Source organism: Tachypleus tridentatus, chromosome 1 (assembly GCF_004210375.1).
Source record: "Tachypleus tridentatus isolate NWPU-2018 chromosome 1, ASM421037v1, whole genome shotgun sequence".
NCBI classification, from domain to species: Eukaryota; Metazoa; Arthropoda; class Merostomata; order Xiphosura; family Limulidae; genus Tachypleus; species Tachypleus tridentatus.
In genome coordinates, this window is record NC_134825.1 from 47,212,487 (window position 1) to 47,267,608 (window position 55,122).

A 55,122-nucleotide genomic window follows, 5' to 3' on the forward strand; every position below is an offset into this window, starting at 1 on the left:
ACACTTTTTTTAAAAAATTCAGTAAAATTATCACCTATAGAACGTCCCCTTATTTTTATTGAATTTTCTGTTACTTGCAAGTTTGTTTGTCTGATATTTGTCAGAAAGTCGGTTCTACTTTAAAATACCTTTCAGTCGTGGGATATAAAAACTTTAACAGTGAATTTGCACATTTCGTCAGCAAAATATACCCCAAGAGTTGGCGGTTAGTGGTATTGACTACCTGCTTCCCTTGAAGTCTATCAATTCCAAATCAGGGACAACTAGTGCAGCCTTTGGGTAGCTTTGCGTGACATTCAATAGATAAGTAGTTTATTTTTATGTAGCTTTATAGTGTAGTTTTAATTCTTTGTTTGAAAATATAACGGTTATTTTTCCGCAAATTTTGCTTCCGGAATCTACTTTTAGTTTGTATGTTGTTGATTTTTATTTTCACTTCTAGTTTCTATGCTCTATTATAATTAGATAAATGTTCAGCTGTAATCTAACACACTATTCTTAGCTAGTTCACCCTCTTAAAATTCCGTTTTATAGACCACATTAGAAGAATGATTAAATATAACATTTTTAAAAGGTTTTTAAAGCTATGTTTTAACATAGTACAACAGGGATAATTTAGATGCCAAGCGTGTTAAGGCGTGCGACTCGTAATCTGAGGGTCGCGGGTTCGCATCCCCGTCGCACCAAACATGCTCGCCCTTTCAGCCGTGGGGGCGTTATAATGTGACGGCCAATCCCACTATTCGTTGGTAAAAGAGTAGCCCAAGAGTCGGCGGTGGGTGGTGGTGACTAGCTGCCTTCCCTCTAGTCTTACACTGCTTAATTAGGGACGGCTAGCACAGATAGCCCTCGAGTAGCTTTGTGCGACATTCCAAAACAAACAAATCGTAAAGGACTGACAAACATTTTGATATGATACATTGAGGAGACTTGAGGTAAAATTTTAATTTATTAATTAGGGAAAAAGTAAAAGTCATCGGCGAAAATAAACTTAACAAACGTTCTCATAGTAACAACTTACGTCACTCTAGTTAAGAGTTAACTTTGCTTATGTAATGCTTAAACTCGTCCCTCATTCAGTTTAACGTCTCGAGAGTTCAATAGTTGGTCGTCATCGCTGGCATTATCACGTGACGAATGTTATTCTCTCTGGAATGGTTTACTACACTTCTCGTTTTATTATGAATCGTAGTGCGGTTTATAGCGGAGGCAAATTGTAGACGTTACGACACAGGTGAGTTAGTTAATCTTGGATCAAAATAACGGGAATTTCATATTAAACGTGTTATTTACTTCGAACATTGCAGAACTTAGTAGTTGTAGTACTTTCGTTGATAAATATTTGTTGAAACAAAATGTTTAGAAATAAGGAAACTTTACTAACATACCAAACCCTCTGGTCACGAGATTATTTTTTACAGCCTTTATTATATGCACAGCTGTTTTAATATAATAATAGTAAGTATTCTACGAAAGTAGTGTGGTGAAGAATAAACAAGTGAAAAAAGTATTACACCTTTCAACACGATACAGAATATATAGTAAGGTACTGCATTGCGTCTGTGTTCGATGTGCATTTGAACCTGAAAGGCACCTTGTGCGCTACATGAGCTTAGCGGTTGGGTCAGAGACCATCAAGTTTGAGACATAGCCATGTTTGAATAATCAGAAAAAGTAACCACTCAGCAGAAATATGCCACTCACGCATAATCGAGAAGCAGGATTTGACGTACAGGTATAGGGAGTTTTTATTAGTATATCGCGGTTTAAACTTTGAACCTTTTTTATTCTAAGTCACAGTTCGCTCAAATTTATAAGAGCGTGGTCTAGGTATTGTATTACGCCAGCGTCAACTGTTGAGACAAGGAAAAGTTAGTAACGTGTGTTTTAGTTTTAATTTATTACCTTAAATGATTACATTATTATATTACTTAAAATGCTAGGTACGAATAAAATAAAAATTCTTCAAGAACGAATAACTAAATTAATACTAGACTTAAAAATAGATAAGATATTAGTAAACCTAACTAAATTAATACTAGACTTAAAAATAGATAAGATATTAGTAAACCTAACTAAATTAATACTAGACTTAAAAATAGATAAGATATTAGTAAACCTAACTAAATTAATACTAGACTTAAAAATAGATAAGATATTAGTAAACCTAACTAAATTAATACTAGACTTAAAAATAGATAAGATATTGGTAAACCTAACTAAATAGCCAACATTTTGAAAGGATGGACTAAGGAACGTATATTTTTGTTTGAACTTTTCAGTCTCGGAGCTACCTTACCTTCCAAGCTCACTTTCAATGGTGTAAAAAATTTTGGACAGGAAATTAAATCACATGTATTCATCTATTTAAGAATGAGAAAAAATCACAGGAACAATAAACATATTACTACCATGTGCTGGTTGAAATGTTTATAGATATATTACTTATTTCTTTCATTGAGACGAAACGCCAAACTGTCTCCCTCGAGTTCTATTTATTGTGTGATTTCATATTCTATCAACTTACCCTTAGTCTTATATGTTAAGACCAGATGTGTAATGAAATTGAACGGGGTGTTGAGCCTTATGGAGTTCCCATATAATGCAGTTAATTTCACCAAAAACGCTCGCATTTGTTACATTTAACATCTTAAATTGCACAACTTTAGCCAGTCAGAATTAGAGAAACAACTGGAATTTAGCACAGCTTTTACCGCTTTGGTACGTGTATTTCTTGAAAATAATGTTAAATAGATATTAAGTCATGAGAGAGCTTTAACATGTATATTGCCAAGGAATGTGGTGTTACGCAGTGTTGCAGTGCTTGTTGTGAACGTAAGGGCTAACGATGTAGGGAAGAATAAATAAATCAGAGGAGCTAATTAATACGTAAAATAGGTGAACAAATGCCATAAATTTGTTGTCAGGAACACTGCCAAGAATTAATTATGAAGATATAATTTGGAGTAAGTGACTAGGGCTAAATGCGAGACTGAAACTAATATGTAAGGTTGAGCAGGTTAGCTGGTTGGACTTGAGATCAATTCAATGGGAGGAGGGACCTTTTTGGAATGGATTGTTTACATTTAAGTAAGAAAGGGTCTGGCATGTTTGCAAGGACTATTAACTCAGCTGTGAGGGAAGTTTTAAACTAGGACTAGATAATATTGAAGACAAAGATAAACTACATGAAACAAAATTAACATGTAGAGGAAAGTTTAGTGTAGGAAATCAGTATAAAAATAATTATAAGAATAGATTTAATCGTTATTGTTGTAATACTAGAAGTATAACAAATAAAATAAATGACTTAAGGGCATTGGCAGAAATAGAAGATTTTGATATAATGGGAATAACTGAAACATGGCTAAATGTAGATTATTTTGATGACAAATTTATTTCAAATACATTATTCTTGGTTATTTAATAGTGACAATAGAAAAGAGGGGGAGTGGCTTTTAATGGATTTACCGCTATACGTTTATTTTGATGCCTGTATTGTTGGATATGTGTTGCGTAGGTTCCGGCTGTTTTCTTAAATTTGTAAAAGATTCTTGAGTAAGAATCAATAATATTTGTTTTGCGAAAACACTAGCGCGTTTCTGAACATTGTTGATTCTACGAAAAACTCGCGTGATCGTATAAAAGCAGATAGCTGAGAAACAGTAATAGAATATTGTTTAGTCAGCTAGTCAGTGTGCTGTAGGCATCGGAAACTATAATTGTGAGTAACACCTATTAATCGAAAACTACAGAATTTGACCAGGAACGTTTATATATTTCGAAAATTACAAACTTTCAACTTAAGTGAATTACTTCGGACGTTATTATTTCAACGAGGACGTTAAAAATCTTCCCCGGAAAAAGCTTCTAAGCGTATGAGACTAGCCAAGGAAAGAGAGTATTAGCTTAAACGAGGTGTGACAATATCAACAGAAAATTTATTTGCTTGTTGTGGACTTGGATCGTTGATAAAATATTCAATTCTAGACCGGAAATAAGACTCGGTATTATTTGCAAGTTTTTAAAATACAAACCATTATTTGTAATAACTATTAGCAATAACTGTTATAAATAGTATTGTTTTTGTTAGTATATTAAAATATATTTGTGTTCAGGAAGAAAACTGTCTCAATCTTGCTGGCAAATGTCATAAATTTGATACTTATCGAAATGCAATTAACTTATAAATTCGAAATCAAATTTCCGGTTGTTTGAAATAGTAATGCTTAATGTACGTAACATAATAAATCGGAGACCCGTCCGAGATAAATTACAATATGTAACAATTCAAAAAAAAAAAATTCTTTACAGAAAGAAAAGGGTGACTGCATGTAAACCAGGTTGATTCACAAAGGCTATAAGAGATAATATTAAAGAATAGCATAACAAATGTAAGAAATTTAAATTGACTGGTATTATAAAAGATTAAGAAAGTTGGCGAGACGGGAAATTAGGACATCCAAAAGGATTTATGAGAAAAGGTTGTCTGAAAATAGAAAAATTAACAATAAGGATTTTTTAAAAAGTACATTAGAAGTAAACAGAATGTTAGGATGGGGATAGGACATTTGTGGGAGGGTAAAGGAAGGCTAAGTTATTAAATTCTGCATTTTCTTCAGTTTTTACTAATGAAGACTTAAGCAGTATTACTCAATACTGATAAATGAAACAAAGTTGAACAAGACAGTTACAGAAATTCTGAAGTTGTTAAAATAAATTGGGAAGTTTAAAGAACGTTAAAGCTCCTGGGCCAGATAATGTTTCCCTGGGGTTTTTAAAGGAGGTCAAGAATTGAATATGCGAGCAGTTGCCACAATTTTTTTTTTTTTTGGAAGTCGTTTATTAGTACCAACACATTGGAAATTAGCTAATGCCACTCCTATCTTTAAAAATTAATTTTGCAAAGTAATTTAACAAAGTTTAGAATTTTATCAGAGATTGAACATGGTTTCACTAAGGGAAAATCTTGCCTTACAAATCTTTTGACATGATTCATTTATAGATGAGGGTAAGGGTGTGGATTTGATGTGTCTGGATTTCAGAAAGCATTTGACAAAGTGCCAAATAAAAGGCTTGTAAATAAACTTACCTCTTTAGGTGTGAGGAATAAGTCGACTAATTGAATAAAAGAGTGGCTTGATGGAAGAAAGCAGAAGGTTCTTATAAATGAAGTTCAGTGAAATGGTGTACCTCAGGGCTCAGTCTTGAGACCATTCCTTTTTTTTGATTTACATTAATAACATAGATGAAGGAATGGTCTATAAACTGCTTAGCTTTGCTAATGATGTATTGTGTATTGCTGGCTGTGAGGAGGATGCTGTGAGTTGAGGAAACAATGAGTTTTAATTGTGATAAAAGCAAAACATTGCGTGTGGGTCATCATCATTTGAATTATTAGTATACTTTTGATGAGAATAGCCTTAGCAGTGTCATGGAAGAATGTAATTTTGGTGTAATGGTTGATCAGTCTCTTAAGCCATCCAAGGAGCGTGCTATTGTTAATGGTAGGACAAATATAATTTTGTTATATTTACAGAAATATTGAATAGAAGTCCAAAGATGTTGTACTTTTATTGTACAGGTCACTGGCTAGGCCACATTTAGAGTATTGTGTTCAGTCTGGGGCTACTTACTTGGGTAAATAGAATTTTTGGAAAGGATTCAAAGGTGGTGGGTTACTAAAATGGATGAAGAGGCTGTCGTATAAGGAGAGTCAAGATCTTTAAAATTATTATGTTGGAAAAAGAAGAGTTGGAGGGGATCAGAATGAAGTGTTAATGTTAAAGGAATTGATAATGTTGATGGATGAAAATTTTTATACTTAATAGCGAGAATTATAGGAAAATGGGACAAAAATATAGGTTTAGGCAAGGTAGAAGCCATCTACAGTTGAGACAGTTTTCTTTTCGAAATAAGGTGATTGGCCTATGGCATGTGTTGCCTTGGATATTGCGGAGGCAGTAATTTGAATGAGTTAAAATACAGCTTCATAAATATACAAATGATAAGAACAGACCTTAATGTTTTTATAATTTATTTACGTAACAGTTTTGGTTTGGCGTAGATGATGGTCCAGCTAAAATGGGTCACTAGGTCCCTGAATCTCCCTAAACATTGTTAGTTTCATACACTTCAAATTACAATACACGAGTTAAAGGATAATTTAGATTTAGAAGTTTAAATAAATGTCGATATATATTCAATTTATAACTTGCCAACAAGATTAATAGTTTTCTTTTTTGATACAAATATATTTTCATATACAAACAATATTACAATTTACAACAACAGGTAATACAAATAATGATATGTATATAAAAGTTTTACAAACTTGCATATAATGTTGAGTCTTCTATCTAATTCAGAACTCTCTTGATATCAAGGGTTCACAGTGAGCGAAGTTTGAGTTGATGCAGGTATAATTCACCAAGCCGTTAGCTAGATGGTTCAGTATTCTTCTTTCTTCGTATTTATTCACTGGTCACACGTAGTTTTTCTACCGATCTTTTTGTAAAATTATTAAAGTCCGAGTGAATATAATAAAGTTAAATGGTTTTTAATGTTCGAAATTAATAAATGTTCCTGATGTTTCACATTATTAAGAGTTAAACACAGTTATAGCTTCCGAAGTGTACTGTATACCAACAATAACAAACGAATAATATATATTAGTTTTTGGCGGGTCGCGTTTGTTACATTTATAGGCGTGAAGAGAGCTTTTAGAAATTTCAGCCTGCACAACAACATTGGCGATATACTAGTGTTGACGCATATACATATGTTGTTGATTTTTACACTCGAGAATCTTCTACAACTTTATTTGAATAGGCGAGAATTTCGCAATAGACTTAACAGTATCAGTTATGCTTATTTATAAATATAAACTTAACGTAAACAAACACCGATATTAAAGTAGATATATAATAGTAAATCCGTCACAGTGGCATATTACATCAGCTTCTGATTTAAAATGTTTTCATCTGTCTCAAGAATAGTTTGATTAAAAAGCTTTTATCCAAGGCGACTTGAAGCGTTTTTTCACACATTAATTTACAGTGTTCTACATGTAGTATTTACACTACATTACATATTGCAGTTGGTACCAGATTAGTGTTATCGGTATTCAACAGAAATTATGCACTTTCTTCTTGGCAAGTTTACTCGTTTGCTTTGCCACCATTACTCTTAAATGCGACTTTGTTCTATTGCCTTATGAGAAGGTTTTCTTCTGCAATGGAGGTTTCTTCTAGCTTGTTTCGGAGTGCGCGAACAATATCAGTTCACTCCATGGTTTCACAGTTAACTAAAAATTATTATAATAATGCATCCCAACAAGGAGTCACCTGTTTTGTTAGTATTCATGGTGTAATCGAGTAAAATCAAGCGGTCTGTTCTAGCAGCTGCTAACACAAATCTGAAACTAGTTTAACAGCAGTTGAGTCAACTTGAGGGTCAAAAATTTCTCAAGACTTCCACAAAGAGCAACAGTTTGAGTTCTGTGACTTTTATAAATGCAGTTATTTTTCACGTAGTTTTTTTTTTCCAATGCTTTATATCATTTTTTTTTTTTAAGTGCAGATTTTTGTATTAGGCGCATTCACATACATTGCGCTGTGGAAATGCCTTCAAATGAACTGCTAGCTTTTCCCTGTCGGTTACAATTTCTAGAAAACTTGACAGGTCGTTTTTCTATTTGTTGACAATAAAGATTTAGCTGTGCGGAAAATCAAAGCGTTGTAGTACATGTAGCTGAATAATGAACTGTTTTGATGTTTCTTTTCCATTTGGAAGTTATCGTGAATAATAAATTTTGAAAGAGTCAAGCTGTACTATTAGAACTATTCCAGTGACTTCTCGTTAAATCAATGGATTTACAATGCTACAAAAACCTCCTTTCGATACCTGATTAACATAGCATAGATAGCCCATAATATAGCTTTGTCCTTATTCAAATCTTAACTATCACAATATTTTAGTCCGTTTTTGGTAATTTATAGAACAACTCAAACGAAATACACGTGCTTTCCATTTGTAAGATTGTCATAAGAATATATATAATTTCTTCATTTATTAGATAAAATAACAGGAAGTTGTATCTCTGTTTTTTAGTTGTAGATGCACTAGTTTCTTAATTGGTTCTAATTGTAGTCTCTTTACTTCCATTTAATGTACCATGCTGCGAAAACTTGAAGAACATTCTTTAATTTCCTTAATCTGCATTTGTTACTGCTTTCTTTTCCCGTTATTGATCTTCAGAGAGATTGTGCTTTCAATTAATTATATTTTTAATCAACCGATTACATAGGTAAACAACGTTTAAGTAGTCAAGAAACACAAATAAATAAAAGCCGGTTGAAGGAAACGTCTAGTTTTAACATATTGTGTTGTTATTTATCCTGTATATTTCTTTAAGAGTCTGCAGTGTTTAATACTTTATTATAATTACTTAGTAATGTGTTCTTTGATGGGTCAGCTGCAATGTTAATAACTTCCAACGCTAAAATCCGTGGTTCTATTCTCTACTCTGCACAGAGTTCAGATAGACCATTGTTTAGCTTTCCATTAATAAAACATCACCTCACTGATATTTGCTGGAATGTAATGTTTTATACCGATTATGATAAAAATATAAAGTAATCGGCTATTGAAACTTAGCTTTTCAATAAAATGAATATTAGGTTATCAAGTAAATGTTACGGTTGCTCACACAGTATTTTTCAAGGGTGAAATATCAACATTCATAACGAACAGTTTTCTACTACAGAAGAAACTTTCGATGCATGTGGTCATAAAAACACAGTTGACATGAACAATTTGCTGTAATTATGTAAACATCGTTGTATCATAAAGTGCATATTTTGCAGTTGATTTTAAAACTTTTTTCTCCTTAGGTGCTGTTCAGTTATCCATGTTTATTGTTTGATAGACGATATTACATTATTTTTCCATCATTTATACAGTTAATTGATCAAGATGGCCGAAGATATCATAACATGTTCAGTAGGTGATTTTGGACCATGGCAGCGACGTGTACTGTTCTTGTCATGGCTGGTTGGATTTTCTGTAGCCTTTCACAACCTGGCCGTATCTTTCTTCATGCCTAATATAGACCACTGGTGCAGCAGGCCACCCTTGTTCAGTAACATTTCGTATGACATTTGGAAGAACTTGACCATTCCACTGGAAGAAATCAGAGGGCAGGTCAGGCACAGTCAGTGTCAGATGTACAAGCTGAATGACGAATACGACTTCAACATAACGGAACTTTCAGTATTAAACAGAACCATTTCTTGTTCGTCATGGGATTACGATAGGAGTCTGTACAAAGGGACCATTGTCGAAAAGGTTTCGCATAAATGTTTCGTATTTAAAGACTACGAAATTTCCGAATATTTTTCATCAAAGAGTGGCGTAATTTACAAACTATGTTATAGTTAACTGTAGTGTTTGTATTGTGAACGACTTTGTAAATAGTCTTAGTATGAAACATAACACACGTGATTAAGGCTACGGAATTTCTAACGATAAATATTGGGTCAAGAACAATAAATTAAAACTCGCGTAGATTGTGGTATAATAATTGTATATGTTTAATAACTGATACACGTAGAAAACTAAGTTTAATGTGAAAATTATAGAGATAGTCAGATATTTTTATTTGATCCTTTTTGAATCATTTAATTATTATTTGACTACTATTTTGTCTATTGTTATGTCCAAGACAAAGTAAAGTATTTACACATGAATTTTCAACGGAAGTATATTTGTTAATGGAGATTGGCTGTAAATAAGTTCACACTTTTCACACTTGAAATATATATTTTTAAATAAAATTCATTTTAATCACGTGTAGCTCTCAGCACCATTGTATTTTATTGATTTCTTGTTTGTTGCTAAAGGAAATTATAATTTCTTTGGTAGTCTAGTTACGTGCTATATTAGTAGGATACTCAATAAATATATATACTGGAAATCGATAAATTAAAAAAAAAGGTCATCTAAAAATCGTTTATGTGGGTTCTACAATTGAGAGCATAGCAGACATACAACAAATAACCCATTCTGTAGTTTTATGTTCAACAACAAACAAACAAACTTTATTTAAAACATTTACATTGCTAGTGTAATCAATCTAGCCTACACTAATGGATAGCACACCTTCTTTCTAACGAGAAGACTCAGATTTTAATTGTGATTTACCAGAAGACTGCTTAATAATATTGGGAGAGTCGGCCATTCACCTATTTTCTCATCACTATTACTAGCAATAAAAATATAGAGCAATAATTGGTGATTAGCGACATTAAAATATTAACAATTACTTTAAATTGTCGTGTATGCTACCATCACGGCAATGATTAATTTCCAGTCGATACAACATTATTGTTTGTTTTTGAAATTTCGCGCAAAGCTACACGAGGATTATCTGCGCTAGCCGTCCCTAATTTAGCAGTGTATGACTAGAGGGAAGGCAGCTAGTCACCCCCCCGCCAACTCTTTGGCTTATCATTTACCAAAGAATCGTGGGATTGACTGTAACATTATAAAGCCCCCACTGCTGAAAGGGCAAGCATGCTTGGTGTGACCGGGATTTGAACCCGCGACTCTCAGATTACGAGTCGAACGCCTAATCCACCTGGCCATGCTGTACTTGTACGAACTTCGAATACAGTTAACAGGAAACTTTTAATGAACTTGTTTCTTTTCACTGTCGCTTTAGTCGTTTTTACATTAATGTCTAAATACAGAAATTTTAAACTTGTGAAGACTACTTTTAGTGGTAATTGTTTCAGGATTAATTTATTTAAATGTGTATATGTTTGTTTCTCATCGTTTTACAAAGTGGAACCTTGTGTGTGAACGAGAAAAACTTCGAAGTTTCATGCAGACAAGTTACATGATTGGATTTCTGTTTGGATCGATCGTGTTTGGAACATTATCCGACAGGTGAAATATTTCATCTTTATTGATGTAGAATTTTTTTCTAATGTTAAACTGATAATGTTGCTTCTTCCCAGATTGCTGTAACGTTCACTAATCTGGAAGCAATTAAGTTTTAGTATCGGAAGTATATTGTTTTGTATAATTAATTCAGTTGTTTACATAGTATTCAGAATGGTTCACACTGGTGTAAATTTATAAGAAAATACTTGCATAACAATAAAGAGTGCAAATAAGTATAAGTTGAACATACAGTGATATAGAATTGTAAAGTATTGCGATGAACTGTATAATTATTAATCTTTTAAACAACTTATGTTTCTTATTAATAGATGTCTTTAAATGATAACATCTTACCTTGCAGTACTATATAATATTTTTGTCATGTTATAAAATTTGATCTGTTTTACTGTAATTTTCTTAAAGGTTTGGAAGAAGAAACACTGCTTTATTGTCGATTGTTATAAGTATCATTGCTGGCATTAGTGCAGCCTTAAGTCCATATTACTGGCTCTTCCTCCTCATGAGGTTTATAGTGGCCCTTGGTGTGGCTGGCTTAGCCAATTCTGGCTTTGTTTTAGGTTAGTAGTAACTTTTACATTTTTTAAAAATTTCTTTTCATATAGTTTATAAAGTAGTGTGACAGCTGTAAAAATATTAAATTACAAAATGCTTTGAGGGTGTATAAACAAACGAGTTTAACGCCTTTAAAAATAACGATATTGTAAAACTGCTGACACATTTCCTGGTGTATGAATTGTAACTATTTATCTTCCACGTGTTAAGTAGTTTCTCGTAGTCCTCATTACAATAACAACATAGTAAAGATGCAAGAAAAACAATGATTTTATTTTATATATATACTAATATTTATATTAAACATTTCATACCAGTGGGAAGTCAGTTACACCGTGATGCAAACTTAAAACGAAATTTTAAACATTAAACTGTGTAGTTATTTATCATGGCCTGTTCAACATGCCCTTTAGTACATGTATATTCATAACCAAAAACATGGCATTCAACCTAAGATATTTCAAGCTATTTTGAGACTGTTGTAGAAAGGTTTTCTCGTAAGCAGTCAAGTATTAAAGCTGAGATAAATTGAAATTCAGAAGTTAATTGACGAGATGTATCATATTTACGATCTTTACCAATAAGACCGATACAGTTTTCTTTCTGAACACAAATATATTTTATATATGTGAAAACGGCTCGTTTAGGTTGAGAAAATTTTTTTACGTAGAGGAGTGAACAACGTGAACCTGACGATGACCGAAGGAGGTCGAAACGTTGTTCACTCCTCTACGTAAAAAATTTTCTCAACCCAAACGAGCCGTTTTTTACATATATATTTTTCTACAAGTTGGTTTTCTCGACATCACTGACAAATATATCTTAATATACGAGCAGTAACACAATTAATAATAACGGTTATTAAAAATAATGACTTGTGTACAAATGTTTTTAAAAAATTACAAACACTATTGAGTTTTCTATCTGATCCGAAACTTCCTTGATATCCTACCGAAGGTTCAGGATGAGTGAATTAATTTCGAAATGATATCAGTACAATTTACTTAACGAGGAGCTAGCTAGCTCTTTGCTGATCACACGCGAGTTTTTCACAGTGATGAAGTTGTTTAACATTGTCGTAAAAATACTGAAGTTGAACAGTTTGTAATGTTCGAAATGAATTTCTTTGTCAAATATCTGAAGTTCCAGATTAACACTTAAACAGCGGCCACCAACAACATTCCCGCTGTTTAAGGATTAATAAGCGTTAATGACAGTTATAGCATACCACTTATAACAAACAATAATATACACTGTATTTTGACGCATCGCGTTGATTAATTTTATAAGCGTGAGACATGTTTCTCGAAATGTTCCCCTCGGTGTGGATTCCTCTACGTGGTGAGGGGACCTCCCAGGGAAAGTTCTGTTCTTTTGGTTTACTTCCTCTGGAATTTAAACATCTACCCACGGGTTTGCCGTGCGTGGCAACTCGTGAAGGGGGAAGAAGATCCTGATAGTTGAGGGGTCCAACCCTAACACACAACTTTGGCTTTGAATTCCCGTAGACGGGGGCGGCCTTGGGGTGGCTCCCCTTGGGTCAATCGGCTAGTCCACTCGGGTTAGGGGCAACCAAGTACAAGTGTTGGACGTTCTCAACAGGCGTTGTGGACATTGTATCTGATACTGGTGTTTGGTTATAGTGCCTACGAAACCTTGGCGTTGCTGCAGTGTCCTTGTATGACATTATAGTGCGTTCCCTCGTTGGGCTCCATGGTGGGTGGGGTCAGTGGGCATCAAAATTTTCCTTTATTGATTATGGATACTTCAATTGAAAATCTTAATAAAATAGTAAAAAAACAGTTTGTTGGTAAACGACCACGTCTTGAAGATTCTGAGCAGCAATCCTCACCATCTGTACTACCTGTTGTACCTTATTTTCTTATATTGCATTCACTTTCAGACAAACCTTTAGGGCAAATGTCTCTTTCTTTCATTCAGAAGGGACTAGAGGGACTTGCTGGCTCTCCAAAATCAGTAAAGAAGCTTAGATCTGGTGACATATTGATGGAAACATCCACATCTCAACACAGTGAACTACTCTTGCATTCAAAGGCAATTAGGGATATACCTATTGAGGTTACACCTCATGCTACTTTGGATTCATCACAAGGAGTTGTTGAAAGGGGTTTGAAGAACATCCCAGAGTCAGAGATTCTCGCTGGTTTCTCTACCCGAGGAGTTTCTGCAGTGAAGCATGTCTCCACTCGCAAAGATGGAATTATAATGCTGATTAATGTCCTCATTCTCATATTTACGTTACTACGTCCGCCTGCCACCATCAAGGTAGGTTATCTTAATTACAGAGTACGGTCATACATTCCAAACCCTCTCTGATATTTCTAGTGTCAGCGGTTCGGTCACTTGAAGACGTCATGTCGTGGTTCCTTGACGTGTGCTCGTTGTGGTAGCAAGGACCATGTTGGAGAAAACCAACAACAAAAACATACAACATACAGATCTTTATACGCTGCCATGTAAAAGGGAAAATCTCAAACATCAACCACTGTTCAGATATAAATGTCGTCATACTTTCTTATTTTCCAGTGATAGAAGTGTGTGGACCCATGAAGAGATCTACTGTAGCTGTAATTAAAGAGCTAGGCTTTACTGTGGGGCTTATGATTCTGGCTGGACTTGCTTACCTGTGGCGTGATTGGTACCCTCTTCAACTGACCATATCTATCTTTCCCGTGGTCACATTTGTTCTTTATTATTGGTCAGTATCGTATCTTTATGTTTGAATATATAGATGAAGAGGTTGTCAGTTGTACAGAATATTTTGAGTTGAATTTTTCTCTTTAGCTAAATTTATTTTTCTCATTTATGATATGACTGGCATGGCCAGATGATTAGATAACTCGACTTACAATATGCAGGTCGCGAATTCAAATTTAATTGCTGAAAATGCTCGCCCTTTTAACCATGAAGTCGTCTTAATGTTACGGTCAATTCGACTAGAGTAGCTCAGAGTAAGATAATTAACTGCCTTCTTTCTAATCTATTCTTTTAAATCAGGAACCGCTAGTGTAGATGGCCCTTGAGTAACTTTGAGCAAAATTCAACAAAAAACAAAATACACATTGTGACAGGCTGGAAAAGGAAACTTGTGTTATGTTATTTTTTTATATTTATGTGTATATGATATATTGTTATTTGTAGAGTAGCTGTTTTATGATGATTGAGACAGATCTTTAGTTTGTTGCAGTTGTAAAAACGAGGAACCACCTAGTGCTATAATAGTCTTATTGGTTACTATGATTAATAAAACGTAGTATATTACAATTTTAAAACTTAAAACTTTGCGGTGTATCTCTACATTCTTTAGGTTAACCTGAAGATGACCTAAGATGGTCGAAACGTTGTTCTCTACTTTATTTTAATTAAAATGTTCATACCCATACCAGCCGTCATGAGAATACGTTTTTACTTCAAGTGGGTTTCTTGTCATCACGAATTTGCGGTGTATCCTTTATGGGAACTACTTAGTTTCCTCAGACTGGCTTCTTTTCATGAATCTGTGCTGTTTTTAAGACTTTTAAACTACAATCGTCACATGTATAAAGCGTGTTGTTGTGAGTGTTTGTCTTTCTTGTTTCAGGTAACATCAAAATTTGTAGTTCTAAGATTTGATCTAAGCCAAATCTACAGCTACGAATTCGCAAGCAATTAGTTACTGGTAGGAATAAAGCTAGACAAGTACCTGTCTAGGATTAGTTTTTAACAAGTTCTATTTAAACTGAAATATTTGGCCTCTTTACCTGTTTCAGTTATATTATTTGGTTATATGCGTAATTGATTCATTATTCTTAAACCTTCCTTGTGTTAGATTCAGCCAATATAAAAAAAAAAAAAAAAACATAAGTGACGAAAGGTGATTTAACCTAGTTAACTCTGTTTTTATGTAATAATTCTGTTAAGTGGGCTTAATCGTACGTATGAATTACACAAGTACACAGTAAAAATGTGTAAACAAAACCTTGACTACGCCAAAAGTTTACATTTAATAAAATACATCAGTTTATAAGAACAAATATAGGTCAAAATGTTTACACTGTAACCGGCCTTTGGCCTACAGTGATGAGACGTATTTGTAGATCCATGATTTTCAACATTAGCGCATTACCAAACTAAATAAAAACTGCATATTTAATAAGAGCTACAACAAAGTATATGAAAAAAAACAAACTTGTTCAGGTCATAATAAACTGTTGAAGGACATCATTTTTAGAATCTTAAAAAAGAAATTTTAATAGCTTGTATAATCAAGATGTGTTTACTTTTAAACGCTTGTTGCAGTCTGTCTTAATACTATAGTAACATAAAAAAGACAGGATAAAATATATAATTGGCTTCTCTCATCTAGAATGGTCACTGCAAAACCTTGAATATTTGTGTATACACGTTTTGCTACGATTAAATAGTTGCATTTAGCAGTTAATTATGAAATATTATGGATGTAATAATGTAAGTGTTAAAGTACCAATACTCGTCTGAAGGATCTTGTAGTTAAGTCAGTAGTTGTAGATTTAATAACTACTGCTCTTGTCATTGCTTCTTTTATGTGCGGTTCGTTTCTCCTCGGTGGACTCAGCAGATAGCCTAATGTAGCTTTGCTATAAGAAAACACACACCTTTTATGTGCGATGTAGGATTAGCAACAGTTTCAACTTTCCGTGAGGGCTCTGTTGTTTAGTTATTAATCATATGAATTATCTTAATTGCCACTTGCTTATTTTCCCAGAGATTTTGTAAGAATCTTTCCAACCACTACAGCTCAAAAAAATACAAATCAAACGGAACTGTTGTTGGCCCGGCATGGCCAGGTGGTTGAGGCACTCGACCAGTAATCTGAGGTCGCAGGTTCGAATCCCCGTCACACTAAACATGCTCGCCTTTTCAACTGTGTGAGCGTTATAGTGTGACGGTCAATCCCACTATTCGTTGGTAAAAGAAGACCACGTGTTGTCGGTTGAGTGGTGATGACTAGCTGCCTCTACCTCTAGTATTACACTGCAAAATTAGGGACGGATAGCACAGGTAGCCCTCTCGTAGGCTTTGCGCGAAATTCAAAAACAAACTATGTTGTTGCTTTCTTACCTGAAAATATGTTCTCAGCTTTCTGAAAAAGTATTTATAAAACATTTTATATCCAAATAGTTAACTCAACTACATATTTAGAATTTTTAGTTAGACCAAGGATGAATTCAGGTACTCAGAATACTTGTTTTTGTTTGTTTGTTTTGGAATTTCGCACAAAGCTACTCGAGGGCTATCTGTGCAAGCCGTCCCTAATTTAGCAGTGTAAGACTAGAGGGAAGGCAGCTAGTCATCACCACCCACCGCCAACTCTTGGGCTACTCTTTTACCAACGAATAGTGGGATTGACCGTAACATTATACACCCTCACGGCTGGGAGGGCGAGCATGTTTAGCGCGACGCGGGCGCGAACCCGCGACCCTCGGATTACGAGTCGCACGCCTTACGCGCTTGGCCATGCCAGGCCTACTCAGAATACTTAAATATAGGTAAGCGGTCTTACCTCCATCCATAATAACGCTTTGCATCTTCTCTGAACACCACGTAGTGTTACAAAAAGTTAACTAACAGTTACGATTACTACATTTAAAAGAAAAAGATGCACATTTTTTTACCTTTTTAAAGAACATGTAGTTCATTGTAATAGTTTAAAATTAATTTTTATTAACTTTGTTCTTTTTTGCAGTTCTACAATATTTATTTCAAGGATTAATTTTCTTGTTCTAAATTTCTGTTGTTTTAACTTAATCCATTCTCGGTGAATCGGTTTATTTTCCTAATGTTTTTATTCATTTTTTTGTAAATCCCATTATTAACTCTTTCCATGTTGTTTTTAAAATTTGCCCTTGTATTATTCGAATCTTCAAACAAGTTTTTAACATATGTCTATAGTTCACGACTTAAAGCTGTTTGGTAGCCTGGCAGATGGCTCTTTAGAGCTTTATGTTTATCGAAATTTGTATTTTATAGGTTTCTTCCTGAATCTCCTCGCTGGTTGGTAACCAGAGGCAGGATAGTGGACGCAGAAAAAATACTCAACAAAGCGGCAAAGCTGAACAACACTTCTGTTCCCAATGGCTTTTTTGACCGACAGGAAATGATGCATAATTATAAACACGCAGGCCCAGAAAACGTGATGGTTCACACAATTGTAGACGTATTAAGAACACCGAACTTGCGTAAAATCGCACTGAATATGTTTTTTTGTTGGTAAGTGTGTACGACAGGTGTGCTGTTTGCAAAACAACGACGATACTTGCAGATTTCACAGCTTAATCTGTGATTTTATAAATACAAGTCACATACAGCAGATTGGGTCTCAAAATTATACTACGAATCCTGGGATTTGGGACTAAAATGTGAGGAGGATACAAAAATAAATTTAAACAGCTTTCGACTTCGCAATCTTGGAAGTTGTGTATTTTATATTAGAATATACAAAACATATGTCAATCAATACATTACATGACCAGTTTATTTTTCACTAACTAGAGTTTTTATTTTTTTAGAATGTAATTTCACCACTGCTGTGAATAGATTACTCTTTAAAATCGCTATTCTGTTCTTAATGATTCCGAGGAAAAACGATTCAAGTACACGTGCTTAAATCATATTTGACAGTAATACAGCTAGTGAGGAAAACATGCCGTGTTAAAATACAGTAGGAAAGGAAGATTGAGATGTCAAGAATTATGATGAAATGTGCTGCTAAACGACGGCCTTCTTTAACATTTAAATACGACGACAGTAAGCCTAAAATAGGGAAAAAAATGTATAACGTAAAGCATTGAATAAAAATAACATATTTTGTCTAAAAAAGGAACACGTGTAGGATATTGTGGGTCTAAAACTCTAGCAAATGTGTCACTAGGTTCTGATATTAAATTACAATATTATAAATTTAGTATAAAAGATGTAATAACAGCTGACTTCATAAACTATACACAGTTACTAAAGTATAATATGATATTATCTATGAAAGAAGCTACAACTCGCATCTTTCATAGTTAGGTTTCGTTTGAGTGTAAAGATATTTTTTTGCAATTTTTCTAGGTTTGTCAACGCATTTGTTTATTATGGGTTGTCATTAGGAGTTGTAGATTTGGATGGAAACCCGTATTTAAATGTCTTTCTTTCTGGACTAATGGAAGTACCTGCTTACATCTTGACAGTTTTTGTCCTTCACCAGTGGGGGCGGCGGTATCCTCTCTGCTTTTTTATGGTAATAGGAGGAATCGCCTGTTCAGTAATGCCCGCAGTATCACAAGGTATGGATGATTGCTCGATTTGTTTCTGTAGTATGCCCCTTGAAAGTTTAGATTTGAAAACCTTTTCTTGGAGCTGTTTTAGTACCATAGTAACCGACATTTTGATATCTGTAACGTTATATTCAAAATACCTAATAATTCTATAAAATCCGTATTTAGTTTCTTCATGATGTTCATTCAACTGTGTAGGATTTTTTTGCTAAAAGCAATATTTGGCCAGCGTAATAGAAAAAGTCGAAACAATCGTCTTGGTTATTCAAACAGGCTACAAAACTTACATTTCTGAAGGTAGAAAACGTGTTCTACATATACATTTAACTCTGCGTTAAACACTTCAAATGTTATTCTTTGTAATTAGTTTCGTTCAAGATCCGGAAAAGAACAAGTTTCCCAGGCATTTCTCATAGTAACCAGTTCCAGATCTTCTAACAATTTTGATTTCTATTGCATTCTATTTTTTGGTATTCTTTTTCTTGTTGTTTTCTGTTACTATTCTTACTTATTTAGATTATCAATGTACTTGAGTACAATTATATTAATTTCTAATTACTGTCAGCTCTTACTAAATAGCCAAGTCGTAATAAATAACATTACTATACAGAGTTTATACTTGTTATAAAGTATGGAAGTAGGCATGGTGTAGTCTTTGTTTGATTAATGTTCTTTGAAATAGGATGTAGTCAATTTTCACCTGACTTAATCTCGAATGCTTACGCATTTGTGTTTATCTGTCTCGGAGAGTCGCCTTGTCAGTCTAACCTGTGCATATGACTTTGGCACAGGGAATTGTCCTGGAGGAAGGGAACAGGTAGAACATTTTGTCTTACCTTAAAAGTGATTTTCTTGTTAATCAATGGGTGTACAATTAGGATTTATGGTTGATAAATTGTTCAGTTATTTTCAAATCATTTCACCACACGAAATTTGATTTTGTTTTGTTTTTCAAGTGAAAGTTTCTTCACTCCATAAATTGCTTTTATGACCAAGAGACATCAACTAATATTGTAACAGAGCACACTTTGAATGTATAGTAAACTAATTGAAGAAGATTATAGTTTCGCTCTGTCGTGGTGTGTCAGTAATAAACTGTCTTTATTCAGTCTCGTTAGTTCACTGGTCTCTATTTCTCATGGAAACTTTATCTTGTTGCTCTAACAGTTTAACTTAGTTGTTGATGATCAGTCTTACTCAAAGTACCTGAATGCTCTACCCAGCTAGTTATTGGTTGGATTTTCTGATGTAAGGTCCTATATTCTCTTAAACATGTCATTAAAATATTTGAACAATTTTTTAGCGGGCACTGAAGACAAATTAATATGATTTGAGATTGGCAAATATATGTAAAATTTTCATTTTCAGTTTTGAATATAGTAATATTGAAATCATTAATAATGATAGAGAATATAAATGATAAAAACCATATAACCAGAGTTCTATGAGAAGTTAGATCTTTTCTTTTCTGAAGAAAGGTCCACCTCACAAAAGCACTCTAGTTTTATTTTTTTTATCATTTTGTTATCAACACTTATTTAACCTATGGTACTGTGCAAAAGTGCTAGGACTAGAGAACATTTTGTCATACTTTCGATTGTAAGGAGCTACTTCCTCCATGCCATAACAGAATGTAAATTTCAACACTATGGTAATGCTTCACTGATATTTGCTCACAACTGAATGAGCCAGGGTGAAAATACTTGCATTTCCTTGGAATTCCTATGTACGTGTATTGAGAGCATGTCATAATGGTCCTAGTTGAGTGAACATACTGATAAAATTTAGGGTCTGAAATAACTGTTACGCATTGTATTAACTATATAGAAAGAAGCTAGTAAGGACCGAGCGTATGGTACCGCTATATGCTAGAATAAATCAATTTAACAACATTCCACAAATAAACCGTAATAACAACAGTGTTTAACACTATATATTAAGTTTTGTTGTCATTCTACAGCCCAAAAAACATAAATAATTGTTGGTAAAACAGAAAGTTCGCATAAAAGTTTTTGATGCTGGTTGGACTCCAACAAATTGCTGGAAACTTAATTCTCCTCAAACACGTACATTCTAGATCGTGAGGAGACCGAGACATGAAAATTTGGAAATAGGAAAGGAAGAGGTAGAACACCTGAATTAAATGATGCTGATGTTAAGTATCTTCGTTTATGAAGACTATCACTGATCTCAAGCATGAGATAAACATGTACCAAATGACAGAAAATTGTCCACATTTACAGTATCAAGAACACTCAACGAAAATAGAATATTTGGTCGTGTAACAGTTAAGACTTTACTTCAATCTCCAAATATTGTCAATAGACTGAACTTTGCTAAAAAGTACAAAAACTTGACTATTGATGGGCAGAAGAAATGTGAAATATACTTACCTCAACGCATAGCATCTACCATGAAGCATGGAGGAGGTAATGCGATGATTTTTTTTTCCTGAGGCAACATAAGATATTTTCACGAGTGATAGAATAATATACCAGCATACGTACCACCAGATACTGATCCGTCAGAGCATACCCAGTGATTTGTGTGTATTGGTAAAGGATTCTGCTATTAAGAAAATAATGACCCCAAACCCTCATCCAAACTATGCAGAAGTTACTTAGTTAAACAAGAAGATACTAGAGTCATTCAAGTGATGCAATGGTCTCCACAGAGCCCTGATCTCAACTCAGTTGAGAAGATCTGTGGTATGATAAATCAAAAACTTAAAATCAAAAGCTATTTCCAAAAAAAACTGTTTAAAAATATTTTGAGTAAAATACGAAGGTACGTTTTGATTAAATATGTTGCAACAATACCTGAAAGACTATCTGCAGTTAAAGCAAAAGAAGGACACAGAAAATATTAACTGTTTGCTGAACTCAAGCAGCTCCACCGTGTTTCTGCTGTACTGTATACGGAAATAAAATTGGATGTTTTGCTTGTGATTTGATTTCAATTGTTCTTTGAAAGTAGTTTGAAATCTAATTTTTGGTTTTATACTAACATGTTTGCATAGTACTGTACATGTGTTTCTAACACTAGAATAATAATAATTATAGTGTATCTCAGGACGGATGGTATGGGTATTAACACTTCTATTGGTAAGAAGAGAACAACGTTTCGATTTTTCTAGGTCATCTTCAGGTCAGCAGTTCTGAGATACGTTTTTATTTTGAGTGGGTTTCTCGTCATTAAGAACGATAGACAACAATAAACAATACGTTGAAACAAGACCTACTAACAAATCAAATACAGAGGTTTGTAATTGCTACTTTGTGTTAAATAAATGTTTATGATAATTTTACACCTTACTAGTATAATAATTGTTGTCATAGTTTTTCGCGATTCAACGAAGTTTTTTGTACGGTAGAGAGGTGTAAATGATAGTATATTAATTACAGTAAAACGTTACATTCAACTTATATTAATTAGCTTGTATCATAGGAATGGAAATAATTTAAAGTTTTTAATAAATATATTCTGAAATGATTCTTTTCTAAACTTTAAGCCTTACAATTCATCAGATAATATTTGATGTATTTTGTTGTGACTAAGTTTTGTTTATATGTTTTAGACATGGATATTCTGAAGGTCGTCTTAGCGATGTTTGGAAAGTTTTGTATTACATCTTCCTTTGAAATGGTTTACATCTATGGGGCGGAACTCTATCCTACAGTCGTCAGGAACATGGCGATTGGGTGTTCCTGTATGTTTGCTAGAGTTGGTTCGGCTGTGGCTCCATTAGTGCGTTACTTGGTAATTATAAACTTAAAATTTCAAACATATTTTTAATCACCAAACCATACTAGACGTAACGAATTAAATTCTACAAACGTTTCGGTAGTTTTAATTTCATGTATTAACATGTTTATTAGCAAAATAAATCCTAGAAGATGCAAAACTCTCAACAGTGGTTAAATGTATTTATTACTATATTTATATATTGAAATTTAACAAAACTGATTAATGGACATAAAGAACTAGAAAGGGGGAAAAAGAAAGATATAGAAATAAAATATAACATTTTTCATAAAGCTCTTGAAAAATCGAAACTTTTGAACGTATGAAAGAATTTATAAAACAGTTGAACACATTCAACGATGTAAGAACCAAATTTCAAAAACGGGAAACAGATGTAATGAAAATGTATTAATGAATCATTAAAACAAATGTTCCATTTTATCTTGTATAGTCTAACTTCTGCACAGTGTTTCTAGGTTTTACCGTAGCTTAAAATTATTAAGAATTCGAATGAAAGTACCATGTGGCACAAACCAACTTGTGATTTCTTCCATATAGTGACATTAAAACTTATAATTCAATAATATTTTCAACGTTATCATCTACATTATTCTAGGTATATGAAAACCAAGTGTTACAAATTCCTATGTACACAAGCTAGTCTTATTGCGCTTTTGAATAAAAACGGAAACGTCTTGTTGGTAATGGCAGCCATTATATTGTTAACATATTGGTGAAAATGCCAACATTTTTTTTTTATTTCACTTTATTAACTACAGTCAAAATATGTTGCATAAGTGGTTGGTTTAAGGTTTGCAATTGAATTGTTGATGGATATGAAAGTGAGAACAATTTTCAGTTCGTTTTGCCAAATAAAGATTATGGTAGATGTCAAATATGTTCCATATTACTGTAGTCAAACCAAATACACGTTTAAATGTACTTTTAGATTTGATTTCCAACACGTATAAAATAAGGTGTTTTTTAGGCATTGTTAAAAGTTAATTTTACAGAAAAAAGAAAACTTTGCAGTCAAAAGAACTACTCATACTGATTAATTTTGTAGGTTCACATTTTTTATAAAACATATGTGCTAATAAATGAAACATAGAACTTGGTGTAGAAAGAGTCCTTTCCGAGCGGCAATCCGAACGTTGTAGTTTTTACGTTTACCGCTAGGAAAAGTACTGTGACGTAATAGTTGCCAAACAAACCGCCAATGCCAGCGCGTTGAATGTAAATAAACATGGCCAGTGCATGCGGAGAAACAGAGGCGGAGTCTGTTTTGACTTTGTGTTCTGAACAGTGTCGAGTAGCGTCATATCAATTCAAACCTACTCTTAACGAACCTAGAACAGTTACTTTTGATACAGATCTGACAAGTTCTAGTGATGAGGACAGTTCCACGAGCGAGAGTAGCGGAACTGTTAGTGATACTGAAGAAATAAGATTATATGTTAAAACATGTTTTATGAGGTTTATGAGATTTACATTTAATATGACAATGTCAAAGTATTGTGTTAAGATTATTTTTATTATGATGACTTATGGAAATATGTTATGGAGTTTATACTTGCTTGTTGACAAGTCTACAATGTTTTTTTTTTTTAAATACATAACATGTACTTGATTACTTCAACATTTTCAAGACAGTCTTATTTCAATTTATCTTGAAATGTTAAATTTGAAAAATGGTATTCTTCAAACTTTTCCATATGTAAAAATGATACAAAAACATTTACAAAATGATTTACTAGCTTTTAAACTTGGAATATACTCTATTTGGGATAGATTTGTCCACTGTCTAGACTAGGAAATCAAGGTTTCACTGACTTTCAGGTGTCACAAATGCAAAACACGCTCGTGAATGTGAAATGTTTGTCTAGTTACATTTTTTAAAAACTTGTACTTTTTAAATTATTATATTATACTAGTTATTGTTTATCGCTTTATACTGCACACATATGTTTTAGGTTTTTGTTTCGTGAGCGCAGTGGATGGTTTCAGAGGGGTGGAACCTGTACGCTGCAGACTGAGATCAGTCCTCAGCTCTACACGAAGAAAGATGGTGGGGACGATTCTGTCTACTGCCGATGGTTTTTTCAGTCTCAACCTGCCTGGCTTGAAACCCACGAAATCCAAAACATTTACATAACACACCAGCACTGAAAGGAACAAAATGGTCGCCGCGCAACGAAGCATGTTTGGCAACTATTACGTCATAGTTGTAAAACGTCACGGAAACAGCCGAACGACCGAGAGGAACTTGAGCTCGAGGACCCGCATATTTTGTTTCATTTTTCACTCAAAAACTAAAGTGTTTAAAAATATGGCAACTACACAGGAATTATACCTTACCAAAATACAGTTTCTAAGGCAATTATTAAATTTGTTGAAAATTCACCTTTAACATATTTCAATCAAGTTGGAGAGGTATCAATTCAATGGGGTGTGTTTGTGTGTGTGTAACTTTTGGTAACTTTCACACTTTACAATTTTAATATTTACCATTTTATTTTGTTCTTGCTTCAATGGTCATTAGTTATATTTTTTAATAACAGGGAGTTGTTTTAGATCCTAACGTGCCTCCAGCTGTCTATGGTAGCTTGGCTGTAATGTCAGGCTTATTAGTGTTGTTGCTACCTGAAACTAAAAACCGTTCATTACCAGAAACTTTGGAAGATGGGGAAAATTTTGGAAGGTAAGTCCTTTGAATGGAAATTGAAATTTTTATAAACTCCATAATTTTGAGTAACATCTTCTGTAGCTTGCTCTTTTGCAGTATAGTTCAACAAGCCTTTAACAAAGTCAGGATCAAATTATGTTTTCTTAATATTTTTTTGCTTCTGCAGATTTAACATTACTGATTAGCGAGAGCTTGATCCTCCTTTTATTACTTATTTAGTTAACTTGTACTTTCAGCTACAGTTCTTGTGTTTAGATCTCTCATTTTTCCATTATAGAAAAGAGAAATCGTCCAGTGAAAATCCACAGAAAAAAAATAAAGCTTCTACTGAGCGAAACAAAGAAATGTCGGCCGAAGACTGATCCACAAATACTTTTTCGTTTGTTTTGTGTTTATTTTGGATTATATACTTGAAATATCAAGTTTATATCTGTTAGTATTAGTATTATTTTTTTATAAGATGTTGAGGTAGAAATAATTCTAAAATATTTATATGCAGGTACACAGCGTATATTATATATTTCTATTATTATGGATACATTTAAAGAAAGAAACTGATGGGATCTGCATAAAATAATATACTATATTGGATATGACTCTGTATGATGAGTCGCCAGCTAGAAGTATATATCATGTGCCTGAACTTAGTGTTCTGTACCTTTACTACTCTTGTGGTGAGAACGTATCAGGTTGGTGTTAATTGACACTCCATTTCAGAAAGGCAGATAACATTGGAAATACTGACGAGTGAGGGTTAAGGTGGCCATTTCATGAAGTACTATAACAAGTGATTGCTTCAAATGATTGGACTAAAATGTAGACTATGGAACATCTGATATTCATAAGTCTGTACAGTGCAGGCCTTGGTCAACAACTTGAGCAGAGAGTAACTTTGTGACTGGGATACAGCTATAGCCAAGTTTTGCTCATATTGTGATCTAGTAGAGAACAAGATATCAATGAACTGAATTCAAGGCTCAGTAGGGAGGGGATTCCACAGAGAAATTGGTTGCTTAGGCAAATAAAGTGTGGCATCTAAGTAAGAAAATGTATTCTAAAATGAGATCAGCAGACCATGAGGAAAAAGTATCAAGAGATGTAATGTGGAATCACCTACATGTGTGACATTTTCATTTTGACATTGGCATTATTTGTGGAGATTAAGTTTAATGTTGTACGTTTAAAAAAGTTGCAAGAGGGAAGAAGCCCAAAGTAGCTGTATTTCATCCGTATTGCCCTCCTGAAGCACTCTCCTAAAAGCAGACTTAAATCTGTTTTCATCATCCAGCTCGATTTACTGTTATACAGAAGCCAGGTCTAAAGCGTTGATCTATCAAGTACTTTTCAATGCATTATGACATTCATCTGTGTGGAGCGGAAAGGCATCTAAAATTACCACAGAATCTTTGTGTGTTCTCATGCTTTCTGAAATTCATTACTAGAAACAACCATATTCTCTTCTGAAGGCTGTATGAATCCATCTTTAATTAGGTTGTCCAGAAATACATGTTTTTGAACTGCAAAGTTTGGAAAAGTATAAACCAGTGTTGTAAAAGATGCTTTAATCAAAGTAAGCACTGCTTGTTTCAACACACTTTGGGCAACATGTAACAATGCTGTTTATGCCCGTGCTTTAGAAATCAGCTTATATTGTCAGTCAACACCCTGAAAGCTTCTTCTGCAGCTATTTGGTTTTGAAAGCGTTTATTGTTCAAAAAGTTGTCAGGGTGCTTGAAAAAATGAAAATCTTTAGGGGAAAGGTCAACTTTTGGAGTGTCATCCTTGACAGGTCTCATAATGCTGATTTTGTTGATCTTCAGTCAGTTCATGCGGAACTCGTTTAACTTTGTCTTTCCAATCACACTTAGGGGTTATCAAAAATCGATTTGCTTGTGCCTAGCTTTTCTGCAAGCTCACTTACGAAAGTGTCCCAACTACTTCCCTTGATGTTTTCATCTAAGGATGGCTTCCTTCTACGACCTTTGTGATCTTCAAGACTTTCATGTCCATGTCGAAACCTTTGTAACCAACGCTGAACTGTATGTTCAGTAACAGATCCATTGCCGAATGCCTGATTGTTTCATGTAGTTTGGGTAGCTTTTGTCCACGTTTGAAGTCGTAGAGGAAAATCAGACGAAAGTCTTCTTTGTCCATGCTGCCTTAGGTGTTACGAAACTTACTATGAATAGAGTTGAAAAAGCAAACAAGTAAAACACCTTGTAAGCGACAAATGTTGGATTAAAACAACCAACCAACGATAAGTTACTCAATATTCAGTTTCTAAATGTCATCGTGATAATTACGACATTTATTTCTGGACAACCCACTTCCTGTATTTCAACATTAACTATACGATTGCTGTTTTATCAGATTAGCATTAACTGTATATATAGTACTATGCAAAAGGGTTATAAGAAAGTAAAAATTAGATTTCAGGCTATTTTCAAAGGGTCGCCGGTTCGAATTGCCGTCACACCAAACATGCACGCCCTTTCAGCCGTTGGGGCGTTATATTGTGACGGCCAATTCTACTATTTGTTGGTAAAAGAGTAGCCCAAGAGCTGGCGGTGGGTGGTGATGACTAGCTGCCTTCCCTCTAGTCTTACACTGCTAAATTAGGGACGGCTAGTGCAGATAGCCCTCGTGTAACTTCTCAAAGATTCTTCACCGATTGAAACCAAGCAGTTCAAATTTACACTCCTTGTTTCAAAACACCTGATGTCAGTATTACAAAGACCGTGATACATGTTTTTGTCAAAATCTAGCTTTTGTTGCGTCAAGGAAAATTGTTGCTTCAACTCTTCCTCAAAGGTCATATTTGTGTATCATTCTTGACACTGTACCATTTTAAACGTTACCATTGCTGGATTTATTGATGTTGTCAACAAGGTTTTATAAATGCTTTCCGTCAGTGGTCACGGAACTGTTGTTTAGATACCAACATTTCTTTATAGTAAGTTTTTTCCTTACCCCTCCCATGTATGACGTTTCAGGTCTGGATTTTCTTTACATGTTCAGTACTTGATGAATAACCGAGATCTTTTACATTTCTTTAAATATCCAACCAATAATATAAAAGTTTAACTATTCTTCGTCGAGAAACGTTAATTATTCCTGTTTTGTCACTTTAATTTCCATATTACACAATGTTTATTGTACGTGTTGATCATTTTGTGGGAGAAAAACATCGTCCCTTGGATACTACTATTATAAGGGCAGAAATCGGGTAACAAAAAGCATACAAAATCAGCTTTAAAAGTGATGTAAAAACAAAACGAATGCCGTTATTCAATTTCAGTCCTTCTACGATAAGAAATCACTGACAATCTAGTTAAATAAACTTGTTCACTAAGTTTATTAGCTTGTTTCAAATTCGTTGTTTATGTAAGAGAAAGTGCAGTATGTTTCTGATTTTTTTTTTTCCGGAAAAGATCTTTAAAGTATTGTGATAGAGACCGTTTATTAGAATTGGGGGGTATTCAAATACAACTTTCTGAAAAAGTCTTTCTATGAGAATCCTGGGATTACTATCGAAAGTTTTCCAAACTACCGTCTAGATCCAAAGTAATTGGAGTTTTGCCAAAGAACCTTCATCAGGAACCAAAGGAAAAATAAAAGAAATTTGCTCAATATTTTTACTAATTGAAAGATGATTAAATAATTGTTAAAGATTCTTCAATGACATCAAGAAAACGTTACTACATAGTTGTTGAAACATTCTTTATCGCTTAAAATTATTTATTTTTTTCTATCTTTCAGTTTTCTTTCTAAGAGATGAATTCTCAGTTTTACGGAAAGAGTCTTAAGATTCCACGAAAAATCTAAGTTTCTTCTGATTTTAATTCAATGCCTTTGTCTAACAATTGTAAATTTGTGAATAATTTCCAATTTTCGTCATGTCTTTATAAAATCAATTTAAAAGTGAAACATGTTATTATAAGTTACGTTAACAGAATTTGCTAATAGTTTCGATAAACGATAAAATCTTTATTCACTTTTTTTTACATAATTTTACTTTCTAGATGGCTGGTCTTTCGCATCAACTCGCGAAAAATGGAAGATTTAAAAACATTAAGATACCTGAGAATGACGAAGAAACTAAACTGTAGAGAAAGTAATGATCTCAATTAAATCATTACTCATAAATGTTAAGATCACTGGGTTGGGAAGTGATGGATCTCGCTAATCTCAGTAAGTGAAAAATGACCCTATGGCTTTGAAATCTCAACTGGGTGATGTTCGTAGTGGGTAGGTTAACACTTGACATTTACGACAACAATATTCAGTTTGCAATATAATATGTATTCTCGTGATTAATGGATTTGTTTAAATGTATTTGAAATAATACTAGATAACAAACATATACATAAGTAACAGGGAAAATAATAAGTCACTGTCATAAAGAGAAAAACCTTGCTGGTATGTTAGACTTAATGAACGTTGTTTCCTATAGTCTGTTTCTATTTACAGCTCAAAAACACGCTAAAAAATTAAAATAACTGCATCGATTTTTCGGCTACGTCTGCTCAGTCGTTAAAGATTCGATCCATTAAAACCATGGAGGAAGGTTTCTCGGCTGCAGCTATAGAGATCGATGGAAAGGTAGTAAATACAAAGTTTTATTCTGTTTGTTATACACTTACTTTATCGACAAGTGAAAAACAAACAAACCCATTAAATATTAGATACAAATGGGAGCATAAGACATTTATTAGTTTCGTATATCAATACATGAAACAGTGGCATGTATAAACGTGTTTTATTAGTTTACAAATGATATTTTCAAATAGTTTAAATTTACTATTACGAAAGAACAGCAAACCTTATGGATACAAGTTTTGACACGTGTGTCCTCTTTAGCTGCCGGCCAGAGATAGCCAGGTGGTTAAGGCACTTGACTCGTAATCTGAGGATCGCGGGTTCGAATCCCCATCACACCAACATGCTCGCCTTTTCAGCCGTGAGGATGTTATAATGTTACGCTCAATCCCATTATTCGGTGGTAAAAGAGTAACCCAACAGATGGTGGTGATGATTAGCTACTAGGGACAGATAGCCCTCGTATCGCTTTAAGCGAAATTCAAAACAAACCATACGTCTTTAGCTTTAGTCTGTGAGAGAAATACATGTACTGTTTATTTTATAACGGAAGTTCCGAGTCTCTTAATGGTTTGTGACGTCAGAAATAGGTGCAACTGAAATGATTATCAGAGGTATTGAAGTTTAGCAACCCAGGATTAACGAATTTTCCAGCTGTTTTTTTTAAACGTAAATTCTAGTTTTATGTATTAGTTTGAATGGTTCCTGTTAATTATGTGATCAAGATTTCTCGTGTAGAAAAAACTGTGATCACTTTTAATGTCACTTTTGTCCCCATTGAACCAGCAGTAGATTGATAGGTTCACATCACTAAAACCCAGGTTTCGATACTCGTGTTGAGCATGTAATGGATTTAATATTTTTTTAATATCTACGTTTGTTGCAGCTTCATGCATGTAACGTATGTAGTTAAATGTGTATTGCGCATGTCCCGCCTGTTCTCTAAATTTGTAGAAGATTCTCGAGAGAAAGAACCAACAATGTCTGAAGAAAATATTAGCACATCTACGAATATTGTTGAAGTTTTGAGGGTGTCGCTTAAAGGTTATAAATCACACCAAGAGACAGTGACAGAATATTGTTTGGTGGCTGCAGTCATTGTGATAAACGATTATTTAATCAGAAAGTACAGGTATGTGAGAAGGAATGTGTGTAGATTTCGAACCATTTACCTTTAAAGAATTAATATCAGTAGTTAGTGTTCCTACGACAACATTAGATATTGTCCTTGGCGAAAAACAACTTAAGTGTGCTTCGAGCCATTAACAGAAGTGTACCTGTGTATTAACATAGAATTATTTCGCTCTCCGAGAACGTCGATTGAAGGTTCAGTTCCCGACCAGATAGACTCCGTATTGTTTGTAAGTTTGCACAATAGGTGTGTTAATACAACTTCAGAATGACCTGACATAAAAAAAATCGAAATAATCCAGGTTTTAATAATTTATCAAAAGATACTTTAAGGGGAGTTAATTTATTACATTAAAGTTGCATATACTTGTTGGGCAGAACTGGTTGCAATTATAAACCTTATATGGTAGCTTGCGTCAAGTTGCATACATTCTTTGCCCAATGACGTGTGTTAAATAAAGAACGTACTTTTTTGTTGTTTCTGTTAAAAGTTTCCAAAATTACTCTTTCGGAACTTCCCGTTGGACTTTATAATTTTTTAGTTAATGAATATCTGAAGCTAAACACTTTAATGAGTCGATAAAATCTTTTTAAATTTAAATGATGAACTATTTTTGTCCATTTTTTTCTTTTTATTGCTGAAATACTATAGCTTATATGGTAGTTATGACCTAGAAGATGATCTTGAGGTAAGATGTGAATTGTCACTGTCAAGTCTGCTTGAATTGAAAGGAAACAGTTTTCGTATTGATACCTTCTTTTTGTTGTTGTAAACAAACTTCAACATATAATTAAGTCTATAATTTACTGAAGCTATTTGCTCTTCTTTCTCTTTAATATATACTTTATTAGACGAACAAGATGCTTTGTTGCTTTCCTATTGTAATTATTAATATATTTCTTATTAGTTATTGACTTCTGCAGAAATGGCCCGGCATGGCAGGTGGTTAAGGCGCTCGACTCATAATCCGAGGGGCGCGGGTTCGAATCTCCGTCACGCCAACCATGCTCATTCTTTCAGCCGTGGGGGCGTTGTAATGTTTCGGTTGGTAAAAGAGTAGTCCAAGAGTTAGAAGTGGGTAGAAATGGCTACTTGACTCCCCTCTAGACGGCTAGGGGAGATAGCACTCGTGTATCTTTACGCGAAATTCAAACCGATCTGCAGAAGTGTTGCAGTGTCACTCGAAAAGAAACGTTTAGTCTGTATACATAGGAACGACCACTATGGTTTGAGCTTGCATATCGAAATGAATCTTCTTTAAAATGGCAATGATATTATAGCTACTTAGTAAATTTCAAATATATTTTCACAGAGATGTTATGTTCTTAACCGGGTAAAAGAGAATACTATAGGTATTTAATTTCAAATATTCTAACAATTTTCTGTTGATTAGTTTCTTGACAGCATTATAGGCCATTCTGTGATATCAATTTGTTTTATTTTACTTTCTTATAAAAAAAAAGAAAATATAATTATAACAAAATGTATCTAGCAGAATACACAACAATTAGAAAAGACTTTATGTAACAATGAATTTAAATACAGTTAATCAGCTGAACATTAACAGAACTTTCCTAAGAATAAACTTTTTAACCCGATATTCAACAGCCAAATTTAACATTAATTAATGTTAAATTAGGTCGTATGTTACTGATCTAACAATGTGACATTATTGTAACGTAGTTCTGTCTTTGTGGGTCATTTAAAATAATCTTAAAAAATAATTCACCGTTAAGTATGCTTAATGAAACAAAATATATTTCCTCCTTTAAACGTTTCTACAAGTTTTAAATTGTCAAAAAGTAGTTAGGCCTAAATTTACAATATCACTGGGATTAATATACAGTCAACCTACTTTTGTAAAGTCAACAGATAGCCCGATATGGCTTTGCTGCAAGAAAAACACACACACACACACACACACTTGTGCAAAGAGAATGATAACATGTTTTTATCACTACTAACTTTTCGCTTCACAGAATATTGTATATTTATAATCTATCCTTGTTTTAAACATTTCTAAGACTAACATGAAATTAATATTACAACATCAAAATCATGCAGTAACATGTTGGCAGTGGCAAATCAATTTACATTATTTTATTAACGTAGAAAAAACTTGCAAGTGAAACTGCACCGGACTAACTCTTGGTTCATTGTTACAAGTTCATGCAGTAAAAAATTATATTTTTACATTATAGATGCACGCAACAACTTTAAAACTAAATACAGACAAAACTATAGCTTAAAAACTAAAACAACAAGGAACCAGAAAGATGGTCACCTTATAACTTCTGATGATTTAACGGAAAAGTCAATGTTCAGTTCGGTTCAGGATTTAGATCAATAGCGCTTTACACTATTAATGTGATGTTTCATGTTGGTTAATTTGTTTTCTTTTTGTTTCTACTATTAGTGAATCTTGAGGATTACCGATAAAGTGTAGCATTAAAGAAACCAGTGAATGAAGTGAGCATATTAACTAGGCTAGTTTCAACTTTTACTTTTTTATACCCGTATTGGACACATCAACTTTGTAACTTAAGAGTTTAATAATAAACGAACCATTACTTTCTGTATTTCTTAGCTAGGTAGGCAAGAAGTGTTTTTGATAAGAGAATGTGCTGCCATCTTGTGTACATTGTAGTAGTTTTATTGAGATATTGTTATTTGACAGTTTCACTAAGATAGTTATAGAAAATAGATTTCTATACACTACTGTGCAAAAATGTTAGAACAAAATAATTTTTGTTTCTCTTTTCAATTTATGGAGCGAATTCTATGGTAATACGTCACTGATCCTTGTTCACAATTAAATGAGTCAGGGTGAGAATACTTATCATTCTTTAGAATTCCCATGCATTTGTAGCAAAGGCATGTAATAAGGGTTTTGCTTGAATAAACACACTGATTAATTTTAGGGTCTAAAATAAATGTCATGGTACTCCATGCAATATCTTACCTATATCACAAGAAGCTAGTATACGATACCAGTATATGTTAGAAGAAATCATACTATAATGGAAATCCTTCTTATATGATAATGGAAAACATTTTTATTATGCAATGTACAATCCCCAACTTCGCGAAATTTTCATCCTGTGTGGATGTAGATTAGCAATTGGGTCACGATTTTCCCGTTTTGCTTCCATTTCAAGTCACGGAGAACTTTTCTCCATTCTCAGGGTGCAGCGCCTGGCATGGCCAAGCGTGTTAAGGCGTGCGACTCGTAATCTGAGGGTCGCGGGTTCGCATTCCCGTCGCGCCAAACATGCTCGCCCTTTCAGCCGTGGGGGCGTTATAATGTGACAGTCAATCCCACTATTCGTTGGTAAAAAAGTAGCCCAAGAGTTGGCGGTGGGTAGTGATGACTAGCTGCCTTCCCTCTAGTTTTACACTGCTAAATTAGGGACGGCTAGCACAGATAGCCTGAGTTTGCTTGTTTGTTTTTTGAATTTCGCACAAAGCTATTCGAGACACTACAATTATATTTATATAGATGGCGAAAGTGCATTAGATCTGCTTGTATGCCTACTTAAATACTTCGCAGGGCGTGGATGGATTTTCACCAAAGTTGATAGAGGTTCATTAGATCCATGAATTTTGAATTTTGCGGTTTTTTAACCATTTTTTCGCCCCTGTTGATGGATCTTCTCTAAAATTGGCTTGAACGTTTCTTGGATCCAAGAGGAGATACATGCAAATTTACGGTTTCACATTTTGTGTTTTGCTTCTTTTTATGCGCGTTTTGGGGTTTTAAATTATATATAAAGGAATAAACACTTTATGTCCTAATATAATCTTTCAATAATCATGAATTTACATAAGTTCCGTCCAGGGTACGGGTACCCCAGCTAGTCAGTTTTAATAGCACTTTACAAATAAACCTTGATAAAGGCAGTATTTAACATTAAGTCATATTACAGCTTAAAAAGCGTAGAGAATTATCAATGCACCAAAGAGCACGCATAAAAGCTCTACTTGATGCTGGTTGTACTCTCTGATAAATTGCTGGCATAACTCAAATGATGCAATGACCCCACAGAACACCGAGCTCAAACCCGTTGAGCAGATTTGGAATTTGATAAATCAAAAGTTACGTCTAAAATCTTCAGGGCGTGCATTAAGGGCATTTGGAGTAAAATCCCAAAGCACACTTTGATTAAACATTACCGGGAAGACTCTCTGAAGTTAATTAAATCAAAAGTATTAACTGTTTGTTGAACTCGTGCACTTCTACTGTGTTTCTGTTGTATGAAGGTTAATAAACTTTTAATGTTTACCTGTAATTTAACTCCCATTGTTCTTTTAAAAATAACCTGAAATATTAACTTTGTTCTAACAGTTTTGTACATTTTAGGGATTAGCTTAAATAAACAGTTACTTTGTGATAACATTTCATAAAAGCAAAGAAACATTATTAGTAGACACAAAAGTTGAGAAAAATGGTTAATTTTATTAATATTTTTTTATGACTATAGGCATACAAAAAGCTTAAATAAAACAAATATAACTCTTTCGTTACTGTAGATATGTGTCAGGACCAGCGTTATGGCGGAATGAAAAGCACATAATTAAAACTGAGCAGAAACTGTTTAATAAAAGAAAATATTAACTTCACCACAGCGACTGACATTTCCTAGGCACAACTTTAATCACTTTAACTAGATTTTTCGATTCATAAAAAGACACCAAAAATAGGAGCAAATTTTCGGTTCTTATGTATTTTTTTAATTGTCGCCAGCAGTGACTTTCAGTTTGTATGTTTTTAAATTTCGCGCAAAGCTACATGAGGGCTATCTGCGCTAGCCGTCTCTAATTTAGTACTGTAAGGCTAGAGGGAAGGCACCTATTCAGCACCACCCACCGACAACTCTTGGGCTACTCTTTTACCAACGAATAGTGGGATTGACCGTCACATTATAACACTCCTTACTTTTTCAAATGTATTAAAAAGAGAACTTGGCGAACATTGTTTTTGATAATTGTTGCGGTTTTTCTTTTACATCAATAACTGAAAGGTTAGTCTTAAGGGCTATAACGCTAAGAAATAAGAAATTGTGTTTCGATACTTACGGTTAGCCACACGGAGGACAGCCCATTTTATAGCTTTACGTTTAACGACAAAAACATGAAAAACAAAGAAATGCTTGATTGTTTCCAGATTTGGACTGACAAGCCTTTTATGGTAACCTATAAAGGTAAGAAAATTGATAGGTTAATGGCCTGTATATATTTATTTATTAATGTTTGCACTGATGGAACAGAAATGACTGAGTAACAAAAAGGTTTGTGAGAAGTGTTCATAACACAAGTGAATGCATTTTAAAGCTGTGAACGGTCTAGATATAGACCCACTTGTCCTATTAGATAAGCTGTTTGACCCAACCCGAAATCATTTATTCTCAAACACGTTGTATTAATGGGATACTATTATTTTCAGCCCTGACAGCGAGTATAATGCTGAAGTTGGTTTGGTGAAGAAACGGAGCTAAAGGTTGATGGTAGTCAGCAACAAAACACCGAGATTTGACATGGTGTGCTCTGAAAACACCAAGGTTAGACATACTGCGCTCTAAAAAAAAACCCGAGATTTGGCATGCTGTGCTTTAGAAAGCACTAAAGTTCGACATGTGCTCTAACAAAACACCGAGATTCGACAGTGTGCTCTAGAAACCACCAAAGTTCGACATGTTGTGCTCTAAAGAAACACCGAGATTTGACAGTGTGCTCTAGAAACCACCAGAGTTCGACATGTTGTGCTCTAAAGAAACACCAAAGTTCGGCATGGTGTGCTCTAAAAACTAAGTTGTTATAGTTTGAAGGATTTCATACAAAATTTTTCGAGGATTACTTTCGCTAATTTGAAAACTAGGGGAAAAGTCGTTGATCAAAATCACTAATTTGCGGGATACTGTATTCGAGTAGCATAATTATCCCATCACTGATATAACGTACACATGACTCGTAAAGACAAAGTACGTTTTTGTTTTTATGTGGTAATGGGGCTAGAACCACGAAAAAACAAATCCACAGCCTAGCATGGTAACTAATCAAATTTGAATGCGCTCCTCGCGCAGAAAAAGTTGAACCTCTTAATTGGAGTTGGTAAGTTGAAAATAACATTACAAGTAACCCCACGTTATTTAGATATTTATTTTTTACAGGTAAAAAAACCTTTGCTTTGAGATTCGTTAGAAAATAAGTAAAAAATGTCTCAATGTGGGAGAAGGGAGAGGCTGTGAAATTGGGTTTTCTTAAGTAAGGCTGATAATAGAAAAGGATGGACTGTTGTTTTGCTTTATTTTACTTGTGTCAGTAAGTGTGTTTTGATTTGTTTTCATTTTCTTCTACTTCCACACAGAAAAAAAAAATTAAATCTACACTTATTTAAATCTCCGATAGATGGCAAAGTAACCTCCAAAGTATACAATTTGAAGATTGTCTATTGTTATACATGGAAATAAGACTACAATTTATAACGACAAAACAAACAAACAAACAAACAATTAATTAATTAATCAATCACGAAGGATCTCTACTAAATAGTGCGAGGAAACGTTGGAATTATTGGCTCAAACCCTCACTTTCCCCTCACCGATAAAGAAAAGAACAAAACAATTTACATATAACACAATAGTAATGACTGCTGTTTGATTTCCAGTGGGAAAACGTTAAAACTTATAGCGCTAAAATGATGGGTTTGTTTTCCCACTGTGGATGACTCAATGTGGCTTTTATATAAAACAAACATGACCGTTAGTATTTACATCTTTCTTTTATATCCTACCCCTTGGTCGGTCGACAGTTAGCTTATGGATTTACAAAATAAGAATAAGGTTATATTCCCTGTAGTGAACAAAGCTCAGATAGTTCATTGTGTAGCCTCGTGGTAACAAATATCAATACAAGATCTTACATTTATTTTTATGAATTTTCACAATGGTGAAGTAAAGGGAAAAAATGTATAAATTATTTGTTCCTCTCACCTCGATAATTTTGAAGCCTTCGTTTATTGTCGTTTTAGTAAATATTCTGATTGAGGGTGATAAGAAAATCTATAAATCTGAATACAAAAAATGTTATTTTTTGTTAACTTCTATTGATTGAGCCCGGCATCGCCAGGTGGTTAAGGCACTCGACTCGTAATCCGAGGGTCGTAAGTTCGAATCCCCGTCACACCAAACCTGCTCACCCTTTCAGCCGTGGGGGCGTTATAAGTGACGGTCAATCCCATTATTCGTTGGTAAAAGTAGCCCAACAGTTGGCGGTGGGTGGTTATGACTATCTGCCTTCCCTCTAGTCTTACATTGCGAAATTAGGGACGGCTAACGCAGATAGCCCTCGAGTAGCTTTGCGCGAAATTGAAAACAAAACAAACGTTCTATTGATTGCGACCTCTAATGGCTGAAACATTCACCTCAGTGGACAAACACGTGGCAATGTTTTGTTAAGAGTTTTATACTTTTTCTCTATCAATACATCATGGGCCCTGTGTGCTTTGCAAATAAGAAAACTAAAAGAACACTACGAATTTACTTCTGTGTCAGTGTTGTAAGTACGGGTTAGTGCGGAATCTTACATATGTGAAGATTCTAAACAATTCTTTAAATACTTTTTTATAAATCTCTCCATCGAACAAAGACGGTTTCTGCTTGGTTGCTTTGAAATGCAAGAAACATGTTCTTTCTAAAATTTGCTCAATATAGTGAGTAGAATTTTATACTTTATCGGCAAAAAAGAAATTATTGATATTTTGATTTTGGAATATGCTTGAATTATCCTGACAAAAACAATAGTAACTTATTTAAACTTCACACATCCTAAAATAGTATATTATGAAAGGTAAATTACTCTGTTGCATGCATTCTGTTTTGGTGGGCTTTTGGTGTGCAGTCTTTCATAATTAAACAGTTACACAAAATAGAAAAGCAGCTAACACAGTAGATATTAATCATAGTTGTTAGTGTTGTAGTTCGATTCGTATACATGGGCTTAGTTTATTCTTGAGAATGTGATGTTATATAATACAAACAGTTCTGATAAAAAATATGCATTATGAATTATTAAAATACTTACAAATTTAAAAACAATTTAGAAATAAATAAAATGGGGGGAACGTAAAATTTTATACTGTCTATATATCTATATAAATACATATTTTTTACAACAAAATTGCCAAATAGATTAGCATTGCAAAGCAAACCATAGGCACAAAATGTTTTCGTTTAGATGTCGTTCATTTCCGACAAGTTAGGCATCGAGTTAGCGATAATTTAACGAACTTTTAATATCAAAATCAGCGTTCGATTTCTCGCGATGGTCAGTGAACAGATAATCAAATGTCTAGCTTTGCGCTATAAAAGGTGGCATAAAATTTACATTTTCTAATAATAAATCCATTTGGACGGACCCGGACGTCAGTAAATAACGACAACTGATTACACTGGGGAACACTTTTTCAGTAACTTTGAGTTGCATTGGATATTTTAACTGATTCTGAAGGAGTTTTAGGCGCTGATTTCAAATCTGAAATTAGTTTTTCTCTACAAGCTCTAGTTTGTATGCAATTTGAGGTTAATGAAATTGTACAAATGTGAACTTGCGTAAACCATGTATAAGCATTTTCACGTCCATTTTTTGAACAGCCACCTTGAAAAGTTCCCTGACAACCTGGGGGCTGTGAGTGACGAACAAGGAGAACGATTCCACCAAGACCTAAAGGTCATAGAAGAACGCTACCAAGGGCGCTGGGACAAAAGTATGATGGCTGACTACTGCTGGAGCATTAAACGAGATTGTCCAGATGAAGTGTACAAACGCAAAAGTTACAAACGCAAATTCCTACCTGAATAAAATACACAAACAAATTGATAAGCTATTCCTATAATTTCCTATAATAACGAAACATTAAAAAATAAATAAAAATGTCAAATTGCATAAAATCTGTAGCTTGCAGACAAAAACCGACTTCAGATTTGAAATCAACACACTCAAATTGACTACAGAAAGGTCTTTTTTAAATGCAACAAAATGAGTGTTCCCCAGTGTTATTATACAAGCAATATTAAGATGTATAATTTAAATTATCATACACAGTACATTGTTTCTATACTCGAACCAACAATATGAGGTACGTCTCAGTATTATGATATAAAAAGCCTCATCAAGTGCCTCATAAGCTTTGATTCTTATCCTGTCCTGTTTCACTCTGAATTGAACAGCACTTATCGCTTCAGTCGTTTCTTACGGACAACACTGATCTAAGAATTTATAGTAGGACTAACGAGCTTTGATTCTTATCCTGTCTTACTGAACTGGTCACCAATTATACTGCTCTAATTGTTTCTTACGGACAACATTGATCTAAGAATTTATGGTAGGACTAACGAGCTTTGATTCTTATCTTGTCTTACTGAACTGGTCACCAATTATATTGCTCTCATTGTTTCTTATGGACAATACTGATCTACGAATTTATGGCAGTCTATCATTATAGCTCATTAGTGTTGTTTTCATATTACGTGTTTCATGACTATTGACTGAAAACATACTTTGTACGTCTGATGTTTATAATATCTCCGACATTCTACTAATTACTATGGTCTAACTCAGCGTGACATTCTGTGTTCTATTGTTTTCATTTATATAACTGTATTAATTAATTATTTGACTAATTCCATCATCTGAGACAGGATAATATTATGTTTCCATTAGTCCCTTGTTTATAACTGCCATTATTTTTCTTGCGTGAAATTCAAAACACTTTATAAATAAACAACTATTAAAAATTCCACTCCTTATCCTCAATATAAAACACTTGACAAAACAACATAAAATGTTTCTAAAAACAGATATGGATAAATTTTGGATGAAATAAATAATAAAGATATTCCAGTTACTTTACAAATTCTCAGTTGATTCTCATACTCCGTAAAATACTTCCGTAATTATCACTGTTACTTCATGGTAATATACAGCAAATTTACAACAACTATAATATAGCATTAGATGAAACGTATATTAAATAGTCAAAATAAGTTAAGCTGTGCGAAAATCAAAGTATTGATCAGAGTCTTATGGAAAGAGGGCAGAAAGTAATTTTTAGGTAATTTTAGTTTAGAATGTGTGTGTGTTTTTCCTTATAACAAGGTCAGATAGTGCTGTCTGCTGAGCCCACCGAAGGGAATCGAACCCCTGATTTTAGCGTTGTAATTCCGGAGACTTACCGCTGTACTAGAGGGGAGCAGTTTGGAATGGCGTGAGTAGATTTCTCTGATGTTTACAGATGGTCATCTGATTGAAATCAGATTATCCATAGTTTTATATATAAACATTTTTCTCACAGTGTTTCAGGTATTTACACTGTCTTAAGTATTCTCGTCTATAAAATTGATCATTAAGTAAACTTAAAAATTCTTTTCTGAAAAAAAAGTGGCTTTTATTTTGGAAACTAATGTTTTGTAAACATATCTAGAAAACGATTCTGCCGTGTGTAACTGTAAACGGTCACTTAGATCCCCACACATAAGGCCTTCGAGAAAACACCAATAGATGATTCTAGTGTGTGTGTGTGTGTGTTTTAGAAATATAGAGGTAGGCTGGCCTTCACATTATATATATATATTCTTCTTCATGACAATCTTAGCTAAGGGCCGGCATGGCCAGATGGATTAAGGCGTTCGACTCATAATCTGAGGGTCGCGGGTTCGAATCCCGTTCCAAACATGCTCGGTCTTTTAATCGTTAGGGCGTTATAATGTTGTGGCCAATTCGTTGATAAAAGAGTAACCTGAAAGTTGGCAGTGGGTAGTGATGACTAGCTGTTTTCCCTCTAGTCTTACACTAGTAAATAAGGGACGGCTAACGCAGATAGCCCTCCAGTAGCTTTGCTGATATTCAAAAACAAACAAACCTTGAATAACGAGCTATAAAATGCGTATCATAATATGATTTTTAATCGCATTTTGTCTGTTTTTAATGTTAAATACATTTTATTGTTATAGTCTTCACGCCTTTTATCAGCTGGCTAATCATAATTATAATTAATTATAGTTCTCATTAGTACTGGGCCTACTGTAGTCGACTATTGTATTACATTATTCTGATTCTTGAAAACCCTAAGGACTTTGTACAGAAGGTGATATATACAAATATTATAGGTCTACTACTTATTATCTAAGGAAAAGTATACTTAATTATAATCATGCTTCGCTATCTTGTGAAAATAAGTTCACACTATAACAATTGTTATTGTAATAAATGGCTTATATAAATAATGTTCCGACCACTGATGTGTTTGTTGTATCCCGGATGGCCCGACGAGCTCTGGATTGAGCAAAACGCGTCGTCATCAATGAATATAGCGAATACAATGTGCTTGAAATACTATTATCACCTCGCTTTCAATTTCATTTCAGGCCCGGCATGGCCAGGTGGATAAGGCGCTCGACTCGTAATCCTAGGGTTACGGGTTCAAATCGTCGTCGCACCAACATGCTCGCCCTTTCAGCAGTGGGGACGTTATAATGTAACGCTCAATCTCATTATTCGTTGGTAAAAGAGTAGCCCAAGAGTTGACGGTTGGTGGTGATAACTGACTGCATTCCCTTTAATCTTACAGTGCTAAATTAAGAACAGTTAACGCAGATAGCACTCATGTAGCTTTCAGTTCAAATTACGGTCAGTTGTATTGGGTTTCATTTATGAAATTCATATTATTTAACTTAATGAAAATAAACTAGTTATAGTAATTTTATTTGCTCCTGATGTTGCAAACTTTGATTTCATCTTTTTATAAGTAGGAGTATGCAGGAACATATTTTAAATTTAGAAACTTGACCACATCTTGAGATAATACCATACTTTTGTTCATAAAATAATCTCAGTCACTAGATTTCATACTTAAAATAAATACGCTAATATTTTCTTGAATTATTATGTGTAACCACACTGCGATGAAGGTCAGCTTTCGGTGGTGCGAATGTGTGTTTCAAATCTCATTTCTGTGTCCATATACACATATGTACCGGTTTGAAAGTAATCGAAAGATGTCAAACATGTCTTGTTGAAAAGGCTAAATTACAATTAAAAAACATAATCCTTATAAAACTGAACCCTTTTTGGAATGCTGAAAACTAGTTCGTGTTGAATTTATGTAAAAGTTAGACTAAAACAGTTCAATCAATGAAAGAGAGAACTTGCGAATAGAAAGAAGAAAATAGAAGAATAAGAATAAAAAAAACTCGGCTATTTAGTAACCATGACGACGGACAAATTGCAGTCTTCTTGTAGGGGTGTTTTCAAGAATGAGAAAATATATCGTCTTCAGAGAAGGTAAACAGCCAGCAACTTGGTAACATCATTGAGGAGCTGCTGTCTGATCAATACAGCCCTGGAGTTGTGCATGTGCAGCTTTGCTTGCAGTATTAATTAAAAGAGTTTCTTGGAATCCCTTTGTTGACATTGGCAGCATGAGTAAGGCTCTGCCAGTGCTATGTTTGTAAACCTTAAGTTGGTTTGAAGTGCACGTATAGATCCACACATAAAACCTAATATTTGTCTATTTAGGGAACATGTGATAAAAATTGCATTTGTTGTGAACATCTGATCTATGTTTTTACTGAATGACTGTATGAAACCTGTTTTTTAAATTTTCTACTCAAACATTCTATTTATGCAAACTTTTTCCAATCTTTGTATACCGTTTGTATGCATTTTATTAATGTTGACAAATAGTGTAGAATTTTTTTCTAAACACTTTTAAAACTATTTATTTATTTATTTCTGGAAATTCCACGAGTTTATTGGTTACAGGTTTCCTAACAATATATGAAAAAAAAACAAAAAAACACGAACTTCCAGCTAATTCAACTTATCATTACTGGTCTTTCCTCTGTCATTTACTCTCTTGTTTTGTTGTTTTTGGTCAGTTCTATAAATGAAGTATTCCAACCAGATAAAGACATGCGAAGAAAAATACTCAATGTAGTGCAACATGTATAAAATACGTGTGCTATTTTTGGATTAGAGCACGCAACCACCGAATAATACAAATTACAAGAGGTTCCAATTCAATTAAAATGTTATTTTCGAAGTTGCACTTTCTCCTAATTTCCCACCTAAGATACGATTTCATTTCAACATTTATTTTAGAAAAGAAATAATCAAAACACAACTTAAGGCAATAGTTCCTTCAGAGATATCTGTGCTAATAATGTACAATAATGATAAATGATCTATTGTAAATATACATTCTTTATGCCTTGTTCAGGTGTTTCAAGGATTCATTCATCCAAGAAAAATAAGAACACAAGACTAATAAACAAATAGCGAAGGACGTATTTATAATGTATTGTGTTCAGTTATCAATATTCATATGTAATCCTTCCTCGCAACAAATAGTCAGTCACTTACTCAGCTTTATTCTACCTTACACTTTGTTTGGTTGGAGTTTAATTACAAAGCTATACGTTGGACCATCTGTGTTCTAACCGCATAGGGTATCGAAAACCGGTTTCTAGGGTTGTAAGTCCGCAGAATGCCATTTTCCCACTGAAGGGGGGAGCGATATGGTCTTATTTGGTCTCTTTCCAACGTAACTTTGGGTTTTGATAAAAGTCATCGTATGTGCGAGCAGCCTGGTTATTGCTACAGAGACTACATCAGAACAAGGTAAATTCAAGGGTTCAGGGTAACAAATAAACATATTAAAATATAACAGGTAAAATATCACATAACACTGCACAACAATTTTTTAAAAAGTTTTGCTTCCTGAAAAGTTTTTGCTGATTGTGACAGGTACCTGGTGGGTATGCACAAATATAGTTTTGATTTTGCTTCATCACGTAGGAACTCTGAGAAATAGACAGTTAACTGTTTACCGGCAATAACATATTTAATTGCGTTTATGTTTCTAATACGCTATTAAGTTCAACATAATTAAAAGTATTTTTCTCCTGATTTTCGTTTGTATTTAATGTCCGGTGCATCACATTGCAGTATCCAACAGTAGTCAGCAAGCATTGACGGATTCCAGTTGCCCTGATATCGTATTTCCATTGTTGCAATGTCCTGGCGAAACTGAAGATTTCGATGAAACGGTACGTGATGGGCAAAATTGGATGTGATTTTCGTGATCAGCAGCCAAAAATCTATAAGGAACATCCAACAGTGTTCAATAAGCAAAACCTTTGTTGTGCAGTGTAATCACACGTGTAATATAACATGCAAGTACAATGAGAAAACAGAAATTAAGTAATACTATAGCACACTACATGAGATAAAATTACGCAATCAAATGCATAACATAAGATCCAGGCAAGAAATACAAACACAAAGAACAAACAATAGAATTCGGTAGACAGGATAATAGATAATTATAATCAAATGTATAGTAAAACGAACACATCACCTAAATGGAGAGACGAACAACTAAACATTATTTTGAAAAATATGGGACATAAAGTTTAAAATGTAAAATATATGCCGTGAACATGATATGCAAAAATCAAAATACAAATAAATATTGTAATAAGATGCAAAAAACAAATATAACAAAATAATAAATTGTTTAATATAAGAAATGCATATTTAAATCTCAAGAGGTTTGAACTTCGCGCTAAGCTACACGAGGATCTAATTGCGCGAGCAGTCCCTAATCTTGCAGTTTAAGACTAGAAGAGAGGCAGTTAGTCATTCCTACAAACTTTTATCAACAAATAATGTCACATTATAACGCCCCCACGGCTGAAAGGGCGAGCATGTTTGGCGTGATGGGGATTCGAAGCCGCGACTCTCGGATTAGGAGTCGATTGCCTTAACCACCTGGCCATGAATCTCAAGAGGAGAAATTGTTAGTAAAAACATTAAAGCTCAAAATTCAACAACTGGATAATTAAGGAAAATAAACATAATGTAATTTAAGAAAAAATAACTTCTTCAATCTTAAAATATAAATAAAACATTCTGTTTCACATTAGAGTTTATGGAAATTTCACAATCAACCATATTAGGACAAACTTGCTTTTAAAAAAATATACAACATAATATAATTTGTTTGTTTGTTTTGAATTTCGCACAAAGCTACACAAGGGCTATCTGTGCTAGCCGTCCCTAATTTAGCAGTGTAAGACTAGAGGGAAGGCAGCTAGTCATCACCACCCACCGCCAACTCTTGGGCTACTCTTTTACCAACGAATAGTGGGATTGACCGTCACTTTATAAAGCCCCCACGGCTGAAAGGGCGAGCATGTTTAGCGCGACGGGGGTTCGAAGCCGCGACCCTCAGATTACGAGTCGCACGCCTTAACACGCTTGGCCATGCCGGGCCTTTAAAGTAAAATACACCGTCTGCCGTCATAATATAATATGTGTTGATTTACTCATTACGTAAAATGTGGTATTTCTGTATTTTTTATTTTGTCTGAAGATAGTTTGTTGCGTGTGTTTTAATCTTAAGTACATATTGCTCAAACCAAGTTAGGAGATTTCAGGTAGGTATAACAACGTATAATCTTTCACAACGTTTACATTTAATATTATGTCCTTTTGGTATATGTTTTATGTGTGTACGTATTTGCTAGTACAACACGGATAAGAGAAGTAATTAAAGAAAATAGTAAATATTTTTGACGATATTTCAAAATCTGTCGCTTAAATTTGTACTCCTGCAGTTCCTCGGATGTGACAAAGAAGACTGAATACGATATATTAGAAAGCTTTTGAACATTCAAGTCAGGAAATCATGTGTCAAGGACAGTTAAAAATGGTGCTGGAAAACCCTCATATTTGTAAAAGCCTACAGAAAGAAAAGTATGATTTGGCCATGACAACTTTACAATAAAACCTTTTGCAACAGAAGTTATGATGCAGGATTATTTTCAAGATAATTGTCGTTAGGCAGAACATGACTGGACGTGGCGACACACACAGTGACGTCGGGGTGAATCTCCAATATAATTTGCTCAATCTCTGTACAGTATAAATTTCAAGCATCGAGAGATGCTGAAAGAGCACTTGTCACGTTTTACAACAAACTACCAGGACAAACATCTTTGTATCTTGTCTGGAGAAAATCGATGTTGTAAGGTTGTCATTTTAAGTTAATAAATTCACATCACATCACAAAACGTTAAAAAAATTTGAACGTTAATATTGTTTACGATTATAAAGGAATTTTCTCATATCGTTAACAAGCGAGAGTAGATTGATGTCAGGATCCATCTAAATAACAAAGACATTGTTGATAAGATCTCTTTATAAAGAATCCAGGTTCTGTTACGTGTTCATTGACGAATGTCATCATATGTGGAAATAGCATGGTTAGCGCTGCAGAGAGTGCAATTGTAAGTGTGCTTCTCTAATACACTGTGTACTGAGTCAAATGTCAGAAAAAATGTGTATGTGTGTTAGTCGGAATATAATTAGAAATAGTACTCCAAATTCTTGGCGATTTCATAATTTTAACAGGTAACGTAAGGAATGATTTTACCTTGATGTATGATAAACCTTCGTGCACCAACTTTAATGAGAAAATTAGTGTGATAGTATATGTTTCTGTCCTGTAAAATGAGTCTAGAATAAAATCTCCAGTAACTAATTCACTATACATAGTGGCTCGGCTGAGAAACATCTCAATGGTAAAACTGGAAACACTCTCCAGAGCTCCATTGAGAGAGCTCTATAGAGCATACTGTAGTACTGATCGTTAAGCATGGGCGTAACCATTACTATGACAAATAAAGATTATAAGAACAATTAATTCTTGACATTCCCAACCTAGAAGTGGTTATATGCTACTGAATTATATTTTAGTCAGTTATGGTTTTTCTAAAGGAAAACAATACTTCGTACATTCAGTAATAGTCTACAAATTATATTTTAGCTACTTATAAAACACAGGACCAAAGTTTTCTTGGGTCAAAATATGTTGAAATTTGGGCAACTGATAAAGTAAAATGCTTAGCAAACAACAACAACACTCGTGGCAACAGATACGTCAATTCTGTAGAAATTTGTGAAGCAAAACATTTCGCACATAAACATAACTGATAATTAATATAACGATTTATTTTTTTTGTTCATAGTAAAAAATATGCCAACTAAAACTTTAATGCCAGTGTATGGTGGAAATGCCTAATGAATTAACTTGTCTTGTGTACAATAATAATACTTTGCAACTAAATTTTGAAATGCCTCTTAGATGACGAAATGGCCCGGCATGGCCAAGCGCGTTAAGGCATGCGACTCGTAATCTGAGGGTCGCGGGTTCGCATCCGCGTCGCGCCAAACATGCTCGCCCTTTCAGCCGTGGGGGCGTTATAATGTGACGGTCAAACCCACTATTCGTTGGTAAAAGAGTAGCCCAACAGTTGGCGGTGGGTGGTGATGACTAGCTGCCTTCCCTCTAGTCTTACACTGCTAAATTAGGGACGGCTAGCACAGATAGCCCTCGAGTAGCTTTGTGCGAAATTTCAAAACAAACAAACAAGATGACGAAACTGCTTCAGAATGAAAACGTTAAAATAATTCCTAAGTAGTGAACCCGCCTTTTAACGAGGAGAATGAAAGTCATACAGAATGAAGAATATCTAACAAGTAAAACACGAGTGTAAGTTATACAGTACGTAGTAATCTATTGTGTTAGATAGTGAAATAGGTTGTATATGTATTAAAAACACTGGTAAGACTTGTAAAACCCACTTGTAGAGAACAATATATATTTAAAAACGGCTTGTATGGCTTGAGAAAATATTTATGTAGAGGAGCGAATAACGTTTCAACCTTCTTCGGTCATCATCAGGTTCACAAAAAAAGAAAGAGGTTACTGACCAATAACTGACCACGTGTACAAAGGAACACCTTTATACCTACATTAATAAATATAATCAAACATCTAAGCACACTCTCTACATTCCTACACTCAATTACACAACCCCCTTCAAATATGTTGTCAGCTATCGGTCAGTTACCTCTTTCTTTCTTTGCGGACCTGACGATGACCGAAAAAGATCGAAACGTTGTTCGCTTCTCTACATAAATATTTTCTCAACCCATACCAGCCGTTTTTACATATATACTGGTTAGACTCTGTTGAGTTTAATGCTACGAAATCATTTAGGAACTCAGATAGCGAAATGTGTTGCACTTAATTAAACACCTGATAACTAAAATTGAAGTGAAGAATAAATTTGAACATTTTTTGTGTTTAATAAAAGGATATAATTTTTTCTTTTAGCTATATGCTTTAAAATGTTTAACTTGTTTCAGAGCAAAGCCACATTTTGTTCCCTGTTGTGTCCACTGCTGGGAGTCGAATTCTGGATTTTATCGTTATAAGTCCGCAAACTTACAGTTGTCCCACCTTAAACATGTCTGAGTGAATTTTAAAAGACGACTGTGTAATAATTTGTCAACCACATTACATCTGCCCTACAGGGTGGCCCGTAAGTCCCTACCCGTCCATATATCTTATGTATCCAGTGTATCTGTGTGCTGTCCCTCATTCTCGCTGCATAATATTATGCGTACTTGTCACAATACGCTTTTCAAGTGTAAATGGGCTTACATCGACCATATTTATCTGAAAAAAAAGAAAGAAATTTATAATACATGCGTAATTGAATGTAACATAATAACATATGGATGGGTAGGGACTTACGGGCCACCCTGTATCTAGTGCCAATACGTTTTTTGTTCCTTGCCAGAGCTAATTAGCTCTGTCTGTTAAAATACGACAGAATTATTAACAGTCAAAGCGTAGTTTATATCATCAATTTCATGAAGAACTATAGTAGCGGGAAATAAAGTTAGTAAGTGATTTGTAGTTATTAGTAACTTTATCTAAGTCATTAACCAACCAGAATTAAGAACACAATATTATTTATTTTAAATATTTTTAACGAGGATGGAAATTGACTTTGATGAGTAAAAGCACCTGGTGACTAAGAGACTGAAACTGACTCTCCTCAGTAAAAATACATGGTAACCAAGGAATGGAAATTGTCATTGTTGAGTAAAATTTGTGAACCCCACTGAGTAAAAAATGCGTGGAAACAAGCACGTTGAAATAAAATTATAAATAATAAGAACGTATGGCACCCAACACGGTGAAAGCATGTGGTAATCTAACTGTTTACCTTAATACTGCACAGTGCAAGTAACGTATCAATGAAGTACCGTAATTGCTTTCCGTTTCCAGTGGCTGAAAAAATAATAATATCTAAGCTTCTAATGCTCAGAAAACAAGAGTAAAGCTCTTCCAATTAACCGTGTTATTTTTTGATGTGGTTAAAACACAAATTATTTAATGTGCTTATTATGTGTACCAATGTAATCGAGAATTACGCGTATAATATATCGCAGTAAACTTATCGCCAAAAAAAACCAAAACGAACTAGTAAAATGATTCACCATTAATCCGATAATAGCAAGGCAGGATTTTCTCGTTGATGAAGAAAGAATTATACAGAAACCACGCTTAAGTTAAACTGTTCCCACCCAACTTACTCTGAACTAGAAGGTTGTTTTGTAAACAAAATATAATCGTACTCTCGGTGATACGTAAAGTTTACTCTAAGATGTCATTATTCAGTTAAGAACTTAATAAATGAAGTAAACTTGTCAATGTAGTGAAAGCCAGAAGAGGATAGTAATGCGCGCAGTCGCTTGACGTCAGAGAAGCGCATAGCCTTCTCTTCCCTTTAGACATCTGGTTTATAGAACTGATCCTAGACAAACTTAATTTCAGCGAAACTCTCTTGCTTCCCACGTATGTTGTAAATATTCTGTGGAGATTCCACACATAACGTAAAATGTCAAAGTTCATATAGTGCAGATACTTTTTATTCATTTTCTTTTCTGTACTTTACTGTCTGTTGAACAGTTCTCCCTCATATTATTATATTTTATTCCTTCCATATATATATATATATATATATATATATACGTCTTGTTATTTATTCAACTAATAATCTTGAAATTCATCTCCAACTGTAAAAATTGAAAATTGTGTTGTTTGAAGATTTCTTTACGTCGTGTTACGTAATTATTTTACTTCCATCCCGGTGGCACAGCGGCATGTCCGCAGACTTACAACACTATAGCCCGGATAGCCCTTTGTGTAGCTTTGTCCTTATCTAAAAACAAGCAAACAAAACGTTATTATTTATACTGAGGGGATTGATTGTTATTTATATACATATGCTGTACACTTACTTTTTATTATATAGTAACTGTTAAACAGCAATATGTTTTACTTGTTTTAGACTTTAAACAGGAATATGTTTTACTTGTTTTAGACTTTAAACAGCAATATGTTTTACTTGTTTTAGACTTTAAACAGGAATATGTTTTACTTGTTTTAGACTTTAAACAGGAATAAACGTTGCGCGAGCATTTTCTATTCATGAGTGACTATTTTATAGGATTATTTTTTTTATAAGGGAACGACTATGAAATAATAGATTATTTTAAAATTTGTTTGTTTTCGAATATTCGTGCAAGGCAACTTGAGAGCTATCTGTGTCGAATGTGTCTAGTCTTGAACTGATAGGGAGAGTAGCTAATAAACAGCACCCGCCATCAACTCTTGGGCTACTCCTGTCAGGTAGAATAATGAAACAACCTTGTAATGTATCGATGGTTCCAGAATGTGGGTTTGTTTGTTTCTTGTCTTTTTTCGGTAAACAAACATGAACATTGGACTCACAGATTCATAGCTGGTCACGCTAACCATTGAGTCATTAGAAATATGTTATATGAGTGACCCTATCCATAAATATACGTAATTGAGAAATACTATACAGGTATTAAGTAAGTATATGTTCTTAGTAAACAGCCTGTGACACAAATGAGAGCACACAATGTATAAGTTACATTATTATTTCAATACTCACAGGTTCCGAACATAGCTTGTGTAATGTGTATGATAACACACAATATCCGTATCTTTCTAACAATTACCTTACGTACGATATCAAAGCCACCTATTATACTTTCAATGATACCCGTGTGTATTCAAGAAAACACATTCTGATAGAAATATCCGCCTCATGTGCATGCTGTTAAGTCGCTTTGTTGTTACATGATATATGTATATAATAATATTTGGATTACAACTACGAGAGGAACATTGGTAATATTAGATATAATGTATGATATTTTTGTTTATTTGTTAACGTTTGAAGTGATGAAATGGTTTGAATTTCGCACAAATTTACACGAGCGCTATTTGCGCCAGCCGTCCCTAATTTAGCAGTGTAAAACTAAAAGGAAGGCAACTAGTCATCACCACCCACCGCCAACTCTTGGACTACTCTTTTACCAACGAATAGTGGCATTGACCGTCAAATTATAACGCCCCCACGGTTGAAAGGGCGAGCGTGTTTGGTACGCCGGGGATTTGAACCCGCGACCCTCAGATTACGATTGAAGTGCCTTAACCACGTGGCTATGCTGGTCCCTGATGAAATGTTAGAACAATTATTTCTTATGTTAACACACTCACCAAAAATATTTATTTACTTTCTTTTTTTTGTATTCACGTGTTCAACATCTAATATTCTATTGTTTAGTAAAATCTTATCTTGAATTACGGTTGGCCTATCTCAGTTGTTGAAGAAATGTAACATGCACCATGAAATAACAATGTTGGTTACACAAAAATAACGTAGAGCTAAAGTAACGTTTATGCGATAGATGTAAACGTGTCTATTAAACCACTTCGTTAGATCATTCAATACTCTCTAAACATACTATATCGCAGTAGATAAACCTTAAACGCCGGTAGTTTAAGTGTATAATATTAGTCTAATGTGTGGCGTCATCTTACATAACAATCATTCTTATAATTACTGGCTGAATTTTTAAATTACATATTTGCTGATTGTTTACACATCTTATGAATTATATTGTCTAGCTTTCGATTTTCTCTCGCAGAACCCTCGTAAAACGGACTTTATTTAATTACTGATGATGACTGTAAGAGAGAACTGCAGTGTGTATTTATGTGCCTCTGACCTTCCATTTCTAACACTAATGGGATTACGACGTCTGATTATCTGTATTACATATAATACTTGCTTTTGTTTGAACTGTTTTTAATTATATGTGTGCTAAAATATACGTGTATTGTTTCCAAATTACAGACATTTGCTCCAACTTTGGAAAATTTTTGTATTTATTGAAAACGTTTACGTAAAATGTGTTACGTAACTCATACGCTACCTGAAGCATGGTAAACATGATATAACAATGTTGCTGGAAATTCATCTATTAAGAATTAATTATTACTGTTGAAAAAAAATCCTAGGAATTCTTCCATCAGTTAACAGTTGAGTTTAACGAGTGACTAAAAAGTGTTACTGGGAACCCATTTATTAAGAATCGTAAACTCCTGTTACTGTTAAAGTAACTCTAAGAAACGTTTTCCCTATTTACATTTGAAGCTACCAACAGTTTTTTTTAAGTGCTGTTAGAAGCCTGGTCAGATACAGTCGTTGTTAGCAAGCATAAATCAATGATTTTTTTATGAATATATTCAAACTCTGGCTTCTTTAGTAGTTGTTGTACTGAGAAGACCACACTGCACAGTTTAGGCTATTATAAATCTTGAAGTCATTGTATTCAGGCGCATGTCTTTCACTGTACGTAGAAGCACAATTATTTACACAAAAATATGATCATACAAACATGGCGGTACGTTTTCAATCGTAATATCCGGCTCTGTGTGGAAATACAACTGAAACGCTGGAGTTTACATTACAAAGGAAGGAAATCTGGAATATTTGTTTCGTCTATCATTACTCACGCCCAAGAAAGTTCTGTGAGTTAGTTTCTGTGTTAATACTACTCTAAAAGTTAAATTATACCAGATACCTAGTTCTTGTTACCACGTTCGTCCACATCTTATACTCAGACAAGTGGGCTGGTTGGCGATCGATCTCCGCTCGAAGCTAAAACTGTTCCTCCGATATTTATCTGGATATAGCAAAGAAAAATTCACTAGCGTGCTCCTGCCTTATATCTTGTTGGCTTTAACATAAATATATATATTTCTATTTTAGGTGAGAGAGATGTATGTATACATACAAGACAATCGTCATTGCATACAGAGACAAAAAGATACAAGCTTATAACGTAAATATGCACGAATTTATAAATATGTTTGTAGACAAGTAATAGAAAGAAATAACTGAAATTATATGCTATGAGAACGATTTCTATACGTTCTATTTTTTGTTATTTTCAGTATTGTAAACAGTTTTACACGTACCAAGATTATATGTCATACAAATCTTTACTATATACACAACTTATACGTATATATTTACATATAGACAATGTGCACATGACTAATCGTGCCTGGTACTTTATTATAATTTAAGTTATATGGCTTATCCTTCCTTTAACTATGAAAGATTCACAACTGATCATACCTAGTACCGAGTAACCACATATGACGGATGCATGGTTTAAACAGTACAATGTTACACCAAATAATGACGAAGTCAGACAGTACAAGATATCTAAGTTTTAAACAATGCAATAAAAGTCCGTCTTGAACAATGTAAGCTACAAAAGTCATGAAGTTACATCAAACAATGTAGCTAAACAATACCTTTACTATAGATATACATATATTTAAAATATGTTTCAGGTGTGACCTCTGGAAATATCTCACTTCTTGACAGTTACAGCTTCATTTCGATATAATCGTTTGTTGTTGTTGTTTTTAAACTGGTGTGTCGACGAAACAGTAACCACATCACACATTTATATTCGACATGCAAATATGCAAATATAACGGATATTTCTGCTTGGCATGACAGTCAGGTTATGTTCTTACTAAATGTGACTAGTTGGCTTTCAATAACAAGAAGTTTATTAAAGTAGATTCCAAATTAAGTATTGTTAGGTTTGTTTTGAATTTCGCGCTAAGTTACACGACGACTATCTGCGTTACCCGTCCCTAATTTAGCGGTGAAAGATGAAAGGAAGGGCAGTTATTAATTACCACCCACCGCTAATTCTTGGGTTACTCTTTTACCAACTAATAATGGGATTGACTGAAACATTATAACGCTCCCAGGGCTGAAAGGGGGGCAGGGACTCGAGCCAGCGATTCGCAAATTGCGAATAAA

At 34.1% G+C, this 55,122-nt stretch overlaps 1 protein-coding gene across 6 annotated transcripts; it reads left to right on the forward strand.

Moving 5' to 3' along the window:
- The first annotated feature begins 1,076 nt into the window (after nucleotides 1-1,076).
- On the forward strand, nucleotides 1,077-29,242 carry LOC143247632 (organic cation transporter protein-like). Of its 6 annotated transcripts, none has more exons than XR_013026634.1 (10): nucleotides 1,077-1,234; nucleotides 8,964-9,348; nucleotides 10,847-10,950; nucleotides 11,371-11,525; nucleotides 14,068-14,239; nucleotides 17,530-17,769; nucleotides 18,613-18,827; nucleotides 22,396-22,577; nucleotides 25,137-25,263; nucleotides 25,526-29,242. XR_013026634.1 is itself a non-coding variant. In XM_076495992.1 (10 exons), exons 2-10 carry the CDS (start codon nucleotides 8,977-8,979, stop codon nucleotides 25,608-25,610), a joined length of 1,665 nt encoding a protein of 554 aa, XP_076352107.1. In that variant the 5' UTR covers nucleotides 1,077-1,234; nucleotides 8,964-8,976; the 3' UTR covers nucleotides 25,611-29,242. The 6 variants fall into 6 exon arrangements, 5 of the variants coding, with proteins under 5 accessions (XP_076352107.1, XP_076352142.1, XP_076352121.1 ...); XM_076495992.1 differs by having other exon boundaries at nucleotides 25,124-25,263; XM_076496006.1 differs by having other exon boundaries at nucleotides 1,085-1,234; nucleotides 8,895-9,348; nucleotides 25,124-25,263.
- Nucleotides 29,243-55,122: the final 25,880 nt, after the last annotated feature.

Bases quoted from the DNA above. Each gene is read 5' to 3' on its own strand.
- LOC143247632 (XM_076495992.1), top strand. From the start codon at position 8,977: ATGGCCGAAGATATCATAACATGTTCAGTAGGTGATTTTGGACCATGG. The intron at 10,951-11,370 runs GTGAAATATTTC...ATTTTCTTAAAG, and splicing joins TTTGGAACATTATCCGACAG to GTTTGGAAGAAGAAACACTG. The intron at 22,578-25,123 runs GTAATTATAAAC...TTTTAATAACAG, and splicing joins CTCCATTAGTGCGTTACTTG to GGAGTTGTTTTAGATCCTAA.